The sequence below is a fragment of the Anticarsia gemmatalis genome, chromosome 4 (assembly GCF_050436995.1).
Source record: "Anticarsia gemmatalis isolate Benzon Research Colony breed Stoneville strain chromosome 4, ilAntGemm2 primary, whole genome shotgun sequence".
Classification (NCBI taxonomy): Eukaryota; Metazoa; Arthropoda; class Insecta; order Lepidoptera; family Erebidae; genus Anticarsia; species Anticarsia gemmatalis.
Window position 1 is genome coordinate 3,958,121 of NC_134748.1, and position 72,089 is coordinate 4,030,209.

General features: G+C 33.9%; 1 pseudogene; it reads left to right on the forward strand.

Annotated features, from left to right (window-relative positions):
- Positions 1 to 13,813: 13,813 nt before the first annotated feature.
- Positions 13,814 to 32,491, forward strand: LOC142972252 (fringe glycosyltransferase-like; annotated as a pseudogene).
- The last annotated feature ends 39,598 nt before the right edge of the window (positions 32,492 to 72,089 follow it).

Consider the following 72,089-nt stretch of genomic DNA (forward strand, 5'->3'; position numbering starts at 1 on the left):
GTGAGAAAATTATCTACCTTTATCCGTTACCTTGACGACTCCTGACTTTGTGAACGAATCGTATGCGATTATTTCTTCTGAAATGTCAAAGTCAAAACGTAAAGTCGATGGACAAATCGAATTACCGCTCGGCTGAACCTTTTGTAGTTATTCAAGTTCATTCAGTTAAAAGGAACATTCATGTTTTTGTTTGCGAATAGAATTCAATATTCATTGAATGTTTTCTGTTCGTACAAAATAACTGTACTACAGATTGATTTAGCTTTCCTGTAAATAGTTTCCCGTTGTTATGATACTAATGAAATGTTTGCCTTTGCAGTCAATGTTTGTGAATCTCGATTGGAATATCAGATTGTTTTTGTGCATGTCCATGTTTTTATATTACGTCGCAGTTATTGAAAAGTTGTAAGTTAATAAAATACTAATTTGCTAAAATATTTGAATTGTTTTTAATAAGTAAGTAGTATTTTTGTTTCAAACTAATTTTTAAAAATTGTTCACACTATTTCTTGTTTTGTGAATCATTTACAAACTTTGGTCTTTCGTTAGGCTTAATATTATAGGCAATAATAGGCATAGAATAGAATCATAATCTCTACCAGAAAATATACTCAATGAATATTTAGACGATATTAGCTTTCTACAATATGCATTTGTAATCTCGTCATGCCTGTGTAGAAGCCTTAACAATAACATAATTGAGCTCCTCAAATGGTCTGTATCAATAGCTAATAATACCGCAGTACGATTTAATGTAATATACCTAATAGCCAATGAAGTGCATTGGTATGACGTACACTAAATGCATTTCAACCGTAAGGATCATTAGTAATGCTGTATTCGATATCATAATTCAGCCTAATAAGCTTGGATAACCTAGTTGGAATAACTACCTCCCACGTAGAAAGTGTGGCTATAAATCCTTGCTTTTAAGCAACTAATTTAAAGGATCTTTAGAAATTTCGTAAGACCATTTGAGCTATGATACGACATCTTAGGGTAGTATTTTGGTGTGTATGATTCATCTAGAGCAGGGGTTCCCAACCTTTTTCTTCCTTCTTCCTTTTTTTCTTGTCAGCAGTGACCACTTTGTAAGTATATAAAAAAATAAAGTGTTATAATCATGCTGAAAATTTTAAATATTAAAAAATCATTCGCGGACCATATTTTGACTTCCGCGACCACTGGTTGGGAACCACTGGTCTAGAGTATAATCAATAATTCTGTGTAGTACCAAAATAAAGATTCTGTATCAGACAGGCTACCGTTAGCTGCATAGGCTTGTGTCACTCATGTTCTTAATTCGACATTTTCTATACCTCCGCCAGCCACAATCCTTTACTACAAGACTCTCTTCTAAGTAGACAGACCAATATTTTTTGTGATAGTAAAGTAGTAAAGAAACTATCCCTTGATTGACAACAAACGGTTGCTAACCGTACTGCAGATAAATTAGCGTGAATCGTCACATTTACTTACTGAAAAGGAGACAGTTATCTCACTGGTTTTCAGTATGTAAATGTTTTGACGGTGATATAATATTATTATGGTATCCAAATCTTGAGCAAAACATAGATATTCTGTTTAAATTAAATATGATTCCACGTACAAATTTTCTTTCAGATCATAAAAAGATTAAACAAGATTTCATCAAGTACATGCGTTCTTCAGATATTTTGAAGTTTCCTCGCAGTTTACACTAGCCCTGGTCAGTCAGCAGTTAGTAGTATACGAATTATTAAGTAGATATATTATTATTAACATGAAAGGCGAAAGTATAAGTTGCGAATGATAATTTCTTAGTTCTCATATTTTCTACAATACCGACTCTCAAACTAGTGTATGAGTAGCGTTATTGTAACTGAAACCCTCTATTTCATTCATCAAGATCGTACACGGTGATACTTTTGTCTGTGACTCTAATTGTACGGTCATTAGCTAAAATTGTTACTTTATCTGCCTGGGAAACTGCGAGTGTGTTCTCTTTTCGTTCTAGTCTTTTGACATACGTTCATTTATTTGATTAACCTTTTGTCGTATTATTGTAAGTGCTATTAACAATCAGACAAATAACTATTGTGCTAGTAGTATTTATAGTGAAAAGGCTGTTGGACGGTAATTCACTAGGTACAGATACTTATTTCTAACGCAAGTTAGTAAATATAATTTAGTAATAGAGCAAATAGAAACTAAAACAGTTGAAAAATCCAGCAAAGTAGCGATTGGATCTGTCAATTTATAGCTTATTACAGCCGAATAAAAAAATACAAAAAATACAAAAATATTTGGTTTATAGCTTGGAATGTGGTTCACAAATCACTTGGTATTTCAACTAACGAGCATGGGAGTATGAAAGGAGCCAATAAGCATAGTTTATCCTCAGATTCTCGGAGAAAACAATCTGGACGTGGGCGGAGCGGCCAAACTCGACCCTAGAATTTCAGCAATTCGACGGCCATGATCTTACAAAAACACTAACGACTATCACAAATAAAAACATAGTTCCAATGTTTAAATACAAAATAAAATGTCGTTAAAAAAGATGGCGGCTTTTAAACGAACTTGTTATTGTTTTTCGTAACAATTTTTGTAAAAGTTTGTTCGTTTCGCTTCGAGAAAGATAATGGAAGGATTTTGAACGTCTCAAGAAAATATTACCGGATTTACTCGTGCTTTGTTTCAACATTATTATGTAGAAAGCTGTTTTAATGCTACATGCGTAGGAATGGAAAATGTTTAATTTTGTTCTATAAATTCGTGATGGCATAAAATATTAGATTAGCGTTAACCTTTATGTCACTTTAACAGACATTACATAAGAAATCCATTTTCGTCTGTTTCCATCCTTACAGTCTGTTTGTAAATAAATCTGAGAAGATTTTGAATACATTTATCCTCGATAAACGTTATTGCATATAAATATCTTCCTAGAGACTGTTTCGATATTAGTAATTAATTGATATATTGAAAGTAATCAAAAGTCAAATCAGGATCACACGAAGAGTACAGTCAATTTGGGTAACTTTGAATCATTTGGGTAATATTGACTTAGTTAGTTTTGCAAACTTTTATCAATTGTGTTGGTTTCATATGAAAAAATAATCGAAACTACTTCAAATTCCCACTGTCAATGTTACCCAAATGATTCAAAGTTACCCAAATTGTCCTTACCTTTGCGAAATATAGTGAAACGACAAACACCACTATTTATTATAATCAGATAAACAGAGTAACTACACAGAAATGGAATAAAACATTTTCCATACACCACTTATAGTCATTAATTACTTCAGTTCACCCGTCTTCCACGCCCACTAACAATCTGTAACAAATGATAACAAACTTATTACCACAGACGGGACTAACTGGGCAATGTATTAGAAAGTAAGAAATAACAATAACTTAGTACATAAAGTGTGGTCTGTGACCCGTTTCGGGTGCATATTAATCGCAAGCCAAGTGAAAGGTGACACTGCAGTGGATTACCCGCTGTGTTTAGGGCATGGTCGGACGAGGCTGACAATTTGCGGCTCACTGTTGGCGTTACGTTTCGTCCGCTGCCTGCAAGACCTACCACCACCGAAGACCGACCACCTATTTTAATCAACAAATCAATTTGATAAAGTTTGAAGATACTTAAGTTAAGTTTGCAATCGACAGCTGGCAATCAAAAATGCATTTTTGTCTTTGTTAATCTTTTTATTGCCGAACTAATCGAACAACGCATCACACAATTGCATCTCAAATATAGGTTTAAACGTTATAATCCAAACACAAACAGGCTCAATATGGCGTCAATAGCATGGACCGCAAACAGACAGTATCCGATAAACTGTTTGCTTAACGTGAAATCTGTCCTAATCGTGTTTAGTCGCACCAATTAGAGGTTCACAGTAGGGTGTTCCTGTTGTTTCAATACGATATCATGTAGGTGTATTAATTCCATGATTTAGATAACCAAAGGGACATAATTTGGGTACCACGTGGGAGTATAAGATATTATCTGGACGGCTGCATTTTGAAACTGATTGTTGAAAAGAGTTACGACCTATAGCCGTTAACGCTTATTGGATTATTGTGAAGTTTTTTAAGTTTGATTTATTAGGTCGGAGCCGATATTTATGTTTATTATTTAGAAGTTAAAGTTAATATATGTGTGTTAATGTGGTTTTGATCCCATTAGTAAATTTATTTAGAGTAAAAATTATTACGATGGCAGACTTACTGAACGATTAATTTACTGAACATTTTTGCAGCGTCTCTACATAGCGTAAATATTAATTAAATAAAATAGCTTGGTAGATTTGTAGTAGTATTATTTACATGCAATAAAAGTAAAACTCCACTCGTAAAACGCAAATTAGTTTACGTAGGAGTAAATTTCCTTTGATCAAAATGTTTTGCCAACAAACCAGCACGTAAATGAATGATCCAAGCTCAACTAAACCAACACTGGCAACAAATGTACCACAAGCTTATAAAAAAAGAAACTAAGTACAAGTCAGGTCTACCAACATAACCGCTATCAGAATAATCGAATTAAGAACAGTTAATTTAATCCCAATAATATCATGTCAAAGCAACTGTCAGACTAACGTCGTATGCGCGTCGTATTAATCCCAATCCTCTTAGAGAGGTCGGCATTTATAATCACGTGTTACTCTCATAGAAAAATGTTTTCTAATACGATTATCACGACAAGTAGCGGGCGGTGGAGTAATTAAAATTTTGTATGAGTTATTGCGTGACTATAGCGGGCTTACTTGGGATATCGATTTGGTTGTGTAGTTAGTTTTGGTTATTAATTAAATTATTAATGTATTTTATGTATTTATTAATGTATTTATTTATAACAAATTACTTGTAATCGCTAATGATCTGTAGCGCGATTGTCATCAGACGTTACTAACGAATATCAAGAACTTGACATTTAAAATGTACTGAACAATTATTTCCCATGTCACCCGCTACCTACCATTTTTTTCCGTAATAGTCAATAGTTTGACTGTAGAGCATCGATCTACAGATACATAGAAACATAACGCTATTTTCGTAATGCTCATGCAATAAAAAATAATGTATAATTTTAAAAAAAACGCTTCGGATAGAAACAATTAAATAATAATTTTAGCTCTAGCACAACGTCGTGAGCAAAATGACAAATTACACGAACAGTATATTATGAATTTATAAAGTAAATGCAGAGTAACAGAGTAAGTAATAGCGAAGTTAGCATTATTTTTATTTCTTCGGATGATATAAGAACGTTTGCTCAGCTGAAATGTGACATCATAAATAATAAACGAGAATAATATTTCATTCTTTTAGGGAACACATTATAAGTACAATATTGTCAAGGCAGAAATTGTATTTCGTGGCATAAATATTTTTGCTAAGATTTTTTTATTTGCGAGTAGATAAAAGGTGGAACATTGTTTTTTTGATACAATATATTCCAGACAGCCCCCTCTCATTACGGGAGGAGACCCTTGCCCAGCAATGGGACAGTCCCTAATGGGTTAAATTTATTTATGTTTTATTTATTTATTATATTAAACTTGGCTAGTAAACTTCGCTTAAAACCTACATAACAAGTGTTATAAAATTTCATAAAGCTTGCTGGAACTGTAAAAAGACAAAATAAATTCCTTATCATTCAACTCGTTTCATTAAGTAAATGACGTTCTAAAAAAATAAATGTGGATGAAGTTGACGAAATTTTTACGGGAGGCGTTCTTTTAGCTATGCCTATCCCGCCGATGTGTAATCGATGTCATGTCCGCCGAAGAACTTTATATTTATATTTATGATAACGAGCAATAGCGCGATTCTGTATAGTCGGTACTGTCGTATGAGTATCGAAACTTTGACATTAAGAATGTACTGCCAAAATATTTCCTATGACGCCCGTCAGAGGCGCTGATCAGATTTTCAAACAAAATTTCTCGATGACAGGTCGGTTGTCGGTTGTTGATAGTAGTAGAGAATCGAGGTACAGACCACCAAATCTAAAGATAGAAAAAACGTCGATTATATAATATCCTAACTTCAATGAAAGTTGAAAACGATAAATAAGTGTCACAAAAGTTACATACATCATTATGTAATTTCACTCGTTGCGTTTTACATATGATCTAGTTTCATACCAGTTTCAATAGTTTTAAGATATCTCTTTGACTTTCGAAATTATCGCTTGACCACTATTATCGTTTCCACTCTCTATGCAATAACCGGTGACTTTCTTAATTGCGACTGGTCACCTCTGTCAATTTATGGAAAATACCAACCAGTACGAATAAATATTTGTCATTTAGATTCTACGTGCAACTTGTGTCTTTTTATAATTTACATAAAATATGTTTATAACGTTAACTTACTGGCATTTTAGTGTCCTGCTAAACAGAATAAATCAGTTAGCACCTTGTCACATTTAGCAAATAGTGGTGCAATCCGTTGACTAGATTAGTCTAACTCCATCAGCACAAGTGCTAAGCGTTGTTGCACTCCACAATAAACAGATCAACGTCGCTCTGCAAATTTGTATGAATTGGATAATAGGGGAGCCTCGCACTTGCCCGGACGAGGGCAATCTGTCCATTGGCGCAAGTGCCGATAAGTGCCATGTAATGTACCGTTTAATCCCTTAATGCACGACATCCGATACGACAATGTTTTCCCACAATGTTTCTAGTAAATTGCTGCAACTTTTTCTTTGATCTTAGATAATACGGAAGCGAAGTAAATCCAGGAAATCGGTGACTTTGATCAAGACTAACTGGCGATGCATGAGCCACTTGAGCAAGATTGTTGGATGCATTACTTACTTGCACATTGTCCTGACGTGATCTACTTTCTATATTTTACGTTAAAATCTACGAGGAGCTGAGTTAGAAGTGGGTAATAGAATCGGAGCGGACAGCAAAAGTTATTGGAAGTTCAGAAGTAACTCTAGTGTCATAAAACTTAAGTAGCATTTTTTATTAGTCGTAGAAAGCGTAACATCATAACGTAGATTTAAGAGCAGGGAAAATATCCAGTTATTAGGTGTGATACAGTTACAAAACTGTCTCATATATAAACAGAATATAGCTCTCGAAAAGAGCACCCGAAATAAAGAAGTCATATTTCTTAATAAAATCTGCGGCTTTGGAACGTTCGGTACATAACAACCGGAATTTAATAGTCCAAAAGTTTCTATAGTGGGTGTGCGTAGGCTGTCACGCGATCCCAATTCCGTAAAGTCATGTTTAGACATTACAGCAATTTGGCTTTATTAACTTTTTTACGAGCAATTTAAACGTGATAATACATAAAATTTCAGCTTTTACGTCAGGTGCAATTGAACCATCAATAAAGAACGGTACTTTAAACCCGGTAGGTATGTTTTTTGTTGTCTAAAGATTCTCATGGGGTCATTAAGGTGTATTAGAAGAGTAGGTGGATTAATGTGGGCCTTTGTTTTCTGGTGGTTGAGCTTTGGGTTAAGATTCGATGATTCGTAGTGGACTAAGCATATAAATATAACTCGTTTATTGTATATTTATATAAGTAGTTGGAGAAACACTGTATAAATTAAGAGGCTATTTTTATGCGCTTTTATTTCTCATGCTTTAATTAACCTTAAGTTCAATATTAATAAATATCTTACAAAATATCTCATAATATTTAAACGTTCTTGCTACTATTTCTATAGCATAGAAATCCATAATTCATAGCTAGAGGACACTTTCATTACCCGGTTCATTTGTCGGGAACATTTTTACATCGTCGTCTTTTACTACATTTTACGCCTGAAATTGTTTTATCTCCTAGAAAATAATGTTTTTGGAGACCACAAAATAATTTTGCTGTTTTTATATCACTGAAGTTTATATTTATTTTTATTTTTCTTCATACATTTAGTGATTTTTGAACGTATCCCGCTGATTACGTATCTCTTAAACAATAAAGAAGGTGAAAACTATTTTTTTTTATTATAGAGTAAGGTTATCAGTATTTTGGAAACTCAGATAAAAGTTTTAACTTCTTCAAACGAGACGTTTTATGAAAATAATAAACCTTAACTAAGGTATTCCTAAACAATACTTAAGATACGATACTGTTTATTTCTTCATCATGAGCTCATGTTCAGAGAGTTATCTCTCTCAAACAAAAAAGTCAAACAAACATAAATAACTGAAATAATTTCGTTCATCGCGCGGTTGAAATAATTTGAACGTTTCCTCGAATAAGGCCCAAAATGGAGTCGTAATTCAATTTTAATCTACACATAAACGCTGTTGTACGCGTGTAATTGCTAACTTTCACAGATGCAGTACACTATTTTGTTGCAATTATTTAGAAATTGAATCATGCTATTATTGTATATATTACTGTAAAACGACATCGGCGACATCTTGACATCATCAAGTGAATAGAGGTAAAAGTTCGAAATAAAAGAATTGATTTGTTCGGACTTTTACCATTGAGAGTTGGTAAATCTTAGGTTTTGCCGGAAAATCTTGGGATTTACCACAGTTCGAGCTTTTACAGTAACATATAGACTGGCAGGACTTTGGCACTCATTATAACATAATTTATTTAAACCTTACTTTTATTAGCGTCTTCTATGTTACTTCACAGTGCTTAATCTTCCATTTATCGCTTATGACATTACCACAAAATTTACATTTCATAATCAGCTGTATTCCTTACATTATAGAGCATATTCCATCTCTCTATTTTTAACTTGTTATTTTAATTATCCCTGACCTCAGCGACGGGAATTATTTATTTGTTACCAGAATGTACATTTTCTCATTACACGACCTAAACTAACAAACGATTAAACTATACAATCAGAAAACCAATATCCCCGATCAAGAAAATTGTACAATATTCACTAGAAATATCAAACAAAGTAATTAATTTTCGAGCTCACCCGACCATGTAAAATGCTACATGATCTGATATCTTCGCATCAGTGAACATTACATACGGTTCAATGCTGTATGATAGTTAAGTTTTGACAAGTGTGTACTAAACCCAAGCCTTTGAAGCAGTTGATGTGTTGATAACATCTGTATATGTCGAAGCTTTCAACTGATTTATGTAGTAGATATAAAACAACATCCTCAAAAGAATAAAGGTGTAAGAACCAACATCCTACGGCTAAGTACTTATGCTGTTTTTAAATTTAGTATTCGGCCTGTAGATTTGAAAGTAATTATTTGATGTATTGTTTTAGCTTTCGTGGTTGTAGTTACGTATCAGATTGTTGTGGTATTATTGATTGTATTTTTAGTATGGCCTACTTATTTCTGTTCCAGGTATTGATTGGAATTAGAATGTGATTTTATTAACTGACAAGTCCAGACATCATTACGAAAGATTCTAATCGCTGCGAGGTCAGTATTAAAAATGCATCTTATTATTTTCAAGACAACAAACAAAATGTTATATTATGCAGAATAGATTATTATTTATTTGACAGTAGCAGTGAGCGTGGGCGGTTCGTCAACCTCAAAATTAAACAAAAAACCTTTTATTTAATTTGAATCATAATAGATTTCGAATGTGTGTCAGTGTCACAACATAATATCTGGCACTCACCGGACGCGTAATTGCAGAAATCCGAAATAACGGTACGTAACTATTAGCAATTTACCAAATTAGTGATGGACACTGTCGGCTATTGGACACAAGTAGCGCTTTTGTCCAAATACTTTCACAATCGAGGGCTATCGATAAGAATAGAGGGGGGCTTATTATTGTTCCCACGACTTCGGTTCGTCGACATTGGCGTGTGCGATCCTCATTACAAGATGCTTCCGCAATTAGTGATGGGTTCTGGGCTTTCTCGCCGCTTAATGCTCGATTGTAGGTGCCGATACACGGTTATTATATGCATTTATTCGAGTATTTGTTTCTTTATGTTTATTATCTTGTTTAAAATAAAAGGCGCCTTCCCGCTGTGCATTTTGTGACTGCAATTTTACATATTTCCTCAATGATCGACGTTATATCAGCCTCATTTATACCTTGTTCCATCAAAATTTGTGGCATTAGACAAAATTTGACTGTCTGTTTTTTTTTGTCTTTTAGGAAAATTAAATGCCAAGCAGGAGGTATTCCACTTTTAATAGGAGTATAATAAAGTATACATTCTATTTGATAAAGCAAAAGTATTTGAGCATTAAAAATACCATTTTATGGTAATGCCAGTACCGAAGGTGCACATGTTCGGAATATTTAAAAAAGCGCCAATGTCATATCTTCGCATGTTGTAACACATCCAATAATATCGGGAACTTGCTATAAGGGGGGAGGAATAAGAATTTACATATCTACGTCAATCTATTATTTTTATATGTCATACCTATCTCAATTCGTTTTCACTGTGTTCATGGTTCACTCACATAACGAAGAAGATTTTTTTGTACTGTTTTGTAGTATTTCGCACTCAGGCTTCATTTTTCTCTTACACATTAACAATTAATAAATATTATTTTATCTAACTCTGAGTTCAGCACCTATCATCTATCACCTATTCTTCTATCTACAGCCTACAAAAATACCCAACCCGAATCATAATCACTTAATCTTATTCCAAATTCGTTGAACCAAAACATGATCAGATTAATCAAACATTGACGCAGGGAACAAAAAACAGTGATGTATAAAAACTGTTGCTCTTCATATTAATAACCGTTGCAGCACGATCGGCTTATGGAAATACCAATTAAAAGGTTTATACCGATACCGATACCTGCTTAATTAGTGATGATCAATTTAGTTTGGAGTATAAAACTGTAGTTGTAAAGGTACAGTGTAGGCGGGCCTGTGATATGTTGCCATGTTTTTTGTACCAATGTTTTAAGAGCGACGTAATAAAAATCGTCTAGGTTTTGTACGTAGGTATGGTCGCATAAAAAAATGTTTGAACAATATCTCTAGGCTCTATAATACAGTATAGTATCCAATTGCACGTAACTGAAAATTAGACATCCAGTTAAATATATTCACCAGAGTTGCTGTAAGAACCTGACGTTTACAGATTATATTTTTGGCTGATGATGATCTTTATTTGTGTTATTGAAGTTGTTTTATGACTTTCATTTATTTTATTGCGAGAATTTGGTAAAGCTATAAATTAGGATAATGTACCTATAGATTTTACACTAACTTGCTTACGTCTTAAAACACTAATTTCAGACCAAAACTACAGCTGCTCGGACGTTCTCTATGGGCTGCATAACTTTAAAAACTAGTGTAAAATGAGACAAAACTAAGTAAGTATATAGTAGATACAAAATAATCTACCGGTATAAAAGAAAAATATTTACAAGTGAAAATCTATGCCAAGTTGCCACAATTAATTTGAAAGTGTGAGAAATCTATAATCTATGGAAAAGTCGTTTCATTGTTACTTTATAGCTTGGCCTCAATAAAATGAATGGCAGTGAGAACGTTTTGTTTGTATCGCACAAAACAATTAATATTGTTGGATTAGCCGTTTGTAATTTCGACGGAAATCATTTCAATTTTAAACTAATTAGATTCGAATTCGGTATGATGTAACGTAAGCTTTTAATCGTGTACAATAAATGGGTATTATCGTTTTATCACTGATTAGTGTCACTGTTTAACAAACTATAGGTACTAGTTATAAATGATATAACTGGTAACGTGTTATGGAAAATGTGTATGAGGTACAGCCAAGTGAGAATGTTATTTCTAGCAGTCATGTTTGAGCTATCTCACTATGCCGGGTATATTATTACTAAAAATCTGTGGTTTAATTTTGCTACTTCTAAACCGAAAGGCTTGCTTGCAGACTTGTTAAAAATCGAGTGTGTACTAAAATTATCCATTATGTATATGAAATTACAATTAAAAGTGGTTTTCTTTAAACATTCTGGAAACTAATTATAAAATATAATATATAATAAAACAATTAAGTACCGAAACAAGTAAAATTGTTGATTTTCGATAGTGGAATTATGTATTTTTTTTAATCAACTCTATTACAACTAAAAGCCGATCACTATAATGCTAAAATTAGGATACACATCAGCTTCAAAATTATATTATCTATTCGATTGCTTAAATACATAAAAACTATCTTTCCAGCTTTTGATTAGAGCTCATTTATTTCGTAACGAATTAAACGATGAACACTCTCTAAATAAACTCTTTAAACCTTTCTTATAAGGAAAATCATTACTTATTACTCACGGGTGTTCCTTAATGTTTAGTATTCATCATTTAAAGCTAATACTGCCAGTAAAAGTCCACACACGTTAACTCAGACATTAGGAACGGGTTTTCCTTCTACGGCAAGTCCTAGGAACTGCACTAGTAACCTTAACTCCGTTATTTTATGTGACACTTTTTTCTAAACCATTACTATCTGATGAGAACTGGTCTCTTATAACCAGACACGCCAAATATGGTGTGTGGACTGAGTATCCCTGCAAGAGCTGTGTTAATAATTTCCAGCCTTGCAAGACTTGCTTGCGGTTCTTTCTTTTATTTTATGGATAATGAGTACTCTAAAAGCTTTGTAACAAACATTTAGAACTACTCTAACTTATACTTTGGTAAACATCGGTGTGACGTATATCCAAGTAGTAATTAAGTATATCTATACTAATATTATAAAGCTGAAGAGTTTGTTTGTTTGAATGCGCTAATCTTAGAATCTACTGGTCCGATTTGAAAAATTCTTTCAGTGTTGGATAGCCCATTTATCGAGGAAGGCTATATAATATCACGCTAGGGCCATTAGGAGCGGAGTAGCAACGAAAAATGTTACAGAAACGGGGAAAATTATGTCTTATTCTCTCTTATGTGACGCAAGTGGAGTTGCGCGGGTCAGCTTGTCTTGAATAAGACTGCTAATTCTTTGAAATTTTTGGAGTCGAAAGCTTCTTCATCTTTAAAACATACCTTTTTAAAAAAGTGTTTGGTTTTTTCCAAGATATATATTCCACCCATTTCTTCTAAAAAATCTGACCCAACTCTATTCAAGTAGATCACTTAGAATAAATTGAAAAGCAGCATCTCTTTTTCTTCATTAAAATGTACTTGAGTCTTTTTAACATTTCTCTGGAGTGTCTACGAAATACCCGATGCTTTTATTATAAAGTCAGAACACAATAGGAAAATAATTAATGCATTTCTCTGTACCTGATCGTTTAGAAATCATGTTATTAATCTCGAATGGTTCCCAATTTCATCTCTCATTATCTAATTTGAGTGGAATTTAATGCAACAATGACTGGCTCTTAATTTCATTACCACCCATGGCTCAGGAGTCTGGCGGTGAGCAGTCAGCGTTATCGCCTCAACAATAGAGTATTGTCCACCGATGGAAACAAATTAGGACGATGACGAAGTGAAATTTTTGGACGTGAAGGTACGGTGCGGCTAATTAGGATAAATCGCCGCTGGTAATGCGGCCCAAAAAATGACACAGTAGAAGCTCTAATGAGGAGCTATTTTACTTTCGCAATATCTTCTATACATATCCATTACATTATAAACGGTTCTAACGGGAATTTCAAGATGAGGAAACTGTTGCATAATTCTTGTTTCATTATTTTTCAAATTAGTTGAATAATTTTGAACATTGCTTGAGCGTTTAATATTACTACTATTAGACAATAACAATCAATCTCAAAATCTATTAAAGAAGAGAAACCCGAAATGATTGAGCATAAAATTGGTCATCACCGACAATTTCTCGATGTTGTAGATAACTATTATGTGAACACTTGACAGGGTGTCGCCGCCGCGGGCACAAAGACGGGCGCGGGCGGAGCAGGCGCACGCGCAGGTAGACCCTTCGAAACGAGAGGAACGGACGCATCGTATCTCTCGCTCACACCACGTGGTGGGGGCGGCCAGGCGCAGGCGTATGTTTGCCGTCTGTGCTACATTTTATTTAGTTTATAACCGTTCTTTGGTGCCGGAGCACTGTCGATTTGAGTACAGCGTTCTATCACTGTTTATCAGTAGTGTTTCGATTACAAAAAGCAACAGATGAGTGAAAAGGTGTTGAGGGTTTCTGGAGCTTATCGGCGCTTTGGCGCCAGCCGGCTTTGGCATGGGTGGGCGCAGAATGTTTAAGGCTGCAGCTGTGCTGATAACTCTTGGATACTGCAGCCTATTAGTATACCAAGGCGGCGTAACTTTCAACTTCCAAGAAAATCGGGCGGGATCTGTGCAAGTGTCGGACTTATCCATTGAACCTGTGACTAAAACAACTATACTAGACAGTGGACAAAATAAAAATATCAGTTTGGATGACATTTTTATAAGTGTGAAAACAACAAAACATTACCAGTATACGAGACTGCCAATAATATTGAAGACATGGTACCAGCTGGCGAAGCAACAGGTAAGGAGTTCAAATCTTTTGATTTTAGACATAGTTTGTTACATATTCGTTTGAATCCAATACAATGACAGTAAAGAATTGCAATGAATACAAACTCAATTGAAAATCAGAATACCATTGTACAAACAAGTAGCAGTTAATGAAGAGGCTATTGAATTCAAATCAGAATGGGATCGCATCCTGTGCAACTGCACGCAAGTACTTGACTTTTTAGTACTGTCACAATAAAAACATTACGATACTCATGCAACATTCCATAAACTACTCTATAGACAACGGTTATATTGAGTTTTAGTTCATTTCTTAATACCACGATAACTACCTATTAGATTTTAGTCAGATAATGTTGTTAAGATACGAATCTTTAGAATTTTATCAATACATTTTTCTATAGATTCACTCATTGGTTAAAGTATTTTTTCATCATTAAAAGACTATTTGGGAATAATTATAACTTTCTTGACTTATATAAATGTACTTATGTCATCAAGAGAAAATCAGCTTTTGTTTTTTTGGTCTCCATAAACGATTTATTGTTGTTTCAAAACCTCATCAATAAATGATGTTGCTTAATTTAGATAACACAAGAACATTGCAAAATGTCTTGAGTATTCCATTTATGTACCTATATCTTATTTGCCTTTGTAATTATACTTAATGATGACTTAAACGGACAATAATGATCTCGAAGCTGTAAAGACGACACTAACTAACTCAATTAGAAGCAAGTAAACAATTAAGATTGTTTATCAAGAAAGAAGTTCTATAAATAGACATCGAAGTCGAGTTATCAAATGCATCAAGTTTCAACAAGATCATAAGAACCGAAATTTATGACGAATCAAATTAATTAAAAACGAAGGCCTCGTGTGTAAATAACTTTTGATTAGCATTTCAAATTTCTTAGCCGTTATCTAAAATAATAAAAACAAATACATTGAGGTCAATGATAACGATCGTGATTTAAATGAAGATGATGCACGTAGAATGACACTTGCAACATTTCCTTTTGAATTACAAAATGATACACTACAAGGCAAGATTACCGATCATTATATTTTAATTGATATTCAGTCACCGGTGTTGAAGGAAACTATAAATTTAATTTAACATGACAATTTTTCACTAAACTCTAATGATAATAAAACACAAGGCTATAAAGGGGCAACCCGCGGAGTCAAGTTTCAATGATGCGGTGATAAATCTTCTATAAATGCACCAGAAACGATCACAGCGGGACTTGTTGTTCATAAAGTCAATAAGTTTGATAGAATTCGGAAAGAATGTCTTAATTTCTGTCTTTTATCAGGGGGGTTCCACTCCGCAGAGTAGGTATGATCGGCCGCCGGGCCGCGTATGCGGCCTATCTCAGTAGGTTGCCACTCGGCGCGCTCGCTGACCGCGTCGCGCGATTTAGTGCTAGCTACACTTATCTATTTTCTTAATCTGTTTTCTGTTTAAATAAAAATAAAAGTCCACTAAACAACAAATATCCCGTAAAAAAGCTAAAGATACTGTAGTGTTTATGGGTGCATGAACAAAGACAATACGGAATCGAAAATATCATAATAATATAATAAATATATAAATATCATTTTTTAATATCGTCGGCGCAATCCACGGAATACCTATTAAAAAAGTGGCGGCGGCCAATCGTTCGCTCTATTCGCTTCTTTGATTTTACCTATAGTAAAGTTATATAGATACCTATATTTATTTAATGGCCAGACAGCAATACAATTATAATTTTATTTTATAATGGTTAATGGGTTTTTCAGACACTATTAGGAACAGATTAACATGTTGTGAAGTATTGTATTTGCATAGGTACACACTGTTCTCTTTATTGATTTATTTTAATATTTATATCGACTAGTGATAGCCCTGTGTTCCGGCGGTGAAACCGGAGACGCGCGGCGATACCCAATAGAGTATGAACGCTCGCGCAGCGCGATAAGTTTCAATTTCGTGTGGCAGTCGTTAGTGTAGGTAATTTTTTATGCCTAAACTTCACTTTTGTTCAGAAGTGGACCTTCTGTACGGTAGTACTATTACTTATTCTGTGCTTTTATCGACCTTTATTTATCCAAATTGCTTAAAAACCAGTTCATGCGGCGTTTTTCCTCTAAATTCTTTCAGTATTTATTCCCAATGATTCCATGTGGTCGGTGATTAGATTCCGAAACAACGCTATTATGCAAATATTTCTTTGAAGTCATTTATCTTGGTATTCAAGTCACAGAACTTGTTTCGAAGACGTTGGATGGTAATATTATTTAAATATTTTGTGGTGTCTCAATTTGTATGACTTATGTGTATTAATGTTTGTGATAGGAAACCACAGGATCCGTAAGAATCCAACGAAAGTACCCAGGTATCATTTGAACATATATTATCATGTAACCAATAAAATAAAAGTTATAAGTTACCCTAAAAGCTTTTATATAATACCAGTTTGATAATATCTTAATATTTGTAATTAATTATCCAAAATCATAAACCATAAAAAAATCGATCCATAAAATTCTACACCACACAAAAACAGCCCGCCAAAAAAAAACAAACTCCAATTATGGAAAAGACACACAAATGCGGGACCAATGCAACAATATATCCTAGGTCCTTGCACAATAGACAGCAGTCGTGCAGCGGCCATTTAGCTAGCATTTCCTGAATCTGGAGCGTGTATAATCAACCGTTAATCCGGCGCAGGACCGGGCACCGGCGCCATTGTGGAGTGCGCCTGCGCAGCGCGTGGCACGGCGCGCGCACGACACGTGACGTGATTGTGTACTCGATTTTGCCCTTTTGTGGTAACTCTTGCCCGTTGATTTATAAACGACTGCATTTAGTAGGCAACTGGTTTTTGAGTAAAATGCTTTTTTATTAAATTCTTTTAAGAGTTCATGAACATGTTTACTGTTTTAACTTGACACTGTCATTATGTATGGAAATGTGATGGTCGGATATTATATAACTACGGTGTTGATGACAGTACGTTAATTAAGGACCACGGGATAAAAATTCATTCGAAACATACAATCATTCGATAGTGTACAATCTTTAAGTAGGTGCTTACGTATTCATATAAAGTCGCGGGTCACTGATGAATACAATATTAATTATTACTTCACGGTAAGGTATTATTTTAACCGACTACATAAAAGAGTAGCTTCTCAATTCATCTTTATTTTTGTACTAAAATGTCAAACGCTAAAAGCTTTACAACCAATAGAATCATCAGCTGGCCGTATTCCACACATGTTGCGATAACCGAGACAACATAAATAAACAAATGACCCGTATTTATTCATGTGAAGACGTTGCCAACTAATTCACACCATATAGGATGAAATTCTCGAAATTATAACATAGATAGGCAAAGCATTCTGAGAAAATATCAGTTTGCTGAAGTAGAACTATGAATGATAAGATGAAGAGCTTATTTAAAGCTTTCAGTTTGATATTAACTGTTATATTTCAGCATCATAAAGTCTATCCAGTCCATCAAAACCACTTACTAAAAGGAACAAAAAGTGGTTTTAAACTCTTCACCTTTTAGAATGTTAGGGCCGAAAACTTTTGGCTTATGGAAAATCATAATACAAATCGTGCTATAGCTTGCACATTCCCAAATAAAAACTAAACTTAGAAAAATACCAGTGCTAGAAAAGTACAATTATTATTTTATTAAACCACTAAGATAATACACATTTGTCTCGCTGTAGCGCATATTTCATATGTAGCGAGCTAAACCCCAGTGGTGGCGAATGGATCTGTCACCAGAATATTAGAACATCCTCGCGGATATTACGGTATTACTCTGTGGTTGTGTGGCTGCAATACAAGTCTACTGTTTGATATTATGACTTGGAAGATTAAATGCATGTTGTAAAATATTATTAAAATCCGAATGCATGTCTCTTCGTCTCGCCTACTGTAACCATATTGTTTTAAGTGAATATTATACCTGCAAACGTTTGATAAAATCAACTCTAGGAAAAATTGTTGATTGCTATTACGATTATTTATGTATTCAGATTATTAAAAGAGGTACAAAATAATTTCATGAACATTTTCAAATTTCACAAGGTATAGTTTTCCTAAATACTAAGAGAACTTTGGTATATTCTGGAAATCAAGCTATCAAACTTAAAACAAAAGTTAAATCCACGATTAATAATAATCTTCAATTTAAATTCTTAACTTTTTAATGATTCATAAGTAACGGACTTTCTTCCATCACATTTATCAAGCATCAAACGACGACATTTTTAACCAGCTGCTCAAGACACATCTACTAACCAAATGTCGTGAATACCCATTATGGAGTGTATATTACTTTCAATGAATCAATTATAATATTTTACGTATCGAATTTCTGCTTACTAGGGAGCTTAATGACATGATATTCTATAGCAAACGATAGTGTTTATGTCGCAGTCAAAACTCTTTATCGGTAAAAAGGAAGGCAATATAAGTATTGATGGAAATGTCAAGCTGCTTACCAGTACCTAAGAATTAGTTATTGGTAGCAGCTTTAGTCATTTCAAAATTGCGTTAATGACGAAAATTGTAATCTGTAAACAATAGAGTCTTCTTTTTGACATAATAGAGTCCAATTGGGATAGGTTTAAGTCCTAAGCGATCGTTACTTGAGATACCCCAGAATAATTTTATTGATATTTACTGATAGTTAATTTGTTCTGTAAAAATAATCATCAGAATATATACTCACTGAAGGATTAAATTTAGCGGTCGCTATTCACCAGAAACTACACCTTTTTAACTGATTTAGATTGTTGTATGTAACATTTATAAGTTTACATTTGCTTTAATAAGATATCGCGTTTCTTCACGTGAGCTTATCAGTGATATCTTAATGTATTCTCGGAAGTCCACACGAGATTTATAAGGTGTTTGGTGTACAGTATACACACATAACAGCTTATGAATGAGATGCTTTATTGCCTTAGGTATCTTATATGATAAACGTCCTGCCGACTCTTTTAAGTACATTAAGTACCTGAGCATTTTTATACGACACAGGGTTCAAGATTTTTTTTGGGAAGTTGGACTCCTGCACTGTTACTGCACTTTTTGTTAGGAAATTATAAGTCTTAGTTAAAACACTTACCGATAGCATTGCCAATCAAAAACTTTTGAAACCTAAAAAAGTTTTTATGTCATATCACTCGGCTCTGTAAACTCAACTGTATTAGTTCTTCTCACAAGTCTAAGTGCGATTAAAACTTTATCGATACTCTGAAACTTCTACTTGAAATCATAAATCGCAGTTTATTAGGACCGTTGCTTTTTCATTTTGCCTAGTATTTTACAACCACATTTTAGTATGTTTATTAATATCTATAATCTCAGTTTCTTAATCTTTATAAGATATTTCTTGCAATGACAGACGTAAGTATGGACACTTTGAGATGAAAAAGGGTTCACTTTAATTCATACGCTTTGCATAGACAGTAATTTAAGAATACATTTAAAACACATTTGTGTATGACGAGTAAATTAGTGTTACAATATGGTCGTACTATCTATCTATCTACTTATTGGTAGTTAGTTCTGCTCTAACATAAATAAATGAAAACTACAGCGTATTGAAAGTTCTAAAACACAAAATAACACGTACAGAATTTGTCAAAATATAAAGGCGAAGTGAACGTGCGGATAGATTGAACACGATGTACGAAGTAGCGGGTGTAGCGTCATATGAGGCGTCCCGCCACCTTAGTCAAACACGTCGGGAACAAACCCTGCTCTGTCTAATGCTATTTACTGAACTGACACCTGACGGTAACGCGCTGGAAGGTGCATTTCAACACCGATTTTCAGTGTAAGTTAAAATTTTGAAAGACTGTTCGTGTAATATTTGTAGTGTAGAGATTTTGTTGTTGCTTGTTACAGTCAACATTTTGAATGACATTTAGTTTGTAGTTAGTCAATCTTTGAAGACAACTCATCTATTTTGAAATATTGTTTGCAATGCGCCACAAAACCAGCCAAAATCATTAGCCTAAGTTAGATAGCATATTAAATTTCATATTCTCCTAAATAAAAATGATTACAAGAGCTTTGAAGGTAATATTATGTCTGTAAATGAAACTTTAAGGGCGAAATTAACTCTTTGATTCATTTAGAACAGTAGAATATCAAAAAGCAGTATTATTCTTCAATATTTAACGGACTTAACAAGATTTCTGAGAATTCATCAACGCCCGACATTGAAATAATTGACTCAACTTGGAAAGCAATAGCAGGAACATGTCAATTGTATTTAAGTAGTGACGCATCAGACTTAAACCCTTGACTCGTGGTCGATACAATTTGAGTGGGAAAGGCGAAAGGAATTGATGGAAAGAAAGACAATTTAACCAATATCTTTCAATCTTGTAAGCTTTTAATGAAAATAATGTTCTAGGACTATCGGTAAAACCAATATAACTAAGGATATATTACTTAAATATTTTGTTATTTACGAGTATGTTTTAGAGAATACCTGCCTACTTAACCAATACCTTAGTACAAAAATCCTTAGGTATCTATAAAACATTCATTAGAACAGTGGATTTGCAAATGTTTTTAGCCATATTTTAAATGGCTTTCTACAACATGTAAAGCAGGGGAAATTTATTGTAAATGCTGTATTTAACAAAAAATGCGCTTGCCTATCATTTTTAGTACATCTATATCGTGGTTCAAAGGTATTTGCAGTACAAGATATTGCTTGTCGGGTTGTGTTTTGTCAACAGGCAACGAGATTGCGGCTTTTCCGCCCTAAATACTGACTAATACTAGAACCCTCCATTAATTCATAGTTACATATTATCACAGCTAACGTAGAACAAACTCATCAAGCTCGCTATTATGTTAGGATACTGTATTGTTGTACAATATTTTATTAAGGGATTGAAAAAGCAAGCATCGGCGTTTGTTTACTGAAAATTGTTATTATCTGGGGGCACGGTAGTGCCCCCGCAAGTCGAGCAAAAAAAAGCGGCACGGCCGTACCATCTTTTCTCGAAGCAATTCGAGCTATTTTCGACCCCTCTATAATTTCGTTGTGGATGAAACAAGAAGCCTGAATTTTCAGCAACTAATCAGTCATTGTATAAACACGGTATATTTAAAATTTCAGTCAATTTGAACCAGTAGTTCAAGAATGACAACTTGTTAAAATTTTGAATTTTGTCACTCACTGATTCACTGACTCACTGACTCACCGATCATCAAAAGTCTAAGGTACTTCTAGCAGACTTAGAAGCTTAAAATTTAGAATACAAATAGGGTTTAGTGTCTTAATCATGGAAAAAATTTAATATTTTCTAATTTCGGTCCAGTTCTTTAAATACACTAACTGCAACAATAACTTTGTAATCCCATATAAATGTATAAGATTACAAAGTTACATTTGCAGTTAATGAATCATTATTACTGTAGAAAATAATAAATAATAGGTATAGATAGGTACCTACTATATGAGGCATAAAGGGAGGGGATATAGGGTGGGTAAGGGTGTTTAGCCCATGAAACAAAACAACATTCCCATAGGAAAATATGTTGAATTATAAGAAAAAACGTCTTTCCATACAAATTGGACTTTTGTTCGTTCTACAAAAAGAAGTGAGATGCCACCAAAAACATTCTGTAAAAAGCACAAGTCTCGCAGCTCAGTCTTTCTGGCGTAAAAAGTGGTGAGATCTATATAATACCAAGTCGATTAATCTATTTCGTCTCTATTTAAAGGACCTTCTGTCTTAAGTTATTACATAAGTTAATATCATGCCAATATTAAAAATATTTTACGTTTAAAACAAATAGATCGACTTGGTCATCGCATAAAAACACAAATTCGCCATTAACATTTCAGAAGCAATAACTTCTCGTCGTGCTGTGTAGTGTAATTACATACAAATCATGCGATGGCCAGGTCGGTCTATTTGTTTTAAACGTAAAATATTTTTAATATTGGCATGATATTAACTTATGTAATAACTTAAGACAGAAGGTCCTTTAAATAGAGACGAAATAGATTAATCGACTTGGTATTATATAGATCTCACCACTTTTTACGCCAGAAAGACTGAGCTGCGAGACTTGTGCTTTTTACAGAATGTTTTTGGTGGCATTAATTTTAATGGAAGCTTTTGTTATTTTGTATGTTTGACATTTAGCGTTAAACGATTCCACGATAATTTGTTCACCCTCGACGCAAACCGGGGAAAGTAATTGGTTTGACGTGTTTTCGAGACTGATGTATATCTGTTTGTGGCACCCAAGTATAGGAACAGATTCTGATCTAATTTTTGTTAGTAGCTAAATGAAGAGTATGTTGCCATGAATAAATAAAATCTGTTTAGTCGTTCAAAGATCTTTTTCTGGTTTATGAAAATATTTAACTAAGTCTAAACGATTAAAAAAAGATCATGCGATTTGAAAGTCACCAAAGCCAGAAAATACGATTTAAAAACGTCGTTGTACTTCACAAGTCTGATTCATAAATCACGCATTAACTAACAGGACATAGCACGTTTTCATCGCACATAATTTACGTCGTGTTCATACAATGTACCTGTATGTACGATATCACAGGTCCCTCTGTCATACAAGGTCTTTATCAAATAGTACAAGTGAGCATTGTGTTTGATCTAAATATAGCCGTAGTTGTCAGCTTGTTGGTACTTGTTAGTCGAATCATTTTTGCTGCGTTGAAATTGTACCAGGCAATAAGGTGATTGGATATGAGTAGATAAGTTAAATGGTCATAAAGTGATATAACTTTAAACTATACGCGTGATCCATATATTTTGTTAATATAAAATCGTCTCCAGAAGGATGTTCATAGATGAAATTACAAGAATATCTTCTGCGAAAGTCCAATTGATTACTTGACTATAATCATCCGTCTTCTCTCTCTGCAAGTAGTTTAAATATTGCAGCTCTATTGAATCATCAAATTCAAACTGTTATCAAACTTACAGGCTGTACTGTCTCATGCAAACGTGACTTAACTATCAACAAACAAAATATTTATCTAATACTCAGAACGCTACACGATATGTTTAGTTTTTAAACATCAATAGCTTACCAAACAAAAAATACATGCGAGGTGGTCCAAAATATTATTCGCAGAAACTTATCAGGTGTTCCAAGTTCCTAAATAAACTTTAAATATTGACACTTGAGTTTGAATCGATGTTGACGCTGTATGAATGATTCCGTAGGGATTAGTATTTATTTAGGTGTTGAGAAAATACGTGACACTCATTTATATTCTGAGGTTTGATGGCTATAAATCGTGAATGTATTTTTATCGATGGTGCTTTTTATTGCATGATCTTTCGATATGAGGATAATAGAGATCCTTATATTTCTGCAGGTGTTATAAGCTGTCGTTTAATTTATTTTCTAATCATTTGTTATGTTAAGGTTATTTATAACCGAGACTTTGTATTACAGGTCATTTTCGTGATGTAACCAAAACTTTTGATAAACCATTTCCTAATACTCTACTGGAACTAATGTTCGATTGCCATTCCGTGCTATTTACCAAGTTTTATTTTATTTTCTTATCTTATCATCGTCCACATCTACGAAAGCTTTTCCTTATTCAGTGTTCAAGATAAAATCCACTTTGTTACTTGGAAGAGTAAACAATATGTTTAAACAAATTGAATACATACTACAACCTACTTTCCATACTATCTGACCACAAAACTCAAAAACAAGTCTTATTATTTTCAAACAAAATTTCAGTTATTTTGCACCATTCCATGAAATAACAATTCTTCTTCCTTTGTTACAGACATGGTTTTTCACCGACACAGAAAACCGCCAGCATCAAAATCAAACGAGTAAGTCAAAACTTTTCAAACTTCAATAACATTATGACCAAACATGAAATAGACTACAAAGTTGCATGCAATTCTAGACTTTATACCTTTGTAATAAGAGTGTCTTGTTGACAGACGGCCACATGGTAAACACGAACTGTTCTGCCTCGCATCAGCGAAAACATCTCTGCTGTAAAATGTCTGTGGAATACGACCATTTCCTTGAAAGCGGTAAAAAGTGAGTATCAATAATTTTTCAAACTTTTATAATATATTATTCATTGCGATTTCATTCTTATTGCTTTCATAATAAGAGTTATGTTTGTAGCAAATCGCACAGGTTGTTATTTTATCAGTGCGATCTATTTTATTTGGAGAATCCTTATCTTGTAAGCCGTAGGGGTGAAATTAGTGAAATACTTCAAACATCAATATATTTATCGAAACGTGTTAGATGTTTACAAGATAAGCGTGTTTGTCCAATAGTTGGTAGAGATTGTTTTGTTTGCGGAAGCAAATCTTTCAGTTGTGGTTACGTTTATCTTGTTATTTCACCTGGCGGTCAATAACATGAATTTTACCTAGATAGTTTGTAAATAACCTCGTCTGTAACTAAAACGCAAAATTTCGAATTTCTATTAAATCTATGTAAAGGTATAAGATTATTTTTAGGCAAATGATTTACGAAATATATTTTAAAAGTTAAAAATAAAACGTTTCAACTCTTAGTAATAAACATAAAAGGTGTCATATTTCACAGAAAATTGCGACACCTAAATAAAAAAAAAACCATAAAGTCTGAAGAAATGTTTAGAATTGTGAAAAAAGTATAAGTTATTTAAAAGACCTTAGTAGGATAAATGGTGATAAAACTTTATACCTATGTTAGGACCTAACAACACGAAGGAAACAGTTTTCATTGAATTATTCAGCACAGAGAACATTGAATACCAACCAGTACCATTAATCTTAACAAGCCTATCGCAACTCGAAAACACAAGTTTGTTTTTAACTTCTTTATACGAAACTGCTGAACTGAATTATACGGAAGTTAGCGAAGGTATTAATGAAATCTTGGATAGAAGATAGTTTTTTTGTTTACTATTTTTGTTGAGGCACGGATTACAAAACTGTACTACAATATAGTTTAAGTTTAAAGGTAATCTCACCACTATCATTGCACAGAGATTCACGGATTCAATTTCTACAGGACCGCAAATTGTTTGTTCCGATTCTGCTAGTTGTTCCAGATCTGGGTCCCAAAGTGTCCGTGATATGTCACTTATAAAACTATTGCAAAAAATCATTCTTACACAAATCTTTGTCAAACCTTAATCACAAACATATTAAAGAAGATTATATTAGATCGGGGAAAAAGTCTTTTTGCATTATAGTATGTATGAACTTGTAATAAAATCTCTTTGGCTTCAGAATCACAAATGAGTACACGGTTCATTAGGTTTCTTCCAGTGAGCTCGTGAGGTACCCAAATATCGAGCTTTTTTGTGAAAAGAAAATATTTTATTACAAGTTCATACATACTACAATGCGAAAAGACTTTTTCCCCGACCTAATATTACTCAAATGTACAGATAAGCTTTAGTACAAAGATTTTCACCCTCCGGTTCACATAATTACATATGATGTACCACCATCATGCCTAGTTCATCAAAACGACACATCATAGCAATTATAACGCAATCAGAGACGCGTTTGTTAGCCGAAACATATGAGTGATGGATGAGAATTAATTCATACTGTAATTATAAATTTTAGACGCCGTGATGTACATTTACATGTCGGAACTTTACACGGATATAATATATCACGAGTACTTAACTCTAGAGCTTAAAAGCAGATTTGAAAACGTAGCTGTTCCACGTAGTTATTGAGAAAAAAGCCGAAGCCATTTTTACACTTCACAAGAATGGTTTAGGTTTCAGATCAAAAGTCATAATAATTAGTTATTCAAAACGTTGGTGTAATTATATCAAACGTACATCTAAACAAAATAGGTATATCGCAGAATCTAATCTAGAGTAGCGTACAGGATCCATAAAAAATACCGGTCCTGATTGTCTAGATCTAGATAAAACCAGTATAATGTCCCTCCCTATCAATTGTCCATAGTTAAACGGAAACGATCCAACCCACACAGACGTAGTTTCGAGATATTTAACTTTTAAGTTCAGATCACTTTAACTTTGGGACTAACTCAGGACTATAACTTCATGGTGGGTTTGAATTTCACTTGGATTGTTTTCGTGATATTAAAATTTTAACTTCAAGGAGTGTTTTGGTATACATAACTCATTTTACCCATAGTGTGGGTTGGATCCTTTCCGTTTAACTATGGCCAATTGCTCCCAACACAACACGTTTCTCAAACCACACTCAGCCAATGTTTTTTCTCAGCTAAGCTATCATCTTCAGTTTCCCAACAAAACAACACAAAAATAAAGTCAACAGCACTCGACTAATGAGTTTAAAATAAAAACTCGGAAACCAGAAGCGGCGGCGCTTAAAACTCTTAAACCGCGGCAATATTTTTCTAATAAAACGGTCATACAAAGTTTTTCTAAACCGCATAGTTAATCAGTACCCGCAGTGAGTAAGTTTTTGTTTTCACTAAAAACAAAACGCTCTCAACTTCTGTTTTTAGAAGCGCTGTCTGTTTAAATATTGAACATAAACTTTAGTTTGACGACTCTAATGATCGTATTATGACTTACAATAACTTCTCGGCTTGCGTTCAGAATTACTTAAATATTAGCGTTGGTTATTGTTGTGGTGAAAGATTTAGGACCGCAAATAAGACTTAGAATTTGTGACTATTTTGGTTACAATTGTATTATTCAAGAATTGGAATTGTCTGCCGATTATTTCACCAGTTCAAAATAATGCCTTAAAACAGTTCTGGTAAAGCCACGAAAACTTACCCTTGCTGCCGGACGACACAAAAAATCTATCGCATTCTAGTCATATCATGTATCTACAGATAACAACGTACGATATACGTAGACTACGGTCGTTAGGAGCGTACTCAAATTTGCTTAGTCATCCCGAATGGAGGGCGTTTCGCCAAACCGTGAGCATGTCGAAGGCCTTTTTTAATCAGTAGACAACAACGTCACCAACCAAGCTCAACGTTCAAACACAAACAACAAACGTTAATGGTTTTTCAAGAGCAAGTCCAATATTATTTTGGGCTCACAATAATTTTCACGCGTTTACACAGAACCGACTAATGTTTTTGTTGATGATTTCTTCGTGTTCCCACAGTTATGACTTCAAGAGCACCCCTAACGCATTAGTATCGTATTTCAGTACAAAGGAACACATCCTTACGAGAAACAGATTATTAAAATGTTATGTCAGGACTGTTTGTAAATTAAACAGTTTTTTTAGATTTCTCATCAGAAAATAAATCACAATGTAGAAAGTATTGTAGGTACTTGGAATATTAAACAATCAATAAACTTATTCAGATCTTAATATTCAAGGATTAAACACAAACAAATTGTCTTCGCAATATTAATTCAATACTCATCAAACTAAACAAGCACGTCAAAAACATAACATTTCCGTTCGGAACAAACATTTGATAATAATCGATTCTGAATGTGGCCATTAATTATACGCCTCGCTCTCCTTGGCATGAATTGTTAGTCGATTCAAAGTGAGCTTTTGTACCGTAGAATTTGGTTGAACGTGTCGCTGTAGGCTCATTACTTGCGGTCATTAATTCCCTTAGCCCACGCATCAATTTCTCTATAAAATAGAACCTTTCGTAATAAACGTTGGACGCGTTGATCTTTTGTAGCCACTTCTTCCGGGACGTCCGTACAGATGAAATGGGCTGAACGCTTTCGTAGAGGCAAGGTCAAGCGGTTTGATTTTATGTTGGGAATAAAAATACGACACGTAGTTCTGTTTCTGTGGGATAGTTTTTCCTTGTGATGATTCATTTCTTGTCGGGATTTCCAGCTGTCAGGAAGTAAGATAAATTTGATGTCTACAACCCTGTTAATAATACTCTTTGTTTACTTGCATTGTGTAAGATTTCGTATTTTATTGTTTGACAATATCTAAGTAGTAGACGGTTCACAGTAGTAGTATTTTAATATTTCCCTCGTCCATTCACATAATTAAACTTCATATACTAAGGTTCTTATTGATTTCAAAATATCGATAAATCAACTCGTAAAACCTGAACCAACGCTGTCATCAACAAACCCACCAAAACGTAAAACCCTAGTCAACAGTTTTACTAAAGCGGTAATAAATCGAACGGCTCTTTCGGCTCTCAGGGGAACTCTAATAGGATTAGCGTCCGTCCGCGGCGTACACTCCACTAGATACGTCAATCGGTGACATTGTTACAGCCTTAGTCTGCCGTTCCTGCTTTTGTGAGGTACAAACCGACTACGATATCAGATTATAGGTCTAGTATTTATGTAAGTCTATAATTCGCTTGTCATACGCTTGGATTAACGTGGTATAATGTTAGTAAATAAATATTATAAAAATGATATGCAAATTATTCTTACCCATAATATAAGCAGATTTCTATACTTATGACAAAAATAAATAGAAAGATAATGTGCATTTTTGTCAAAAAAATATCAGAAATAATTTGTCAAAAAGTTGTAGAGGACTAAATTCACACATACTTTATTCATAACTAGCTGACCCGCGGAACTTCGCTTGCGTCACATAAGAGAGAATGGCTCATAATTTTTCCCGTTTTTGTAACATTTTTTACCGGTACTCTGCTCCTATTGGTCGTAGCGTGATGATATATAGCCTATAGCCTTCCTCGATAAATGGGCTATCTAACACTGAAAGATTTTTTCAAATCGGACCAGTAGTTCCTGAGATTAGCGCGTTCAAACAAACAAACAAACAATCAAACAAACAAAGAAACTTCAGCTTTATAGTATTAAATAATGTAGAAATATAGATATACCAAAATAGTCCGTAAAGTTCATTGTTATCAAATAACCTCGAAACTAACCTACGAAGCATTTAAAGGATTTATCTATTTTTCTGTCCAAACCATTTGTCGTGTTTGGAGTGTGGACAAGAATGAAACTGGCCGGTAAAGCCCGCGCCGCGATCCGACATTAATCTTTCTGGTATTTATTGCTTTCCAACGATGTTAATTGCTATCCTAAACTCGGTTTTATTGTGTTCAAAAAAAGATCTTTGCAACTTTATTGAGATTGAAATTGTATTTATAGAAAACTGTTGAAATAAGGCGAGTTTAAGCCTGTAATTTGTTACTATGTTGCTTTGATTTTATTATGGCTCTTTAAATTTTATGTCCTTTGAAAGTAGTTTTGTTAATTTCATAAATAAGTTTGGTAATAAACTTTTCAACTAATAAGCTTTCTACTTAACTCATTATATGCATTAAAATGTATGAATTGCCTATTTTGTTACGCTAACAAGAATAAATTCTTATATTTTATTCAGCGATATACCGTTACCCACTTTAAACTCTTTCACATTATTCAAGCACATTACAGTCATTATGGCGGATATGGAAATAACATAGCAAATGGAATTTGTTCTGCTCTTGCTCAGTTAATAACATACTTAAGCTTAGGTCCGCACCGTAATAAATAGCTTTGGCCCGCAATTAAACAGCTGTCTCGCAAGAAATACGCGTCGACCGATCCAATTTCGCAAATGCAAACACGATATGCAAGAAACCCAATCCAGATTATAAGTCGGCGACTCCGCGGCCATTTGTCGTGCGCCATATTGCAATATGTGGTCACGGATTGCGTATACGCAGCTCCTGTTATTTGCCGCCGAGCGTAATGTCGGCAAATTACACCGCGACGCTAATTATTGGCACCAGAAGCGAAATTGTTGTCGGTACAACTTTATAAACACCCTGTACTGACAATTATTTATTGAGGTAATTCTGTACCTGGATGCAGCTGGGAGTTTTAATTCTCGTTTCAAAATTGACGGTTGCTTTTATGGTAGATAATGAAAGCTTTTCGCGTTTATCGTCGTTGACGGATATTAGAGGCTTTTTAAAACAGACTGCCAGTTTCCAATTACTTACTAACTTAACTTTTTATATTTTACCAGCAGGCAATAAAATATTTGTATGTATTTAAATTAAATATATTTATTTTTAAAGAACCAAACTGTCTTTGAACACACACCTTTTTAAGCTCGAATAATCATCGTTCGTTTTTATAATCTTTTCGGCAACAGCAATTGACATACCCTGTCGTTGTGAAAAGTACTTTAGTATAGTGTTAACATAGTCCTTTTTTGTTTGCAACAGGTGGTTCTGTCATTTCGACGACGACAACTACGTGAACGTGCCGCGTTTGGTCAGCGTTTTACAAAAATACAATCATCAGGAAGAATGGTACTTGGGACGAACATCTGTTTACGAACCGGTCAAAATATACAAAAAGCCAACGAATCAGGTACTTTTATGGTTTTACTGCTACACTTATACAAAAAATGTACTTATTATGATTTGGGATAAAATAACATTTATTGATCTTCTAATATAGTAGGAGACATATTTAAGTAGACATAAACGTAATACCTTTTCAAAAACAAATAGGTGTTTCCAACATTTTAATGAAATACAATTCCAATATAACATTATTTTATGTTCTGGATTTTAATTATGATCGTTATAAATGAGGTAGCTTTTAACGAAATTGATTTTATAACTTTGTTGTAAAAGTTTAATTTGTTACAGCTGATGTTCTCATTTTGGTTCGCCACGGGCGGTGCTGGATTTTGCATAAGCAGAAGTTTGGCTTTGAAAATGTTACCTGTTGCAAGGTGAGTGTTTAAAACTTTCTAATTAAAACATAATAACGCAATTGCTATATTAACTTCGTTAAATGAAACAAAGGGTTTACCAGTGGATCGTAAAGTTCTGATACACGTAATGGGGAGTCTTGAGCCTTTGGGAATTTTTGGTCACTTTACTACTGAAGAAACATTTTTCTTAAGGCACGCTTTTAACGACGTTATTTGTTGCAGTGGCGGCAGGTTCATCAGTATTTGTGAAGGTATACGGTTACCAGATGACGTCTCAATGGGATTTATTATTGGTAAGCAATTTCCTTTTGTTAATGAATGAAGTAGTTTTTTTAAAGGAAACAAACGAGCCGTTTCTGTTTTCAAGTCTCTTAATAGTTAGATTTAAGTTACATAATAATGTGGCGATATAAAAATATAGGTTATTTTGATTAAAATACACAAAACTCAATAATAATGAAAGTATTTTTTTGTAGAGCATCTGATGAAGAAAAATCTAACTTTAGTACCGGAATTCCACTCACATTTGGAGCAAATGAAGTTACTGGCGCCGGAAACATTCCGGGATCAAATCTCCTTCAGTTATGCGAAAGCTAAAGACGAATGGAATGTCGTCAATGTACCGGGATTTGACACAAGATATGATCCTACAAGGTGAGAAATCTGACATAATATTACAATTGTACTAAAAGCTTATTTACTTCTCATAAAAACATAAGTAATTTGAACTATCTTAAACTTGTAAATTCGATTAAATTTAACTACACCTATTTGAATCCAATAGCCAATGCAATAACAATTTTATTTTTTCTTCTCATTCCGATTAGTATTTCATTCCACGCTCGCTCTTAAAACTTCGATCTGAAAGTACCTACTTTTTTAATTTCTCTCAAAGTTCTTTTACTCTCTTAGATAAAATACATAGCTCAAGCTCAGGTTCAAAGAGATAAGAAATGTTTTTTTTTGTTTCAGGTTCCTGTCGCTACATTGTTTCCTTTTCCCCCATTTTAAGTTTTGCCCAAGATAGCATCAATTTTAATGAACTAAGTTATAGTTTTCTCAACAACACGTAGATTAAAGTATCTAAAATCTTCCATAGAACTAAAATGTGCAATAAAAAGTTCTATAATATACAAAATTTTATCAGTTTTACAAAGTAATTTGAGATGATTTAGGTTGTGATATTATTTTTACAAAAGAAGACGACAGAAGAAATGTATGAAGACAAATAGATGTAATCATAGATATTGTCGATTATGTAAATTCTTATAACAAATGTATATTTAAATTTTAAGCGATTTGTAATGTCTATAACAAGATATCTGTGATATTAGGATATATTTTTGTAAGTAGTTATGTAATAGATGTTGTATTTAAAGGTTCTAAAGTCAAACGTTACGACATTGTTTGTGAAGAGAGTTGTTTATAAAATAAACAATTATAAATTTTATATCTTTGGTATCATTTTCCTAATTCAACAGAACCTAGTTAAATAAAATTACTTACTTTCCGAGTAATTTAATTAATTATTCTCTGTTAGGCGAAGACGATGAAGAATAAGTGTAAATTCTCTTGAGTGTCAGTGTGATATTATAAATGTTCTTTCTTATGCACTGAAGTTTTACAACACCTGCACCAAAATAAAGTTCTGCAATAATTCTTCGAGACAACTCTTGTTCGTCTAGCTGAAATGTTTTTCATACGCCATAAACATTCTTGTTTGTTACGATCAAAGACTCTTAAATCGCTCAAGGGTTGTTATTCATTACTTCATAAAAGTGCTCTATCGTTACTGTTATTTTTACTAGTACACTCAACCAAGTAAAGGACAGGTATCTTAGCAAATGTGCTCGACGTAATTATACCCGTTCTGTCGTGAATAGGTATTATCGAGTACTCATTATACAAAAAACGTTGCCATATTGGAGTATAAAATAACATAGTATTTTCTTAACTACTAGTGTAATAGACTACCTTATTTGTAGATACAGTTACGAGTATTTGAGTATCAATACCTAATACCAACCTTGAAATTCTACAAAATAAAGTGTTATAGGAAAACTAACATATTTTTGTGGTGATTCTATTATTTGGACAAAAGAATAATCAAATTTCGATTTGCGTAGGCATTCCTTAATGACCGCGATTTGAATTTTAACGGTTATTTGAGTCTGACTGTATTCAGGTTACTACAAAAAATATACTTTTACATTGAGATACCATAAACCTAAGACTTGATAGGTGAAGTCATCAAGCACTGCATGTTATTTGGTCTACGGACAAACTTTAACAAAAAAAAATTGTATAACACAACAAAATCATATTTAAAATCGATCTAGTAGTTTCGGAGTTTATACCCTACTAGCAAAACAAACATAACGTCTTCATAATATTAGATATGGGTAGATTTACATTACAGCGGTTAGTGTCGCGAATGATGGCAAGCGCCTCACCTTACCCGGTGACCGCTGATACCGCATGCATGGAATGCAGGGTGATTGTCCCCACAGATACGCCATGTGGCCAGTTCTATACTCCTGCCATTTATGTAGAACTATGTAGATCACTACTTCAATTGGATCTTATGTTCTAGATGTGAATGTTGGAACGTGGGAGCGACGTTTTTATGACGTCACTCAGTGCTGTCTGAGTGGGAAATTGCAGTAAAGTAGTGTGGTACATTGTTTATGTCAGATTTTGCATCTACAATGAGACTGAATCATTTTAGCGCCGTCATAAAATTATGCTTATCACTTTGGCTACACTGGGTTATGAATGAATAGAATTATAACAGTGATATTTATCAACCAAATTTATAAGTCATCGAAATCGCCATACGCATTGGGTCTCAAGACATAGAACATACCCAAATAGTCCGTTAAACACAAAAAAAAACCGAAAAATGCACGCTGTAGTTGCTCGAAGTGTTTAACAATATTATAAAAAGGCTTCCTCTTTCAACGAACTGAAGAAAAATAGTCCACAAAGTTCTAATCTATACGAAATACACATTAAATACAACGATGCAACTTCTAACGCCGATGAAAACATAAAAGAGCACGTTCGTTTTATAAGTTCTATGCGGCACAGAGGTGCACTGAACGACACATGAATGATCCATTCAACATCCACCATTAAACCGTACACCCTTATTTTAACACCTTTAAACGTCAATGGTCTAGTTTTATAGCGGCGATACCTCAATGGCCTCTAAAAGCCAGGCATTGGGTAACTAAATTTATAGCTTCAGCATCAAAAGGTAATTCTGCTGTAGTTTAGAAGTAGGAAGTATTTGCCACTATTAACGGGGAACGTTGGGGAGAGATCTAATGTTACCGACATTTAAAGCTTCAAAAAAGACCTTTGAGATCGTAACATTAACCTTAAAAGATCTAAAAACAATAATTAGGTACGTTACGACAAAAAAAAACCAAATAAAATGTTTCCTTATTTCAGATAGAGACCCCGCGCGTGCCTAAAATAATGACACTCTTTGTAATTGTGTATATTTTTACAAATTTGTATGACGTTGACTGTGCTCTGTTGACATGCCGTTTGTAATGTAGGCCACATTGTAGTTTTCAGTGAGATATGAATGAAAAAAGAAAACATAATTATCAAGTTCCGTAACAAATGATACGGAGATTTCGTGGTTAACGTTATACCATTGATTTCGTTGGATAGATTCGTTACGCAATTTAAAGCATGCGTCCTCTCCGTGACGTCGGTCAGGAAACGTCACAATCTAATTGGTTATAGAAGGTTATCGGATTCAATCTGCTACCGTTTACAACCAAAAACATTTTGAGTTGAAGAAATAACGATTGACGAGTAAGTTCTTATATCAATAAACTAAGCTTTAGCAACTTTTTTGAACGTATGTGTTCGTAAGGAAAATGATAGACATGTTAATACCAAAGGCTAAGATATATTTAACACTACGCGACGACCTATGGGAGTGAAGTAATCACTCACCATCTGTGAAAGTGAAGTGAAACAGCGAGGCACACCTAGTTAGTGTATAATTAGGAGTGTTTCACCAGAATTCCTGGTGGGCGGGGTTTATAATATCTTAGTCTAAAAGCTTCTAAAAGGTAACCTTTCCGAAAAGGGTAATTATAGGAACTTAACATTTTACTAATTCATAATGAAACCTCAAGAAACGACCTTTGGTCCCTCGTCTACGTCTACTGTCAACTGCCTCGGTCGGTTGACGTCTGTCAAAAATGTGTAAATGTGGGGTAAATGTTAGCGTTTACGTAAGTTTGTTTTGTAACATTTTGTGATAAATTAGTATTGTTAATTATAATTTTGTTGAAATTGTCTTTAAAAAAAGCAAGTTTAAGATTCTATTTTCATTGTGAATTGGTAATTATATCTTGCTTGTTTCATTTGGGATCCAATCTCCTGGTGGCATTGTTTGATTTTCTATTATAAACAAGACATCGTACTCATTGTGTCGTCCACCTTCTCCGTTTAAATTAATTATGTCCAATGGTCAAAGAAGCCTTTTGTAAATTAGTTTTTGTTCTTTTCTCGCTTCCTGAAAGTATACTTATTAATGTTGAGCTTTCGTGAGAAACACCACCGCCAATTTTTATGGAAAGAAAATTTCCTTTGAAGCAATTTGAATGATTAATTAAATTGATTGACATGCTCCATTCGTTCCGCAATGGAGGGTCTCGACAGTCCCCTTTCGGTAGCACCTGGCTTTAAATTCTTCATTTTGATCGATTATTACTGCACAGTCACTTCACGTAATTGGGTTCGAAATTTGTTCTGGCGCAATCTAAACCCTGACTCGACGGCTGGAATTTAAACCGATTATTAACCCTTTATACGGATGCTCGTTCTGACACAAAATCGTAAGTCTTTTTCAATTTTTATATTACTGATTAATAATGCTATCAAATTTGTTTAAAGTGCCTGATTACGTATGCATGTTAGTTCTTTTATCAACACAGATAAATGTATATAGTTTTAAATAGGTACGCCGAAGGTTTTTACGAGCAATGAAAAGAAATGTCATCATTTTCTAATACGGCAGCACTTAACGCTAAGATCTCTAAATTCTCCAAATCTTCTTCGTATCGTCTAAAAACTTTCGAATGTACTTAAGTACTTTTAACGGATCGATTAACCGAACTCGTCCACGAATTAATGGTTTCGAATAAACATAATTAAGGTTTCAAAGAGGCCGATGGATCTGAAGCACATTAGTTAATGAATGACATTCAATTTAAAATGGGAGCTGTTTTATTATCTCTTGTTTTATCTGATTCTGGCTTATTGTCTTTTATTGTACCTTTTGTTGTTTATACTAGAGGCGAGTAAGAAATTGTTTTTCCTCTACTAGCGAAGAGATTACCCATTTACATGTATCAACGTCGATAAGATTCCCGCTATCTTTATTTTCATCTTGTTATCGTACCAGGATTCCTGCTTTTATTTCTTAGAATTGGTTTTATCAATGTTAGACTTAGTCTGTAAAGTAGATAGAACTAATATTATGATTCTATTTTCGTTCTTAGAGTCGACATGTGTAAGTAAGTAAAAATACGCGTCTGGATATTTTGGAAATACCTAAAACTCTTGCCAAATTATCACGTCAGGCCCGATACATACAGATGTATGTATAATTATTATTAATTGCGGTTCAATTCGTGCGTTTAGAAATAGTTATTTATCTAGTGTTTTAAACATTCATTAGTGGGCTTATCATGCATCTTAGTTGACAACTAGTGTATGTCAAATTGATAGCCTCTACCACTATGCAATATATTGCTGCTGTGACGTAACGTGCTTAGTCCCTATAACCTAAGGGAGCCATAGGAGCTTTATGAATCTAAACATAATAGCTCCCAGACTTCGTTCAAACTGCACTTCATAAAGCTAAGAACAAATTCCGTTACAAAACGGAGTCATCAAACATAATCTACGTCCTTCTAGTAGTTATAGTTAATAACAGTTTTATGGAATAAAATTATCTCGACCGGTCCTGTGTCAATTATGTCTGCCCTCAGTTAGCCCGGAGCTAGTCCGTCGTGAATACAAGGTAGGAATATGTACCCGTTTTGTGTTACTAACGTTTTGCACCTGCCTCCTCGCTCGCTTCTTAATGAGAAATTGTAATTATTTCAATATCATCTAGACGGACAGCATTGTACTGGCTTGTGTTTAGCTTGTTTTGTTATTCTGGTTGGCAAGTTGATTTCTTTTTAGATGGCTACTATTGTTGGCGTTTTAGTTATTTTTTAACTTCTTCAGTTAGTGGAAGTTATCTTATTTTATTATTTGTTGTTCATCTTTACACAACTACATACTACGATTTTAATTCTTGACATTTTTTTATCAGTTGGTTTTAGTAACCTTAGTTTATTGTCAATCCTTTAGTAGCGTAACATTAAGCGCTTTTAAAACTTGTACAATTGGGAATACACATTCAACTCGAAAAACGCCGATACAGCCAATATTTTCTCACCAACCAGAAAAATCCTACGCGTAGCCCAAGATACAAAAAATGCGGAAATTCTCCGACTATTTTTCTATTCCAGGGATTGCCTATAAACTATGCATGTTTCCCTAAACCCTAAGCTGTCAACCTTGAGACGTACATCGGTACTGAACAATCGAGTTAATCGTTTACGCATATAGATACGGATAGACAGATTGATTTACATAGCTGATTAACTCTGACTGACTCAGCTTATGTAGTTAGTGGTCGGAGCTACGCGCGACGACAATTGACAAATGACTCAACCTATTTACTATGTAGATATTTTATGTTAAGTGTCTTTGTGTGAGATTTATCAAGCTTCTGAGCGATATAATTTATAAAATCTATTTATATGTGGAAATATTTGTATGTCTATAACAGCACAGGCACTATGATCAGGTATAGTGTAGGTGCGAACGCGTAGTGTCCAAGCAGATACTGGTTTCTGTTCTTTAAAGATGTATTAAGTTTGTTTATATTGACGAGAATATTTTTTAGAAATGTTTTATTCTTTAAGAAGAAAGTAACTTATTGACGTCTTTTTAAAGAAATAAAAACGCATAATAAATTATTTCTTTATCTATAATGGTTGCGACTTCATCTTTCCTGTAACACGAGTAGATATATTTTTTTAAACAAGATGAAATAAATATAGTATTACTAGGTATTTAGAATAATAATTCCTGGGTATTACAGACTGTTTAAACTAATTGCGGCACATCCGTAGATATTAATTGGATTCTTTGAACGCAAATTCTAATTAGCTTTGAATAAACTAATTTATTATTGGCTCATTCTTGTTCAATTATTCAGTTCATTCGTTCTCGTTTTGTTCTCCTTAGATTCTAATCAGAGATATCAGTTGCGCTTATTATCTTGCTTCTATGAGCATTGAAATCGGATTCGATATGCAAGTTTCGCATGTTCGTCGATTTTTCCAACATGCTGAAACTTTCATAACTTATAAACTCTCACGTTGCATGTTTAATGTATAATAAAATACGGGAATTGACGCGAACACGCATTTTACCTTAAAATGCCTAACGTTTCGGCGCAGGTTGCACTTGATATGAAATGAACTATGATAAAACTTTATTCAAGGAAGAATTTTAACGCTTCGAAGTGATCCGATTATACTACTATTTTTCAGAAACGTCAAAGTAAAAATGTATCTGTTCTCTGCTCTCTACATACCCCTATCGGAATAAGGCGTGATATTAATTATGAATTTATGTGTAATCTATCTAAAAATATCTAATCTAAAAATATTTTGATTATGGACTATCAGCCGCTACAGAAGTTGAAACTAGTTATCGAAACTTCTGGAAAATATACTAAATTTATCGATATTTTGCTAAATTACTTTAGCATCAAAACTGGCCTTCATATTTCAGACTACATTTAGTTTAATTTGTTCACCAAACTCCGATCGACATTATTTCAGTCGCTAAACGATTTGGTCTTGAACAAATTGGAATCCACTCAAGTTCTAATTTCGATATTAGAATTCAAATACCGAATGTCATTCTTGACGAATCGAGTACACTATCGGCAATCTTTGATCGTTTGGCCGGGTCGTGTCAGACCTTAAAGGCTCAAACCTCTTTAGCCATATGATTATTATGAACCATACATTCTATAATGAGTAAGATAAATTACTATTCGCTTTTGATACATATTTGTTTAGTAATCGTATAAATTTCATAGTAAATTAGGTTCTTCCCGTGACCACGAGACATTAATTCCCGGGAGTAGTTTATAACACAGGCTAGAAAATACTATAGTACCAAATTCCTCAAAAGATGTTAAGTATTTCATGCGTGATAAGAAACCTCCATCCGATGATTGAAAAGTTTCTCAATTGTTTTATTAATACGATAAATAAATAAAACATCTTTGTTCTCCAAACCATATTTTAACAATAAAATTGGGCTCCACAATTTTTAATCCGATTAAAGATTCACAAATGAAGCAATAAATTAAATTAACAAGATATATATTTTACCAATTTTCCGATTCCTTTGTTCATTAAACATTGCGAGATTTATTACACTCAACACCGCACCCAGTTGCATAGATCATTTTCATTTCAAACGCTATACCGGTATCACGACAATGGCGTCAGGTCGGCAATCTCCGCCCCAGTAGTTCGGGTGTGTCCGGTCACGATTACTGCACCTTCACTATGCGCACGCCCACGTCCACCTAGTGAAAGGATACAAATAGCTGATACATTATTTGATATAGTCGCAAATTATTTTGTGTAATAGGTCCATTGTTGTTTGGTTAGAAAGATTTAGTAAGTACAGGTTTGCCCCTTTAAGGTTAAAAATATGAGATATTAGAATGCACTCATTTTATAAGTCATCTTTCCTGAAAATAAGCTTAAACTTAAAGATTAGGTTTTTACCAAAGATACATTTCCGATTTTCACTTTCTAAAAATGAAGCTTTTTTTATTAAGGAACAGTACGAAATTTCTTAACAGAATCACAATTAAATATGAGTATGCTCTACTACTTTACTTCTTAGCTTTGCGTAATAAATTTTCTATGAAGTAAATAAATGTGAGTCCAGATCGATACAAATATTTCGGGTTATATTTCGAAGAGATATACAAACATTAGGCAAAAAGGTCATCATTTGACCTCTATTTGTATAGCAGTCTTTGTCCGAACTTATTGCAGTATCTCACAGTCGGCCCCTGAATACTAACGACCTATGAAATGTGCACATGACATGGACATTTAAAGTCCCCTTTGGTTTCTATTACGTGTGATAGCGATATGTCACCTTTGCAATAAAGAGGTGTCTGGAGATTCAATTGGTTTGTTGAACATTTTGTGGTTGTTCGCTTAGGAAAATTCTTAACTTCTTTGGTTTATTCGTTTATGTATGTAATTAAATGAAAAATTCCTGGTTACGGCGTAGACCCCATTGCGTGACACTCAATATTTCGGAAACTATGTACAACTAATGTCTCCACACGAGAGTAATTCTAATTTTCGATGTAATTAACTAATTTGTATCATTTTTCATCACCATTAATTCAGTCATTTTTGCTTCGGATCTTACCGGACAATCATACTCATTTCTTCCAAATATCAGCACTACGTCATCTATTAGATATTCTCAAATCAGTTTCTATGCTAACAACAACGTAAGATAAACCACACGCAATAGGTCCGCCAAGTGGACGGCAATTGACTGCATTCTGGTCACGATGCGATCTAAACAGGAAAATGATAATTTACGAGTAGCAATGCAATAGGGCAGGTGTATGTGCAAAATATATGGTCTTTATCCATGAACACTGATTTAAACCTCATTTGTTTAGTCACGTTTTTCTCCTGTTTCGGGATAAATGTGGGCTTTAGTCTCAGTTTGGTAGTATTGGCTGTCTAGAAAGTCATGTGACATGTTTATGCGTGAAGTTTGAATTACTTTTTTTTTTTAATATTGGCTTTAAAACTTTATTACGAGATTTAATATATTAATAGCGCAGTGCAGACAAAACATTAATGATGACTTTATAAAAGTAGAACAAATTGCTAGATGTCTTTTTTAGTCCGATCCGAACAACCAAGAGATAAAAAAGGTGGAAAAGTATGGACCATCTTTTAAAAAAGAAATGCCATTTAGAAAAACATTGATTACTTCACAAAATAAAAAAATAATTTATACTTATACTTATACTTATTCTACTGGTGACCATAATAAACGCTAAGACATAATCTTAAAATACCCGCAATGTTCTGAACTACCGTTGACCTATTGATGACATTAGGATATAGCGCTAACAGAACACGTCTATTTGGTGTCTAAAGAGGTCAGTATCCATAAATAGAGGCTAGTACACTACCAACATTGACCCAATTGTTGCCAACTGCGCCTAATAATTCTCGCCGGCCACTGATCTAGTATTTCCGCAATGGAAATCACTATTCAGTGCGATACAGTGCAAATGCCAAGTGCCGTATGGTCTGAATGATATTTTTATTTGATTTATTTTGTCGCATGGCTAGTGGTCAACTTAGAGTTAAAGTTGTTCAAGCCACCAGAAATTTCTTTGCCATTAATTAACGACTATTATCTTAATAGACAACAACCCGGACCGTCTTTTTAAATGGCCTCCGAAGCACGGAGACGCTAAGTTCAAATACCACTACGCAGTCACCCATCTACGGAATGACTGTGCCAAGGTTTGCTTAACTCACAGACCGGTTAGCACAAGTGGCTAGAGTATTGTTTTAGTCTAACCTTTACTTTAAGGCGTGAACTCAGCCTGTCGGAAATGGGTTTTACTATTGCTTAAGTGCCTGTTGGGAAATATTATGACTAGACTACGAGTTCTGATTATCTGATGGACAGTTATAATACAGAATTGCAATCAAATGCATTGTTCGATTATACTAAGATAAGAATCTTGTTCTATCTCAATTGTTGGCTGAACTGTCATTACGACATTTCATTGTAGCAAATTTAACTTTAAATGCCTGTGCCAAGAATATGCGGCAATTAAATTTTGAATATGAATTTTCAAAATCGGCTCACACGTCTTTTGGGTGGATTTCAGGGGATGGGTAACTTTCATTAAAAAGAAAAACACGATTAATTGAGAACCTTTTACTTTTTGATGTCGGTTAAGGTTAATGACTGTGGAGTCCCAAAGTTTAATTATTCTAATATTGAACTATTTTAATATTAAAAAATGTTTCGTTTAACCAATTTCCACGTTATGCAATTATAATATCCTTATCAGAGCGAGAAATGATTGAATAATTTCTGAGGCTGTATTGTAGCACAGTTTTTAATAGGAATTATAATTAAAACACAGTTCATAATTGGGCTTGAAATAACTTTGGTGTTTCAAGGAGCATAACTAATCATCGGTAAATAAAATATTAACTTATAAATTAGCTATTTATTAGAATATACTCAGTTTCAAATACATTACGTGCAGTAATAAGTAGTAAATAAGTTATTATTTTAACGTTTACAAAACACTCAATAAGAAGACATGAAAGCCAGCCGCGTCTTATGTAAGTATATTATTATTTTACTCAATTAAAGGTTTTCTATTCTTAAGAAATCACTTAAGTATGCATTCAAGCTCCCATTTTTATATAAATATATATTTTATTTAATATGACTTCTAGGACTTTATACTATACTATACTTTATAATAGCTGCACAGATGTCATGAAAAGGATTTTCATACTAATTCTACTAAATATGATAAATAATTTTCCAGTTGCCTGTGGGATTTTACTCCTCCTTCAGTACATAGAAGCTTTAGAAATCAACGGCCCTCCACCTCCATCAGACCCTGAACCGCCAATCTCACCGTTACAAAGACATGCGAACGAAATACGTGCCTACATATACATCCCAAACAAAAGTAACGAACGTCCAGCAAACGCGTTACTAAGGAATGGACAGTGCTGCTATTACCCCTACTATTACCCATACTATTGGGGTTATTATTACCCATATTATTGGGGTAAATAGGCATTATCTGATAGAACGGTGAGACCTTTTAAGAAACATCGCATTTATTAAATAAGAAGTACATGGAGATCATATTTTCTTTATAATAAAAATCGACTTTGTTGTCCAATCATACTAGTATTTGTTTCTTTCCAAAAAAATATAAGTGATAGTTTTTCTGACCATAATTTGTGAAATTACAAGGAATCAGTGCTTTAACAACCAGTTTAATTACTGAATTAGATGTGGAACTTTAATGGCGAAGTTTTTTAAAATACCACCCAAAAGGCTTTGTAAATTTAAACTTCTTACAAAAATACTTTGCAAATTCGTTTGTAACAAACATCGAAGAACTGGTTGACGCATTTTTTATTAAAAAACGTTATCGATTATCATTATAATGGTCAAATCGACATAAAATCTTAATTGAACACTTGCAAACATACCTACTTTCCTTTAATTATTTAATTTTATTCATGAACTCCATGTTGATACAGAATCAATTTAATTGCCGTAACAAATCACTCATAATATTCAACGACCATTTATAATAATATGTTTTCATTTACTCGTATCTGGTTTTGTAACGAATGTAATTGGATCATGATATTAGACTGGTCGAACCACTCTGGGATTGGACACAGGTTTGAAAATTGAAGCAAGTTTATATAGCTCTATATTTAGATGATAAAAAACAAGGAGATAGGACTCTTGTATATTTTTCGATGAAACGTTTGCTACTATATCAATAGATATTTTGCACTGTTAGTTGTTAGTGAACTAAACAGTGCCATCAAACCATCCTCTCGAAAAAAGGATACAATTGCCTAAACAGGTAAGGTATATTGTCATTTTGACAGTCAGATTTCTATGAAACCATTTGAACATTGAAAATGCCTAAAAATCGTACATAATACGAAGTAGTAGTATTACGATGGTTTCTATAACAAAAGAAAACTTACTATCCTACAAACTTGTTTTTATATCAATGCAAATATGCGCCATTTTAAAAATAATATAGACAGTATAGTCACTTTTCTTTGTCTTCAAGCGTAATGCATCATGTCGTACAAAGGGCTGTCATACTCTGCTAAACAATAATTGGCGGAAAGAGTCAAAAGCCATAGAAGCACCGTTACAGAAACTACTAAGGCATAATGCGGCAACGAGCATATCTGTTCACACTTTAGCGATATGGTAATGGTCTCTAACCGCTTAGAGCACAGGAAATTATTAAGAGCATTCAGCTTTAATGTCACACGATCTGTGCTAAATGGCAATAGGCAAGAGAGCGTTTATACAGCGGGCATATTTTTGCCGTACTGCAAACTTAAAAGGCAAATGTATCAGTATATTTTTCTTGAGGCATTTTCAAAGAATGTCACCGCACGTGTTTAATGTTCGATCTTATCTGTACACATCGGGTATGTATCCATTTAAGATTAAGTAAGCAGTTGCATTAAAAACTCCAATTTAGGAGTAATTTTTATAAGGATCAGCACCTATGCTTTTTTGCAGAGTACATTTTTACCACAAAACAATAGATTATTCATCTGTATTTCGTGTCTGGAAGAAAATAAGCTATAAAGTCTTTAAAGTCACCGTTCTGGCAAACGTTTCACTCCATTGAGCTTCAGCTGTACCATAATTTGCAAAATAACCGTTAACCCGCAATGGAATGTGCAACGCTTGGCCGACAAAACTAAGGTTTGGAAATTGTTTTAAAGTTTACTATAAATATCATAGCTGTATAATCCAGAAAGCTACTATAATACCGGCAAACATATAAATTCTTAACGAAAAAAAGGACTTTATCATAACTTCTTATTGTGTTATCGCGATTTTTTTAATAATTAAATTTATTAATAAATATTATGCATTTAATCCTATTGCCAAGCTATATACCTTATTGGTGAGTAGGTTAAATAGTTGTATGTCGATTCAGAATGAGCTGTTATTTACTAAAGTTAAGGTAGTTTAAATCACAAGGGGCTGACTATCGAATATCTGAACAGAGTTATTAATACCACTGATCAAAGCTGTAATGTAGAGAATCTCTCCCGTTAAATCAATAGCCGATCCACTCAAGGTTGCGGGAATCCGTTACATACTATCAAATGCTGTAGAAATGTATATCCCTGATACCTCTATTTATGTTCAAGCTATATTAAATAACTACACTAACTTCGTACAGTCTAAAAGATAATACATATTAAACGATCCTTGGAATTTGAAATCAGATATCACAGAAACTCAAACAATTGTAGAAACAAAGGTATCAATTCCAACACGGATCTTCACGCAACGCCACTATTAACAAGATAAAATCCGCTCAAACGAGCCCTTAAATAAAGTTTTCCGAGAGGCGTTATGAAAGCACAATTTAAAGTCAATGGCTCCATTAACGGAGATACTACTCGAGAGACCGTCTTACCTTTTTATTGTTGAATGGACAAAAAGCAGGTCTGCCGAGCTTAAAATTGAAGCGAGGTCGCAGCGGGATGCTGAAACCACAGCGCTTGTACTTACAATCTCTTTCATTTAACTTTTTAGAATTCCGCACATTGAAACGTGGAGAAAGTTCGCTTTCCATGCTCCCGTTTCACAGAACCAGTGCCACGCGATTAGAAAACAGCTAACTTTTCAGTTGTAATTCAATTAGAGAACCAATTTGAGTTTTAAAACTAGTCTAAAACGTAAACAAGCTTACTCTCTTATACTGTACAGAACCAACCATGATATTTGTAGAGAGTACTTTACAGACTTTTTATTCGTGACCACATCTTTAGAAGTTGGTATAAAACCACTAATAGGCGATGCGGTTTTAAAAACTTCGCCATTTTCAAAGGAATGTTGAGTGTTCGGGGTTAAAACCGAATTGATTTTGTTTCCTTTGTTGTTTCAAAATGGAAAGATAAATTACTGAAAATTATTGACGAACCCGCTTTCCTACTTTATGTTTACTGAATAAAGTTTATCTCACATAACTTGAGACGAGACAAGGGTGAAATTCGTTACCTACTACTTAAACACAGACACACATTATGACGTCATTATAGTATCAAGTTTATCCAGACTTCGACCTTCGGATGTCAACGGCTATAACCAAACAAGGCTATCTGTACTCTTCTAGGTGAATTACCAATAGAATTCATCCGATGTGCCAATTTAAAAACTCATACAAGTAAAGCAGGTTAACACGCCCGGAGGCAGTGAACTGGACTGGCTTATACGTGAACGTGAAACAAGCCAACCGAAAATATATGAACACACACATCAAAATTGCTTACAATAACATTATAATGACCAGTAAGCTAGCAAAAAAAGAAAGAAAAAATGAGATAATTATGACAACATTCTTAATACCATCGTAATGCGACAGTGAACGCCAATTCAGGTAAATGAAATTATGAACTGAATTTTTATATAATACGAATTTTCGTTAAGTAGGTCTATTAGATAGATAATGTGTCAGTATTGTCATAGCTAAACATTACTTAACTAATGAGTTGCTAATAGGGAACTTCATATTGATCTCCCATATCTGCCCATAGGGTCGATAACGGCCAAAATTATGCGCTCATTTACCAATTTAGAAATTGACAATTGTATGTTAACTGGTTAACGTTACAAAATCGGTGAAGAAAAGTTCTGGGCATGAAGAAGAAGATGGGCAAGAAATATTACGCTATATATAATATGTGAATCGAACACGATGAGCAATTATAAACACAAACGCTTGGACATTGAATGAGATAGTCAAATGTAATACTCACTACACCCTCAAACACTTCACAACAATGTCCAACTCGACAGCTATTGTTCTCCAAATCCTATACCAAACACATGTATCGTTTAGCATAGAACCTATTAACCTGTAATTACCAGCCTACAAGCTCGATAGTGTTATTTCAAACAACAGTCTAAGGTTACAACAACGGAACCCGGCCCGCCATACATCTACGTCGTGTGGGGTCCACGGCACCCAGATCGACTTATTTGTTAAAAGCAATGCATTCAAACGCTTTGCATAAGACAGATAAGGCCTATACACTTGACTTCACGAAGGCTTTCGCTTGGTTTCTGTTACAATAGATACTGTTCTCTGTATTGTAAGGTACTGGGTATCGGGTTTTGTTTTGGAAGTAGAATTTTGATATTGCGTTACTGCTTCATGCATGCCTATGCCTTGATGTCATTGAACTTGTAGTAAGTTACCTATGTTTGAATCCATAATACTGTTGGAGTTTGACTTTTTATTGAAGTCTTGTCTGTGTTATCATAAATTTCAATAAGCAAAGACTTTGTTAAACAAAACTGTTTCCTTTTTTAATGTCTTTCGCAATAAATAAATCAAAGAAGTCATTTATTTCGCAGAAAAATCATTTATCTGCCTGAAGACATAATTTACAGAGTGATATAATACATGTTCCCAGAATTACGTTATTACCACATCAACTTTTGTATCTTATAACCAAATATTTTTTTGGACAATGATCTAGCAACATCAAGAAAACACAGAAACAAATGAGTAACGAGTGAGAGTAAACAGCACATAATCAATCAACCAAATTATTCCTAATCGAATCTTATAAATTCGTGTTAAATTAATAACAGATAATGCTCTCACTTAGTCCTGTCTAATTTTTTAATAAAAGTCCAATAAATTAATGTATCAATAGCAACCATAGATCAGAAAGCACCATACTGCGCGGCCATAATCATAACGAATGGTCACAGCCTTGTATTATTACATGCTATCACTAAGATCATTAAATTCAAAGGGCGAATCGTTAACAATGAAAAACGACATGAACTTTCTAACATACAAATTAATGTGAGCTATAGTGTAGACACGGCTTTACTCGGTGATTTATTATAAAGATAATTATGTAATAAAATAAATTTGGTTGAAAATACTTCTTTATTGGTAGGAAGTGGTTGTTTTATATTCAATACTAATCGTTTCAGTAGATAAGGTTGTGATTGTGGAAGAGTTATTTTACTGTTCTATCTATTTATTAAAATAAAACTATATATTAATTTCTTAATCATGTACAATTTCTTAACACGTTAACTGCCAAGATAAAAAAATACAAAATTTTATGACGTCATTTTTTTATTTTTCTGAAATGTAACATATTGACATAAATTACGATAATTGATCATGTCGTATTAATTTCCATGATTATTTATGTAAGATTTAGGTAAAAATAAATTTGTCAGGCATATGTAACTGACAAAGCCCAAACGGTATAAAATATACCTATTGCGCCATGTCAGGCATTTTGTCAGGCATTGTCATGAAACAAGTAATAATATTGCGGCCGCGCGTATTTTGCATTTGCGCGGGAAAACTTTTCGTTCACTGCGGGCTGCGATCGGTTGACTGTAAGTACCTAAATAGTTCGCTCCTTGCACGTTGCAACCTGTCGGGGGTCTCTAGCATGCAGTAAATGCATTTTTTTAGTCGTTGCTAAATAGTTGTCGAAGTAGGCGCGTAAATTTATTGCTCTCAGATAAAGTTATTTATGTGACGATTACTATTACTAATAATGTCGATTATTGATAATATGGATGATTTTGAACTATCGTTACTTGATCTACAAGTTATTGACGAACTGGAAAAGCAAAATTTGACTCAAAGTAAAAAAAAAATAAAAAAAAATCAAATGTAAAAAAATCTCGTAAATATTGCTCGAGGTGTTATAAGATTAATGTAGAAACAGTGGATAGAAATCATGCGAGAAGGAAAACGAAGCAAGTAAATACCTATTGTCCAAATTGTCCCAATGAACCACATTATTGTCTAAAATGTTTCAATGAAGAACATAAAAAAATTTAAAATTTTGTTTTTCTTCTAATACTATTTATTTTATTTTATTTCTAATTCTCTCAGCGGTAACGCCGATAATAATGTTATTATTTCGCCAAATAAAAAGCATTTGCAAAATTTCATAGTGTCGTATTTTATTTTTCCTATTTAATTTTCGTTCCAATCATGAAAATGGTGGGCCAAGCTGCACATAGTTTCTCTGGGGCCTTGTCAGTCAATTACCGTAAAGAAAAATGCGATAAACGTGCCAGACGGCTCCTTGGGTTGATTTGAAATATATGCATCTGCGTCAGTCCCCCGTGTCTGACATGGCCCTAACAGATACTAGGTGCGTCAGGTACCGGTGCCTGACGTGGCAGTTAACGTGTTAATACGTTAGCGCTTTTCACATTTCTAAGTAAAATGTTGAAAACACAAATAATCGCTTTAAAAGTCACTGTCGTAAAATAACATAGAATAACGCTATTAATAGAAAAAAAAACAAATTAGCTTATGAAAATTACTGTTTGATAAAATTTAGATTGGTATTAAAATCTCAAGTACCACCACAGCGGGTTTTTTTATTCTTAAACATCACACAAATATAAATAATAAATAAAGTATTTAAGATAATTTAATATCTTTCAACGTTAGAAACAAAAGACTCTAAAGTCGAACGTTTTGAAAGAATTAATGTCTCCATAAAATATATTTTCTACATGGTCGTAATATGGTCACAGTGACGGGGCGCCCAACATTCGGTATCTTATTACAAAACGCTTTTAACTAGTAAAAGCTCACAGCTATGCTTGTTTCAATTCGTGTTCTTATTTGTACACTGTAATGTTAAACTGTTATTGTGTTTGTTGTTAGTCGTTCTTATTGCTATTTATTTTCAAATTTGTGATCATTTTATACTCACATCGTCATCCTCAACCTTGAATAGGACTTAATCCACCATTTTAGTTCACAAAATAAAACACTTAGTAAATAATGGCAGACAGCCCCTTTCAAAGTTATAAATAATACGATCTAGCTACGATCCTATAAATCAATCTACAATTCAGGCTATCAATAAACCGAGACAAATATTTTCGACTGTAGGTTCACGAAAACAAGGACACCTCGCTTAGCCTTATTGATACGATTATCCTTCTCTAACTTAACTACCAATTTCGAATTATCTGTTAGAAATATCTGTACAAACGAACAAGCAGTTTTTTCCCATACATAATGTATATTACACCGTGTACAACTATAAATTATGACAACATAATGAGTGTGAAGACACTATAAACATCGCTTTACTTTTAAAAAGTGCTTCGTTTGCTTAATGGCCCATTAGAATCTCTTTCACACAGACTAATTTGACCTCTGCTTTACAGTAATTAATGTTAAGGCTTGTTTTCGACCGTGGTACCTTGTTTTTGATCTTTTAGAACAAAGAAATGATCTGATATGTAATAGTAATTAAGGTAATAGCGCAACGTATTTTCTCGGGTTGCAAATGATCAACTTCCCGTTTTGGTTGAGGTCATAGTGTTATGGCGGTCATTGATCACAGGCCGTCTTACTTGTATGTCATACTTTATTTATATGTTTACCTTCTGACAGCGGATATTATCCATATATTTTATTGGTATAAAAAGCAACGACTATTGCAAAGCATAAAATTACCAAAAGCGTAGGATTACACGTGTAGAATTTTCTTCTGTAAGAATTGAATTGAGGTAACATTGACTTAGACAGAACCTAGTAGACACGAGAATACTCTTTTATCATGAGCATGTAATCCTTCAGCAAATCTTAGTCTTGCCGATAATGTTTTGTTCCTTCACCAAAATCCTTGCTAAACAAAACTACAAACTACCCAAGTATTATAAAACAAATGTTTACGTAACCACACGAATTCATTAACATCGATATAATCTAAGATGGATAAAGGAACTTTAATTAATGGAACTAGTGTTAACGCAACACACACGAATCGAATGGGATCGAGTACGGCTTAACGCAGAAATCCTTTAATGAAAACGTGTGGTCGATTCGATCGCAGTGGCAATTACTAATACCTGTGTTGCTACTGAATAGATAATATTTGAAGGTATAGGCTTCCGTAGGAATTTGTACAGTCATGCTTATGTGATGATACGTCAGTCAATTTGTAAGGACTAATTAATCAGTTATGTAAAAGCAGCAGCAAAAAAATATTTTTCGTAAGGTTTTAAACCACTAGCTAGATTTTCTACTACTGTTGCTTATCGACAGCCGGCTAACTTTCGACAAACTCGATTAACGTTGATCAAGGTCCCGTAGGAACAATTTTTTGGGTACAAATTAAATTTCAAACTCACGATTTTCAACAATACCGACTAGATACTTTTAATATAATGTTGCAGGATTCAAACCATAGCCAGAACTGACCGACGGCGACGTTAAATATTTTAACATGCCATAACCAGTTACTTAATCCACTTTAAGCTAGTGCAAATAATGTTTTAAGTTTAAAGTCAGTGTAAAAAGTAGTCTGTCAAGGCCTTGCAAGAAGTTTTCAAAACGCCAACTCTGACATGAGTAAACTTTCAGAAGAGTTTCCTTGAAAGTTGTGTACACAGAATAAACTTCAAGATTTACGTTATTTTGTTATCAAAGCTCGTAATCAATGTTAGACTTTTGAGTTTTGCAAATGGTAGACATATTTCGAAATGATGTTTTGGTGTTATTAACACGAAGAAAGGTTGTACGTAAAATTTGGAAGAGACATTTGTAATTTACTTAAAAAATGTCAAATGCGACAAGTTCTTGATTCGGTACATCAAGATTAACACATATTTTCAAGCAAAATAAAAAGCATATATTCGAGAGTGGCGAAAAATAGATTTGTGGATCCGGTCCGATCAAGTCCAAGTAAAACGCTGCCTAAACTTCGGGTATAAGCTATGATATTTACAAAAGTCATAAGTACATTGAATGCATTCTAACGGTTACCGGCACAAAACATTATGAATGACTTACAGCAAAAAAGAAAATACAATTCCGCAAATCACGGCCTTGATTAAAATTGAATCGTAACTAATGATTACAAATGGCGATAACATCTATAAAGGCAATTGCCGCCTTTGTCTTACGAACAATGTAGATCAATAATGGGGAAGGTAATAATGAATAATAGCCTTCATAATAATACTGTTGCTTTAAGAGTTGAAACATGTTGGGAAAACAGATGCGTAGTCGAATAAATCTTGCCAAAGGATTTCCGAATGTAGTTTTTCTTCTTCAGTCATTACACAATTTTCTCCTAGAAGGAAAGGTCTGAGACATATTTAGTAATATGCGCAGTCAACAGAACAAGTAAGCTAGTTTTACGACTCGTTGAATACTTTTAATTTATAGAAAGTTCAGAAGTACAAAACACAGTCACCATAGTCGTAGAACCTCGGTTTACAAATAATTAATGTTTATTAATGAGACAATCACTATAATAGGTTTACATACATTCCCATGCCTCCCACAGAAAACAACAAATTGAAGAATAGAAAATCATTTTTACGTACACAGACTGCTATAAATTATACGGAACCAAGTGACCATGAACGTAGAATCATGTATTGTTCCGCTACTGACCAACAACCTGTACCAAAGCACCGTAACGAATATAGCAATATTAAATAGGACAATTTTGTATTGTGTGCATTGCTGTTTGAGTACTGAATTATAAACTCAAGTGTTGAATCAACCCGGCAGTGGATGTTGTCGTTATTAAATTATCAACGTTATTAAGAATGTTTTAGTACCATTACTATATTAATTGAAAACAAAAGTCTACTCCCACGCTACGCAACTGTGACCATCGGCTTATGCATCAAAAAATGTATTATTGAGTAAAAATTACACATATATTCCATTGTCTTTGTAGTAAAACAAAAAGCTTTGCAACGTAATTGATAAAGGTTGATTTATTGCACGATAAAACATTACCTTACGTTTAAAATGCCGAGGTTAGAAATCAAGTTCTTTCAAATAATTATTAGAACATAATTATTTCAGTTTTATGAGCTCCAAATCGAGATAATATTATACAAAACCAAAATCGTCAAATACATACATACATAATTATCAGCTACTTATTACATATTTTCATCAGCTTCTACTTTTCCAATGTAAAATGCGTGTTCGTTTTAATCTCCGTATTCTATTAAATAATAAGCATGCAACGAAATTCAAAAGTTACGAGCTAGTACTGTGCTATTTCACCAATTTCCCAACTACGTTAAAAAACCTGAAACTTTTGAATAACTAATAAAAATCAGTTAAATGAAATCCGCATACATTCAGGTAGGTGAGGGCGGCAAGTGCTCTCGTCGCAATACGAGTGGCTGCCATCAATCAAGTGGCTACATGTTTACACATTAACGCGTGTAAAACGAAACGTACCAGAAAATATGTGTACCAACCAACCGGATTAGTGTTTTGTTTTTTATATTTTGATTGATCGGTGATGGTGGTTGAAGGGTTAGTGACGACTGGTTGGTCACGGGTTTGGTGTCTGACTTGTGTTATGTATGTATTTTTGGGGGTTTTCTGTTAGGTTTTCTTGTTTATGTATGTATATAGTGCCATTTGTTTAGTTTAAGATTTCGTAATTAATTGAGACAATGCCTTGAAAAATGGTATGTTTACTTGGTATATGGTATAGCTAAAAAAAACAGGACATAAATAAAATTAACACCTAGCTTACGAATAAATCAAAAGCTTAAACATTTTATTTAAGGAATCGCAATTTAAGTTTGATTTATTTGGATAAAAGAATTTGATATAGTCTTATTTTTAAATATCCCAAGAGAAAAAAAGTTTATAGTGTGTAATATTTATAAATATCACCTAAAACTAACGTTTCTGTCTCAAAACCACGCTACAAATCACGCCTACAAGAAAAAGCGTGTCTATACATAATAATTTTACTATTTATTTTCCGTGAAACTAATTTAATATAAAAAATGTCCCGGCGCGATAATAAAATAAATTATTTTTAATATCACCCGGTGTTATTGCTCCAAAATCATGTAGTTCACGCCCACGTACTAGACATCATCAATGGCACCACTTGGCTTTATAAAGCTACATCCACAACTATGAGTATAATTTCCATATTATTAATCTTTAAAGATTAACATGGAAAAGTTTGTTATGACGTTTTTCTTCATTTTCAACCTGTGATTACTTTGTTAGGATTATGTATCGTGTTATAACTAAGGTGGGTTGTGGGGGTCCGATAGGCAGTCGCTCCATGTAAAATACTGGTACTCAACTGCATCCGGTAGAGACTGTAAGCCGACTTCAATATAGTTGAAAGAAAGGCTGTTTTAATTTTTTTGTTTTTGGGATTACTTTGTGGCATTTGTATCGTATTTATGACCACTGATTGATATAAAAAAAAACATAAAACCTGTCTGTGAACTGAAATACAAAAGACTAAAATATCATACATTCACTAAAACACTAAAAGAATAATCTAACTTCACCTTTTTTTACAACCTTAGATCACATGACTCGATTTTTTCTTTCATTTTTTCTGTCGTATAAAACTGGTAGCATATAATTTAATAACTCGGCTATACCGTGGAACCAGCCTAATTGAGTCAAAGTAGTGGCAGTTATGTGTCACAAACATTTTATTACTCATAAAAATAATTATTTATTAATTTATGATAAGTAAAAATTTTATTGCGATAAAATTATATCTTAAGTTCTAAAACTTTACGCACATTTAGATAACATTAAACACCCAACCCTGCTGTTCTGATAGATTAAAATTAATTTTGGACAATTTATATACACTTACAAATTGACTACAACCGAGACTTTAAATAAGCCTTCGGAAGCCACGTTGACGTGATAAAATTCCACGAAACTGCCACCCATCTATAAAATTTCCCTGATGTTCATTGCTTAACCCACTGATGGTTTCCCGATTTATGACAAAATCTATTTATGAATTATCTCTATGACTATTATGAAATCATCATCCTCCATTTTGACATTAGTTTGAGGAAAACATCAATGCGGAAAAAAGGCCTCCAAATTAGCGCGGCAATAACTTTGAAACTAAGTAACCGATAGGATATCCGATCATACCGTGACATGATATTGCCCAACGGCCTATTCATTTACTCGTTCACTCGTTCCCATTCGTGAGCGATCACAATGGAAAATAAAAAAGCTAATGAATAGATCCGTCGCTCGTCGCTTTGAGCCTCGCTTGAGGTCATAAACATTCTATCGAAATACGAACGCAACGACAATGTGTATAATTTTGCTGTTTATGTGAAAATTATCCAATGTTACGATGATTTCCACAGTTATTGAAGTTTCCGTGATCGGATAACAATTCGCTGTTCGATTGTAAAACGTGATGTATGTAATTTAAGAGTTAGTGGTACAAGCGATCGATGGCAGAAATGTGTTTGCCACCCACGATCAGGTATGGGGAGTTCTTGTTTTGTAATAATGGAATGTAGCTTGTTTTTTCCCCAGTTTACAACATATTAGTGAACCAAGTCTTACTAAAAAGACTATGAATTAGTTTGGAGAAGTCTTAATAAAACAGAGATATGGTATAAGTAGAGATCTGTAATGCGGATTCAGAATTTTACAAAGCAATAAAAAAGTTCTCGGTCTGGCGTTTTCATTTATCTTGCTCTCCGCCTAAGCTTCTTTAAAGCTTTCAGTACTTTATTTGCTAGTTTTTATTATATCTACGAACCAATAGCCTTTTAATTTAACTTATTTATTTTTGAGTTTAAGTTCTTCTAAAATTCGCTACATTGCCTACAGTCGTTGAAGTATTTTACACTCAAATATCATCGACACAATTTGAATCATTTCAAAGCGCAATCCATTTCCACGCCGGTATTCCCAATCAGAATTCGCAGTAAATATTTTAAGCATTCAACATTCAAATAATAAATCAACGGGTTCATAACCAAAACAGGTGTTCGGTATCGTCGGCCGCATATTGAATTTGAAACACTAAAATCAATAAGGTAAATTGTGCTCGAGCGATATACTCATATTTTTTGTTCGGCAACAGTGGACGCCAAAAGGCAATTGTGATTCGGCCAATATCGCTCGCGGGCCGATTCAGCGATTTCAATTTGAGCAGTTATTGAAATGTACAGGTGGGAGAGTACACGTGGATTTTTCCTACGTAAATACCTCTCATAAACGTGATAGTCCCGAATGTTGATACTTTATCATTTTGAGTGCTAAACCAACGCAGTGAAATATGAAAAGGGGGAAAACACGCAAGTATCCTATTTATCCTAATCCCAATGTTTTCCAAATTCAGAGCATTGAGTAGTACGAATCAAATTTGTCAAAACTTAATTATAAGCTGTTCAAATGTTACGTGGAAATAGCAACCAAACGACATACCTTACCTTAGCCAAAACTGCTTCAAATGTGAATGAATTATAAAAAGACAAATGTTTTTTTAAGTCTAATATTAACAATTTCTATATCGACCAACATACTCGTATCATTTAATATCGCTTGCAATACCTGAGTAAGCGGATCATTTCGCTAATAGGACAACCTAGTTATCGGCTAGCTGAGCTCAAAGGAGTTAACGTGCAGGCGGGGTTGGTCAATACTAAGCTAACGTTACCTGGGTTAGGGAGGCGCCACACGATCCTCGATATAACTGGCTAAGACGTGTGTTATACAATTTGTATTTCGTTTAGAAATTGCGCTATGAACATTCTAAATGGTATTAGAGGATTATTAGGTTGTTCATGGTTAAGGTGAATTATTACGACTAGGAGAAGTGAATGCGTGTATTTAAACGAAAACTCAGTTTTTTTTATACGACCAGTTTCAAACGACTATGAACTTTTTCTGTAGGTACCCATAGATTTTCAAATATTCTTACTGGAACGAGTATGCGATAATAAAGCTAGCTTCTACGTAGTATCCCAGTGTGTTATTCTCTCTAAAAGACAAGTTCTAGTTTGCTACAGAGGATTTCACTAACGCTTACGCTAAGTGCTGTCTATAAAACGTTTGTACACGGAACTGAGCGTGCATTGCCCTGTAGTGTTGCACCCATTTTCCACATGCAGTCAATATTAATCCGTAGTACCCATGCTTCGGTACTAATCTTTTAAAAGAAAATATCTGTGGGTATGTCAGTTTGTTATGATATTGCAGCTAAATCTGTGGATCACACAAATAATTGACCCGTGTGGAAATCGAACCCACGACCTCCCGACACAATGGTAGCGGCGTGGCGACCGAAACCGCTGCGCCACAGAGGCAGATATCTACTTATTTTCCTCAAAAATTCACCACTGAAATAGGACATTATAATTTTAACACTCTGTTATCTTGTAGACATACTAAGCGACCCCGCGTGGGTCAGCAATTGTCAAACAAAAGTTACACAATACTGTGGTCAGTAAATTTCCCTCAGAAAATGAATACACACGGGAATCTGCATTCTAAGCTTGTGTTATCTTATGAGGTGAATGCAGTTGGAAGGTAAACAACGTTGAATAATTTTCGTGCTTTGCTACAGTAATTATACAATATACACACTACCTTAGGAACACAAATGAGCTTTGCGATGAAATGTAGTGCTGAATATGATAAATTAACCGTTTTAGGTTATAATACTGTGGATATAATATGAAGCATAAATTATAATATTGTGCAAATTATTAAATATGAATCAATTCTTAGACGCGTTATGAGAACTATAGCTTGGTATAAGCCAAGTTTAGTAAGTACAATAGTTAAAGTGTAAATAAATTTATTTTAGAATAGATAGACTTGTAGACTCTTTGGTGAGAGATATCCACTTTTATATTTCATACTCATTTTTCGTCATTTTAATTAAAATATTTTTTATTATTTAAAAATAAAAACATACATACACAATACATATCCGTAAGTTTAGGTAGAAGTGTGAAATACATCCGCGTTTTGCCATTAACAATGTTTATTTAAAAATATGCTTATAAAAGTCTGGTTAAAGCTACTATGATAGTTTCAACCTAATCATAAGCTAGCAGTCAAAGTATAAAGACAGATAAACAAAATCCACATTAGTGTGTAAAACAATTCGCTCAGCAGTCCGTATTGTCCGAAGTCAGTCAGTCTGTATTAGCATTAGAAAGGTGTTCTACAGCGCCGATAGCAGGTAGGCCGAGCAGCTGCTCCACGGTGTCATGGCGTGAGGTACAGGAGCACGCGTTACACCTTGATTGATTAGTTTCAGATTAGCATTGTGTTGGTTTAATACGATGGTATTAGCTAAGGGGTTGATAAATACGTTGCTAAGTGTTTACTAAGGTTACGTTTGGATCTTATTTTTAGTGGACTGCGTAATGTATAGAAGGTTTTTTTATGGAAAATGTTGAGTTTGACGGAAAATATTTGGAAATGTAGATGTGTATAAATGTTTTTAATCTCAAAGTTTGAATTCGGTAAGTAGTATCATCTGTTTAAGTTTTCTCAATGCTGTTTACTTATGTCAGAAGGGACGATGTAACGATCAAAAAAAAACAATGAAATGATGGAAAATCTAATTAAAATATTGATTAAGTGTGTCGTAGCTTTACTGATTTCTTTCTTTGTCTAGAGATACGAAACTATATCCACGTTTGCAGTTGTTTACCAACCAATTAAAATGATTATTGGATATAATATCAACAGCAGCAAGTTCGTGCACAAACCCATTGAAACCTAATAAGACAATTCACAACGTCCGCAGCCGGCTCGTTACCGATACCTATATACCTAACAAAACCAACTTTACTACAGATAAAGTCACAATTTATTGTATTTACGTTTGTACTTGCACCACGCAATACAACGAGCTCTATTTAAATCAACCGGCCGCGTCGCGACTTCGGCACGCAAATGCAAATTTCATCTCGATTGGGAGAGAAACTGTCCCAACAACATCTCCACTGTCCGCTCTCTGTACGTGCACTTGCCATGAGAAATGTGAAATCCTTTTATAATAACCATCATCTGGAATTCTCGGGGCTCCAACGGATGAAAGTTTCAGATAAATGTTGGAATAGAGAACGCGGCTGGAATCTTTCATGCGGATTGTTGCAAGCTTTGGTATGAATCTGGGGTTTATTTTCACTGAACGCTATGTGTTGAGATCAATTACCTTGAGAAAGTGGAATGGTCTAAGTAAAAAGGTAGATATCACAATTTCAACCGAGCTACTTTTAAGTGAAGTGAAGCTTTATATACAGGCTGTTGTTTTTCTAGGAAGACACAAAAACTTAATGAAATAAATTAAAATTTTGATGTATTTAAATATGCAAGCTTCTCTTTCATTCTTATACATAACCGATAACAAGCTTCTATGTAAACACATCATACGTGCCTATACAAGCCTACAACTTCCTAAGCTGGAGATAGCCGGTCCCACACAGTCTTTGATTAGTTTCGAGTTCAACTACGTGTGCAGAGTGCTGGCTTAAACTAAAGCAATAAAGTTATACTTTACGAAGAAGATGTTATGGGCGATTGCATTGGATTATCGCCAAACAATAACAAGGTTAAGCAACCTACGGTAAGGCCAGTATATGGATGGGTCACAGTATGTTTATAAAGAAACTTTGTTCAAAAACTATTTTGTTATACGACCAGTGTGAGAGTTGAGACGTGGATGGATGACCGTTGGTTACTTTTCTAGTTCTGTGCGTGTTTATTATCCATCAGAGAACATTATCTGAATCAAGGACGATATTTTATCAAACGATAGAAAGAGAGAGATATAAAAATGAAAGAATACGCACGAGGCAGGATTTCGTTTCAATTCTCCGTAGCATATTTTACTAAAATTTATGCGAACAGGATTCAACGCAGAATAAATTTAATTCACAAGTAATTTAACAGCCATTGTTCATATTTCATAACAGTAGGTATAGCTTAATTCTTTAACAATTACTGGAAACAATGGTATTTTATGGGGTATACAAAATCAGTAGTTTTACTAGTTTATAACTGTTTTCTGTTTAAACTTGGCAACGGAAAATGAATGAAAGTTGACGTAACGTGTGGCCAGTTATAGTATATATCACGTTTGTAAGTAAATGAAAAAAAAAAGAAATATCTGCTGTCTTATATCTATCGGATAGGTTATCCGACGAAAAATGTTCTAAATTCAGTATTGTTGACCAAAATATTGTATTCAATGTTCATATAATCATACTATAAATAAATAAATAAATAAATATCATTGGACAACTCACACACGGTCAGTCACTATAGTTACTGTATATTGACTATCGTGAACTCTCAGACCTCACAGGCAAGCACTTGAGCCTTAGAGAGAGCGCATGACAATTCATTTCCTATACACAATTCCTAGAACGCCGCTACGATTAGGTCCGAGACTGACGTTGCAATCCTTACTGTAATAGCCGATAGTAAAGACGTTCCGTTGATTGCACTTTCGAGTTCAAAGAGAAGCCAGACTTATCTGGTTTTCTAACGATTAATGGCCGTTTTCAATATGCCTATCTTAGATAAATGTCAAAGTTGTCTGGTACGGTAAACCGTCAATACTTCTCTTAATCAATCTTATAATACAATCCTCGTTTTCTATTGATACATATGTAAAATCATGCCTTCTTCTTCAGTGATAGGCAGAGACCAGGGAAACAATAAAATTCTCGCCCCATAATCTTGACTAAAATTCATATGAAATTTTTCATGTTTGCCACTTAATTGTTCAGGTTGTACTCAACCGATTTCGCAAACACAATCACATTTAAAATCAGAAATTAAACATAAGCAATTGAAGAATAATTTATTTACTTTTTTGAAGAAATTGATTTCAGGCAGTTTACAAAAATAAACACAGTTGACAAAAAATAAAGGATCTTACATAGCTAGTTATACTTCTACAATATTTGGGTTGAGTGCTGTTCTCCTAACTAGGCTATACAATAGCCTGTGTAAAAGACACACAGTCCCGTTCCTTCAATTTATAGGTGGGTACAAAAACAATTAAATTACAGGCTTTTTAATAAATCTTGCTCCATTATAAAATAGCTCTAATTTATAGTCTAGATTAGTTCAAACAGACTCGGAGACAAAGACCTATTCTATATTAAAAGGGGACATTTAATTACCACGGTCCAGAGCGACGTTAGTGTTTAACACCTACAAAAGCACTACAATTAAGACCGAGTCTCCAGTTCCAGTGAGTCAGACTTTACTGCTTTAGTTGAGGCTTTCGTTGTAGGTCAAGGTGATTTTACAGCTTTGAATACCACAGGTTTATTTTAAGTTAGATTTATATGTGAGGATTTTGAGTATTCCTGGGCAAGGTGCATTTATAGTTCTATAGATCCATACTAATATTATAAATACGAAAGTAACTCTGTCTGTCTGTCTGTCTGTCTGCTACTCAATCACGCCTAAACTACTCAACCAATTTGCATGAAATTTGGTACGGAGATATTTTGATACCCGAGAAAGGACATAGGCTACTTTTTACCCCGGGAAAATGACGAATTTCCCGGGAAAATTGAGGTGGCAAACGAAGTCGCGAATATTCAATATTATAATGACACTGAATTAACAAAATTCCGTTGTCATGGCAACTGTTTTAATGGCGGATATGCCTTAGCGCGATTTCGTTATATTAAGAGATATAAATAATTTTGAGAATATTTTTCGTGAAAAAAAAGCATATTTTATATCATCACGCTACGACCAATAGGAGCAGAGTAACAGTAAAAAGTGTTACAAAAACGTGGAAAATTCTGACCCATTCTCTCTTATGTGATGCAAGCGAAGTTGCGCGGGTCAGCTAGTTGTATATAATTTACATCCATAATAATTGAGTATGCAAAATTTACTGACTTTGATCCTTGTAAACCCTTATTGTTCCTTTTCTTTTTGTTTTGTCCACATCAGTCTTGTCTTACGTGCCGGTCAGGATTATTAAGTAATACGCGCCTGATTTTTTTTGACAATTTCACCTATACATATGTACATCATTGACGTATTTTACACTTCTCCTAATAATGCGTTGACCTCTGTACATTCATCAGCAGTAGAACAGGCTATAAAGTCTGTTTATACCTCAACAAGAATAAAATATATGTATTTTCTCTATTCATAATTTTAACAGCACAAGCTGGGTAGTAAAGTTTGCTCTATAAACTGTCTGCAAAAGTGCCGACAAAACCTTTAGACAACGGCAACGTACACCAAAAACCGCAGCATAAAATATGATAATATCTTCGAAGAGTGTATCAGAGTATGTACCGCGTTTCATTACGCCCAACCACTGGTTATAATACATAACTATCCGTGTACCAATATACGAAAATTTTAATTAAATCGTTAATAATGAACTTCCCCCTTCCCCGGCCTCATTGCTGTTGCGTTATATTAAATTTTCGGTACTGTACAGGGTTCATTTCAAAAGGAAAATTACGAAAAAATATTTTCTAAGCTCAGAATTTTATGGAGTTTTACTAATTAGATGACTGGGTTACGTTAGTTGGATTAGATTGAGCTTTTAAGCTTAATTAAAGGTGAGACGGTTTTGTCTTGTTCAAAGTTAAAGTAAAATAAGGTGTAATCGGATTATTTACTGGCGTAGAGAAGTTGGAATAAATAGTTGGGTAGGTCCAAAAAAGTTTTCGTAACTTTGCATGTTGCGGTTTAGTCTGTAGGTACTTGTAATCCTCATAATAGTTTTAAATACTCGGGACTCTTTTCAAATTCAGTTTAATAACAACAGCAGTGGAACAGTCAGTTTAAAATTAAACCAATTAGGATTCGACGAATGCTCTAAAAACTAAATGGATTTCGAGAAAATTCATTTTCGTTCGTAATGGACTTTTATCATCTGTATTATACAAGTATAATTGAGAGAAGTATTGATGAATTCTCGAAATTCGGTCCAACACCTTCGAGCACAGGTCACTGCACCGTGCATGATAGTAAATTATAAAACGTTCGGGCGCCCATTCCGCTGCATTGTGAATCACGCCGCTACGTGATTTCGACAAACTTAAAAAATGCTGCGATACCCAAACAAAAAACGCTTGACTTTGGCTCGTACAGAAATAGTGGCACGAGACACATTGACCGTTCCATTGTGTCGTTTTATTACGACCGAGCGCCCGATCATTTCGTTACACCAAAACAAATCCTTAAACTCGACCTACCCTCTAAAATAGTGTCTACATTAAACGCGATAAGGTCCAATTTGTGATACTGCCTGGAAAGATTTTACGTTTCAACGTTTATGGTTTCTTTCAATTTTGCTGGGGTAAATTAAATTTTAATAGCAGAGATGTAAAGTTGATATTGGGCTGGGTTTTCCTGGGTTACTTTTTGTAGTAGTTGGGATGAGATAGGCGCAAAGCGCACCCGCGGGCTGTCACGCGCTGCGTATTGTTGGTAGGTACGATGGTCGGCAAAAACCGATGCAGTGATAAAAAGGTGAGCTGGTCCGAATGGATATTGAAGTGGACGGTACTCATAATAAATTGTTCACGGAATTAAAACCGTGATACGGGAAATTATTTCAAGTGATAGACGTGATAGTGGTCGTTTTCAATTTAAAATATCAAAGATTGGTAATATACGCTGGTGTGGTTTCATTACACATAACCCTTTCTGAATGTAGCTCATTTTTTCTTTTTTAGAATACTGGATGAAATGATTATGATATGAACTTACGTTGTAAATGTGTCCAAAAAATAGCGCGTTACTTTTATTATTATAAAAATAGGATTCGGGTCCAAACACCAAGCCCTAAGTATATCATCAAATAATAAAAACCCTAACCCGCAGATTATTCTCATCATACATAAGTAACACTCCAAGAACCGAGCTCTGGAAAAAAGGTTTATATTTTAAATATAAATTCAGTGTAACAGTAATACTTTACCTCGCTATCTTTTATCTCGGAGCATATTTTTCTTTGGGAGAAAGTTTCTTGTGAATCTTCACCTTATTTGTAATATTACTCTCGCTGATTACAGGAGCTGTTTGTCTGTGAAGTAATAAGTAAGTGGAAGCACAAAGGGTTTATTTTGTCAGAGTTATCAAACTTCCGCTAAATGAAGAGTGTCCGGTGTACTTAGGAGCTACAGGATCGATATTATTGGAGGAGGTAATAATTACTCAGCTCTCGAACACCAACAGTATATTTTTACGACTAGTAACGGGTCGCTCTTTCCACGACTATGTAGTTTTCAGTGACTCAAGTATACATACTATTAAAATTCATTGAATAAGAACGAACTGGACAATATGGAGAAAGCTAGACAATATTTACAATAGGAATAAATTATTACACTCGTAGCTAGTCCGTATGAAGCTCACACTGCCGTCCAACTTTGTAGGAGCTTAGAACACCTACGTTCTAGGTGCGAACTGTAGCCGATGTGGAAGTTTCTAAACCGTTTACGAACACATATCGGTCCGTACTGATATGAATTTGAAATATATGACCTATTTTATAACCGATAATACTGGAATTTGTTTAATAAAACCAATTCAAAATCAAGAAAAATAAATTTATTCGTCGTTTGCTTATAATATTCATGCTTAAGATAATGACGAGATAGAGAAACTACAGATAAAATACACATAGACAATAACACTTCAAACAGTAATCAAGATACCGAAATAGTTAAAATTAAATGACCTTTATAAAAATCACTTCGTTCACACGCATCAACGATCAAAAAAACTCTAAAGCACAAAAATATCTAAGAATTTATAGCCTCAGATTACTAAATAGACAAAACAAGCCAGTAAGTAATTATAAGTGTTTGAAATTGAGTGTTTCTTCACTTAAGTATAGTGGGGTCGTATCAGTTGATAGATCAGCCATAAACATAGATATTCGGAGCACTTCCCATGGCTACTGTTCAATATCTAACATCTAATCGTCATAAACAAATACAACGGTATTTTTACTGCACCTTAGGGTGTTGTCACATAACGTTTTTGAATCGTTATGCAGGCAGCAAGTATAAAAGGCTTTAAAGGGTTCGTTTACATTTCGTAAAGTCTTTATTTTAGTTATATCAATTTAGGTTTATATTTCAGTTACAAGTTTTCTTTTTAAAGGAGATGCTATTATTTGAACCTAATGCACTCTGTGTATTCTATTTCAATTAACACAATTATTGGGCTCAGTCTTCAGTTTTATTTCGGCTAACACAATTATTTGGTTTACTCTTCAGTATTTCCATCACTACAATCTGCAGAAAAAACCAGAGGAGCATAAGATGCTCCTGAAACTATTCCACTTGAAAAGTACCAATAGCCAACACAAAGGCGCATCTAACAAAAATAAACGCGTTTTGCTAGCGTTTTGAAAGCGTAGTGTATCAAACCCTTTACTCGATGTAACCTTACATTAAAGTAATTAATGCCCACCTAGTTGATAGTTCGGTTGATTTTATTGTAGGTAGGCGTGGGTGACTTCTAGTGAAAGGCTGTAGTTTGTGCTAAAACGGTTCACTTGATCACAAATTGGTTCGCTACCGAAATCAATTTAGAGTTTTACGACGACGATTTGGATTTAATTATTATACATTTGGGCATAATAAAATTAGCTTTGAACCGTCCATTGGATGAGTTTCGAAATTATTACAATAAACTTAATTTTATCGTCTCATAGTACCTGTTAGGTTTATATGGAATATTAAAACTACTCAAATCCTGCTAACTCTGCTGAATTAAAAAAAGAACACTTGCTCAATTTGCAGAACTCGTATTAGAGGTTTTAAAATCCGAGCCGTTTTTTATTTCAGATATATTTAATTGCTAGAATATAACCGACAGCGGACATTTTGGCTTTCCGCAACATGGAGTGGTTTGATAAAAAATCTAGCTTTATCGCAGTTTTTATCATAAAAGCTATTGCAGGATATAAAAACATTATAAATCTACTCAAAAAACCCAAAACACTTTAATTTAGATAACATGTTTTAATCCAGATAACACATTTAAAAGATAAGCTTGGCAAAGATCCTCTTTTTGAAATACGCACGGAGCCTGTTAAAATTCTTGAAGTAGACGTTTTAAAATAAGTAAAATTGGAACGGACAGACCGGTTCCCGTCTAATTAAGAAAGCAATTTGCAAGTTATTTATGGCCTATAAAATAATAAAGAGGTGGACCCCAGCTTATCGGCTGACTCAGAGGAAATTGGTGGGATGCAAACATATTTAATCCTGTACTTTATACGGGACGCTTGTTTGTATCTGCCCTTGCATTTGTACTTAATTAAAATTTTAATTTGGGATAATTGAGAAAAGGTGTTTGAGTGTGCTCAAGCAAAACTCGTCTGAAGTGGACGGCAGCTGTGATTTATAAACATATTAGTAGTTTAATTAGTCATTTCAAAACTAATTCATTACTGATTATACATTATTATTTGTTGGTATGATAATGCCGGACCTTTCTGGAATTTTAGTTTAAACCTACTTGGGCCACTATTAAATATCGGATGACGGAGAATTCACTGACCCAAAGAGAGTCACAATGGATAGCTAGTAGACAACTTTCTAGGCTTCTTTCATACAACAATAGATAATATTCACACATTATTGTAGGTACGTACATCAAGTGTCAAAAAACCAGCCAGCTATTTTATAAAGGTCTTACGCAAGAAGTGAAGACAATAGGAACTGGTTACATACACGATGTGGAAGACAATGGATCCTATTAGAAAACAATATCATCCGTATCGAGTAAGATGATATATCGATCACAGCTTACGACAATGCATCGGCACGAATGGTAGTGACAACTTTTTGATTGAATGTCTCGCGACTGATACCGCAAGACCTGTTTTTAAACAATACCGATTTCTCAATGATATATGATTCGAACCAACTGATGTTTCAACGTTAAGATTTTATGTGCATTCTGGTTAAAAACGTATTCCATAAAAGCAGCATATCTCATTTTACGATGCACTGAAATACGCGGCGCGTTTAACAAATAGGAATATTTTAGAATCTTGCACATGAAAACTAGCTTTACCGCCAGTTTGATTAGTAATCAATAGGGATCTTGGAGGCTTCCCGAAGTGCCGGTCAATTCGAATGCCAACAATTTCTTCCATCTGATTTTATCGTTTGACAGTCGTCGTCGGCAACTGGCCAAGGAATGTTCTCGTACTTCAAGTTTTATGTTTTTTACGACCAGTAGCTAGTTTATGAACGGTGGACAAGTCCGAGATTCAGCTGATAGTAGCCTGATTTTCTTACAATGCCGTCAAACTAAAATGTTTTGAGAATTGTTAGAATTCTCTAAAGTTGCTTCTTACCGACTACCATTTAGGCAAAATTATTTTCAAAACATTGAAAGACGGTCACATTGTCTATGGTACGCTATTTTGGCGCGGTAAAATTTTTCAACTTAATATCAATAAAATATTATTTTACCGTAATTAACGTGCAAATTGCAATGAATCTTATCACTACGGGTTATGGATAGCGATAGTGAAATTAATAACTTGTTGCAAAAAGAATTGGAGTCGGATTCGGAGTGTTATAATATGGAGGAAGTAGAATGTATAGAAGAGCGCGTAGTACAAATTTATGAAGAAACGGGTAACAGTAGACCGGAACAGATGAAACGTAAGAGAAGCGGCGGTGATGAAGAGGAGTTATGGACGGAGGTAGGCAGGAAAGTTAAAATTATGGCGCACAATGTTACTAACATTAATATGAGGAGAGCGGAGGAGCACATTGAAGTGAGTATGACTTCTAAAATTGATACATTACCTAAACAGATCGGCTTAGCGCGAATTTTAAAGTCAGAAAATATATTGGGCGTTATAAGAGTTAAATATGTTAATGCTTATAAAGTTTTGATACAATTCAGTGATGAGGAGTGCGCTGAGAAATTGTTACAATGCAAATATTTTATAGAGAAAGGATACAAGTGTCAGAAAACGTATGAACTAGGTGTATCCTATGGTGTCATTAAGGATATTGAACGAGATTTGAGTGAAGAGGAGGTGCTTCAGACGTTAGAAAGTAACATTCCTATTGTAAGCGTCAAACGGTTGCTGCGTCGCAATTTTGATAACGGCACTTTTGAAGATAGCGAAAGTATTAGGATTTGTTTTAAGGGCTCTTCTTTACCACCATATGTGCACTCTTATGGCTTGAGAATTAAAGTCGATTCATATATTTTTCCGGTCACACAGTGTTCAAAATGCTGGAAGTATGGCCACAATTACAAGGTTTGTTCACAAAGTATAAATACTTGTCCTAAGTGCGGAAAGTCACATGCTAACTGTGAAATTACTACTTATAAATGTATCAATTGCGCGGGAAGACATATGGCTCTGTCAAAGACCTGTCCAATATTTATCAAAGAGAAAAGAATCCGCGAGTTAATGGCTGAGTTCAATTGCACGTACAAGCGAGCACTTACATTGTACGTTCCACCATCACCACCTGTTTATTCTAGTAATTCTTTGGCTCCTGAACGGTCGATCATCGTGGAGGATAAATGCGAGCAATCGGCAAGAAATCCATCTACAAGTAGAACTGAGGTAAGTCCAACATATGCAGAAATATCTAAACGTACTTCACACGTTTCTGCTGGACAAAGCACTTCATCTGCTTCCGATAACTTACTAAAGAAAACAGCTAAGAAAAAGACAGATAAACATCGCAAAAGACAGAGTTTTCAGTTGGCAGAGGTTGAGTCTGTTACAGATTCTAGTGATGAATCTCAAAATGAGGAAACTAATTATGAGAAGGAAGGACGTAACACCACGGGGCTTCAACAGTTAATTCAGAAGATAAGAGATGTTATTTTTATGCAGAAGTTAAGTTTTAACGAGAAACTACGATCTTGCGGGCGAATAATTTACGATTGGATTATTAACTCTATTGTTAGTTGCTTCTCTGAGTGGTCCGTCTTCAAAACCTTTATAAATAATGGATTTTCGAGCTCATAACACTTTTAATATAATACAGTGGAACTGCCAGAGCATTCGACCTAAATTGTTAGAATTGGAACAGCTATTATCACAAGAGAAAATACATATTGCCATTTTGAGTGAGACTTGGTTGGAGCCCGACTCTATTCTTAGATTATCTGGTTACAATGTCGTTCGTCAGGACCGGGACGACGGATATGGAGGAGTGGCCCTGATTATGCACTCTTCTGTCAAGTTTCAGCTTAGCAAAATTAATGTTAATCCAGGAATTCAGCTAGTACATGTCAAGATTTTAAACTGCTCTCACATAGAAAATATTTTATCGGTGTACTGTCCGTCAACTGTTCAAACTTCACCAAGTGATTGGGACTCGATTTTTAGTATTTGTCATAAACGCACTTTAATAGCTGGTGATTTCAATGCTCATCATGCCAGCTGGTCATATAAGACTGATGCTAGAGGTACCCAGATCTTTGATACCATTTTGGATAAAAACTTTGTGACCCTAAATGATAGTTCTCCTACAAGAATACGTCTATATATATGTATATCGTCGTATAGCCTAGACACCTGGGTACAAAATATTAATTTGGATAATATCATTTGTTGTCACATAGATGGCGTTACTAAATCCAAAAGAAAATTGGGTTCCGTTTATTTATTTATAATAATGTCAATGTTAAAATTTTGTTGAACACTTTGGATAATATAGGGGTTGGTACAAATATTTGTAATTATTTATGGGATTTTCTCAGGTCTAGAGAATTAAGTATAAAGTGTATGGATAAATATAACATTACTAGAACTACAGGCACTGGAGTGGCTCAGGGTGACCCCTTCCCAACTAGCACACAAGCGCTATAACAAGCTGCACAATGGCCGGTTAAAGGATTTTTATAACGCCTTAGGCTCCTTAGTAAGAAGTATAGTGGTTCTATAAGCGGCTACAGATCTCTTGTAGCGTCAAATAGGCCCATACTGTCCAGCTTATAGCTCTAAATTGGATCTACAGTGGTCGTAAATAGTAATTATAATAGTACGTAGTATAGTAGTAATACAGGAGCGCTAAAATAAGATGAAGGTGGTATAATCGCGCTACAAGAGCTTTTTCGCAGCTTCGTGGCGCTTACCAGCTGTTGTACAGAGGTGGTTAGCGCCACGAGCGTTCGAAAAAGCTCTTGCAGCGCGATTATACCACCTTTACCTTATTTTAGCGCTACTGTGTAACGGTTATAAATGCTAACGCTCTAAATTAGTAATATAGTCGGTTTATTATGGTGTAAACTAAATATATTTTTTTAAAATGAATCATCAGTGACAAATGAGGAGACATTTTATTTTTACGGATTGGATTATTAAAATAACAAGTAGTCTATCGCTTTTATTTCTTTGTGTACGTGATATGAAAGTGCGAGTTCCAGTTTGCTGTCAATATATATGTATATTATCGTCAATATTTTCATGCGCCCTCAAAATATTCAGTTTTAAGTGCAAAAATTATATAGATATGTGGATTTGGAAATTGTATTTTGAACATAAATAAGACTTTGAGGGTTACAGATAATTTAATTAGGGTTATAGGTAATAAAAAATGATTTTAATTATGTTAACGTTACCAGGCTATAGATTTATATGATCTTCAAAAGATCGTAATAACCTCAAAAAATATGTTTACCAAATGCTATAATGGCGTCTCGATCAAGCAGCTCTCAGAGTTGGTTACATCTGCTCTAGCGCCTTAAGCTGTACAAAGGCTCTAGTGTTTGCTGTTGTAGACCTCAAGGTTTTGCAGTTGTGGCATAGGAGTGCTTCAATAGGGGTCAGTCGTTGAATATTAAAATAGTTTGAAAATAATTTTATTTTATTTTATTTTATTTTATTTTATTTTATTTTATTTCATTTCATTTCATTTCATTTCATTTCATTTCATTTCATTTCATTTCATTTCATTTCATTTCATTTCATTTCATTTCATTTCATTTCATTTCATTTCATTTCATTTCATTTCATTTCATTTCATTTCATTTCATTTCATTTCATTTCATTTCATTTCATTTCATTTCATTTCATTTCATTTCATTTCATTTCATTTCATTTCATTTCATTTCATTTCATTTCATTTCATTTCATTTCATTTCATTTCATTTCATTTCATTTCATTTCATTTCATTTCATTTCATTTCATTTCATTTCATTTCATTTCATTTCATTTCATTTCATTTCATTTCATTTCATTTCATTTCATTTCATTTCATTTCATTTCATTTCATTTCATTTCATTTCATTTCATTTCATTTCATTTCATTTCATTTCATTTCATTTCATTTCATTTCATTTCATTTCATTTCATTTCATTTCATTTCATTTCATTTCATTTCATTTCATTTCATTTCATTTCATTTCATTTCATTTCATTTCATTTCATTTCATTTCATTTCATTTCATTTCATTTCATTTCATTTCATTTCATTTCATTTCATTTCATTTCATTTCATTTCATTTCATTTCATTTCATTTCATTTCATTTCATTTCATTTCATTTCATTTCATTTCATTTCATTTCATTTCATTTCATTTCATTTCATTTCATTTCATTTCATTTCATTTCATTTCATTTCATTTCATTTCATTTCATTTCATTTCATTTCATTTCATTTCATTTCATTTCATTTCATTTCATTTCATTTCATTTCATTTCATTTCATTTCATTTCATTTCATTTCATTTCATTTCATTTCATTTCATTTCATTTCATTTCATTTCATTTCATTTCATTTCATTTCATTTCATTTCATTTCATTTCATTTCATTTCATTTCATTTCATTTCATTTCATTTCATTTCATTTCATTTCATTTCATTTCATTTCATTTCATTTCATTTCATTTCATTTCATTTCATTTCATTTCATTTCATTTCATTTCATTTCATTTCATTTCATTTCATTTCATTTCATTTCATTTCATTTCATTTCATTTCATTTCATTTCATTTCATTTCATTTCATTTCATTTCATTTCATTTCATTTCATTTCATTTCATTTCATTTCATTTCATTTCATTTCATTTCATTTCATTTTAAGCTTTAGTATAAAGGTATATTACTCGGTTATAGCGCTTTAGGTGCTTAACATAATTCTGTAATCCCCATGGCTGTAAAAATGTTTCGAATGATACCTTATACATCTATTTGCCGTACAGAAGCCATATAAATATCTGATATAACGCTCAAGGCGCTATTAAAGACCTACGCAACTTGTTTATAGATGAGT